The following is a 71075-nucleotide window of genomic DNA, read 5'->3' as shown; positions in this document are numbered from 1 at the left end:
CTTCCAATCAGATCCATTAACCCTGCATCCTCACTTCCAATCAGATCCATTAACCCTGCTTCCTCACTTCCAATCAGATCCATTAACCCTGCTTCCTCACTTCCAATCAGATCCATTAACCCTGCTTCCTCACTTCTAATCAGATCCATTAACCCTGCTTCCTCACTCTTCCAATCAGATCCATTAACCCTGCTTCCTCACTCTTCCAATCAGATCCATTAACCCTGCTTCCTCACTTACAATCAGATCCATTAACCCTGCTTCCTCACTTCCAATCAGATCCATTAACCCTGCTTCCTCACTTCCAATCAGATCCATTAGCCCTGCTTCCTCACTTCCAATCAGATCCATTAACCCTGCTTCCTCACTCTTCCAATCAGATCCATTAACCCTGCTTCCTCACTCTTCCAATCAGATCCATTAGCCCTGCTTCCTCACTTCCAATCAGATCCATTAACCCTGCTTCCTCACTCTTCCAATCAGATCCATTAACCCTGCATCCTCACTTCCAATCAGATCCATTAACCCTGCTTCCTCTCTTCCAATCAGATCCATTAGCCCTGCTTCCTCACTTCCAATCAGATCCATTAACCCTGCTTCCTCACTTCCAATCAGATCCATTAACCCTGCTTCCTCTCTTCCAATCAGATCCATTAACCCTGCTTCCTCTCTTCCAATCAGATCCATTAACCCTGCTTCCTCACTTCCTCCAATCAGATCCATTAACCCTGCTTCCTCACTTCCAATCAGATCCATTAACCCTGCTTCCTCACTTCCAATCAGATCCATTAACCCTGCTTCCTCACTTCCAATCAGATCCATTAACCCTGCTTCCTCACTTCCAATCAGATCCATTAACCCTGCTTCCTCACTTCCAATCAGATCCATTAACCCAGCTTCCTCATTCTTCCAATCAGATCCATTAACCCTGGTTCCTCACTCTTCCAATCAGATCGTGACTGATCTCTATCTCTCTTGGTCCCGTATCAATTTTGGAAGAGGTGATGTCCACTGCTGACCACAAACAGGACTGACTGTCACATTGCTGTTCGTGGGTTAGCTGAGGGAGCGTGCTGTGGGTGGGTTAGGGAGTGTGCCGTGGGTGGGTTAGGGAGCGTGCCGTGGGGTTAGGGAGTGCGCCGTGGGTGGGTTAGGGAGCATGCCGTGGGGTTAGGGAGCGTGCCGTGGGCGGGTTAGGGAGTGTGCCGTGGGTGGGTTAGCTGTGGGAGCATGCCGTGGGGTTAGGGAGCGTGCCGTGGGGTTAGGGAGCGTGCCGTGGGTGGGTTGGGGAGCGTGCCGTGGGAGGGTTGGGGAGCGTGCCGTGGGTGGGTTGGGGAGCGTGCCGTGGGTGGGTTGGGGAGCGTGCCGTGGGTGGGTTGGGGAGCGTGCCGTGGGTGGGTTGGGGAGCGTGCCGTGGGTGGGTTAGCTGTGGGAGTGTGCCGTGGGTGGGTTAGGGAGCGTGCCGTGGGTGGGTTAGGGAGCGTGCCGTGGGCGGGTTAGGGAGCGTGCCGTGGGCGGGTTAGGGAGCGTGCCGTGGGCGGGTTAGGGAGCGTGCCGTGGGTGGGTTAGGGAGCGTGCCGTGGGTGGGTTAGGGAGCGTGCCGTGGGTGGGTTAGGGAGCGTGCCGTGGGTGGGTTAGGGAGCGTGCCGTGGGTGGGTTAGGGGGCGTGCCGTGGGTGGGTTAGGGAGCGTGCCGTGGGTGGGTTAGGGAGCGTGCCGTGGGTGGGTTAGGGAGCATGCCGTGGGTGGGTTAGGGAGCGTGCCGTGGGTGGGTTAGCTGTGGGAGTGTGCCGTGGGTGGGTTAGGGAGCGTGCCGTGGGTGGATTAGGGAGCGTGCAGTGGGTGGGTTAGGGTGCGTGCCGTGGGTGGGTTAGGGAGCGTGCCGTGGGTGGGCTAGGGAGCGTGCCGTGGGTGGGCTAGGGAGCGTGCCGTGGGCGGGTTAGGGAGCGTGCCGTGGGCGGGTTAGGGAGCGTGCCGTGGGCGGGTTAGGGAGCGTGCCGTGGGTGGGTTAGGGAGCGTGCCGTGGGCGGGTTAGGGAGCGTGCCGTGGGCGGGTTAGGGAGCGTGCCGTGGGCGGGTTAGGGAGTGTGCCGTGGGCGGGTTAGGGAGCGTGGCGTGGGCGGGTTAGGGAGCGTGGCGTGGGCGGGTTGGGGAGCGTGGCGTGGGCGGGTTGGGGAGCGTGCCGTGGGCGGATTGGGGAGCGTGCCGTGGGCGGATTGGGGAGCGTGCCGTGGGCGGGTTGGGGAACGTGCCGTGGGCGGGTTGGGGAACGTGCCGTGGGCGGGTTGGGGAGCGTGCCGTGGGCGGGTTGGGGAACGTGCCGTGGGCGGGTTGGGGAACGTGCCGTGGGCGGGTTGGGGAGCGTGCCGTGGGCGGGTTAGGGAGCGTGCCGTGGGCGGGTTAGGGAGCGTGCCGTGGGTGGGTTAGCTGCTGGGAGTGTGCTGTGGGTGGGTTAGGGAGCGTGCTGTGGGTGGGTTAGGGAGCGTGCCGTGGGTGGGTTAGGGAGCGTGCCGTGGGTGGGTTGGGGAGCGTGCCGTGGGTGGGTCAGGGAGTGTGCTGTGGGTGGGTTAGGGAGTGTGCTGTGGGTGGGTCAGGGAGCGCGCCGTGGGTCGGTTAGGGAGCGTGCCGTGGGCGGGTGAGGGAGCGTGCCGTGGGTGGGTTAGGGAGCGTGCCGTGGGTGGGTTGGGGAGCGTGCCGTGGGCGGGTTAGGGAGCGTGCCGTGGGCGGGTTAGGGAGCGTGCCGTGGGCGGGTTAGGGAGCGCGCCGTGGGCGGGTTAGAGAGCGCGCCGTGGGCGGGTTAGGGAGCGCGCCGTGGGCGGGTTAGGGAGCGCGCCGTGGGCGGGTTAGGGAGCGTGCCGTGGGCGGGTTAGGGAGCGTGCCGTGGGCGGGTTGGGGAGCGTGCCGTGGGCGGGTTGGGGAGCGTGCCGAGGGCGGGTTAGGGAGCGCGCCGTGGGCGGGTTAGGGAGCGTGCCGTGGGCGGGTTAGGGAGCGTGCCGTGGGTGGGTTAGGGAGCGCGCCGTGGGTGGGGTTAGCTGCTGGGAGCGTGCCATGGGTGGGTTAGCTGCTGGGAGCGTGCCGTGGGTGGATTAGCTGCCGTGTTTCCCACATCACAGTGCCTTCAGAATATTTAATTCATTAGAAAGCACTGGGATTATCTGCTGATGTCAGAGATGCTGTGTGGAATTGCAGGTTCTGTCTTTTTTGGTCAAAATTAATGTTCTGCCTCCTTGTTCTGGACTCTCGATTAGAGGGAATAATTTGATTATTAATATATCTGAAACAATTCTGTCATAGAACATTCCAGCGCAGTACAGGCCCTTCGGCCTTCGATGTTGGGCTGACCTGTGATCCCCTCTAAATCCCTCTACACAATAGAACATATCATTGAGGGAATGCAAAGCTTGTCTCTACGATCTGCACTTTGACCCTTTCCAGTCAGCTCCACAGCTGTTTTTCGTCCTGTGTTGATAGGAAAATGATATCCTAGAATCCCCACAGTGCAGCAGGAGGCCATTCGGCCCATCGAGCCTGCACTGACCCTCTGAGAGAGAACCCCACCCAGGGTCAGGCCCCCACCCTGTAACTCCCAATTCCTGTTACTTCCTGAGCAAGATCGGCTCTCTGTTCATTCTCATGGTTTCTCCTGGCAAGATGTCAGAATGATTGTCACCACGGCCTTTCCCAAGGTGTGACCATTTGTTTAATTTCTGACAAACAGAATTTGAGTGTGAATGAAGGACCAAACTATCTGACTGGCTGCTCCTCTCCATCCAAACTACCCCAGCGACACTTCTGTGCAATCTGTGGATTCCCTTCCAACTACACCTGTGTGTCGTGTGGATCCCGCTATTGCTGTGTTAAATGTCTGGGGACACATCAGGAAACCAGGTATGTCTGCGTCTGATACTAAGTAAAACACCCTCTCCACTGCCCCCTCCCAGGACAGGTACAGCACGGGGTTAGATACAGAGTAAATCTCCCTCTACACTGTCCCCATCAAACACTCCCAGGACAGGTACAGCAAGGGGTTAGATACAGAGTAAAGCTCCCTCTACAGTGCGGTCAGCCTAAGTTGAAGGTGGTTTGTGGAGAGGCTGTTGGCAAGTGACAGTTAAACCCGAAACACTTCGTGAGTGTTTCCCACCCTACCTCCTCCTCTAACCAACCCCCCCACCCCACGGTGGTTGGGAAGCGGGAGCAGGGGCCTGTCGTGAAGGTGAGTGAGTGCCTTTAAATTTGCTTACCTTTGAACAGGAGCAGGGTTTGAGGTAATATCAGGTAAGCTCTTCCTTTCTTTTTCTTTTTCTTGTTATTTTTTAAATCTAGAGGTGATGTCAGGGAAGGCAGTACAATGCTCCTCCTGCAGAATGTTTGAGGTGAGGGACGCCGTCAGTGTCCCTGCTGATTTCATCTGTGGGAAGTGCACCCAACTCCAGCTACTCAAAAACCTTGTTAGGGACCTGGAGCTTGAGCTGGATGAACTTCGGATCATTCGGGAGGCAGAGGGGGTCATAGATAGGAGCTTCAGGGAAATAGTTACACCAAAGACTGGAGATAGATGGGTAACTGTAAGAGGGACTGGGAAGAAGCAGTCAGTGCAGGGACCCCCTGCGGTCGTTCCCCTGAGTAACAAGTATACCGTTTTGGATACTTGTGGGGGGGACGACTTACCAGGGGTAAGCCATGGGGTACGGGCCTCTGGCACGGAGTCTGTCCCTGTTGCTCAGAAGGGAAGGGGGGAAAGGAGTAGAACATTAGTAATTGGGGACTCAATAGTCAGGGGCACAGATAGGAGATTTTGTGGGAGCAAGAGAGACTCACGTTTGGTATGTTGCCTCCCAGGTGCAAGGGTACGTGATGTCTCGGATCGTGTTTTCCGGGTCCTTAAGGGGGAGGGGGAGCAGCCCCAAGTCGTAGTCCACATTGGCACTAACGACAAAGGTAGGAAAGGGGACAAGGATGTCAGGCAGGCCTTTAGGGAGCTAGGATGGAAGCTCAGAGCGAGAACAAACAGAGTTGTTATCTCTGGGTTGTTGCCCGTGCCACGTGATAGTGAGATGAGGAATAGGGAGAGAGAGCAATTAAACACGTGGCTACAGGGATGGTGCAGGCGGGAGGGATTCAGATTTCTGGATAACTGGGGCTCTTTCTGGGGAGGGTGGGACCTCTATAGACAGGATGGTCTACATCTGAACCTGAGGGGCACCAATATCCTGGGGGGGAGATTTGTTAGTGCTCTTTGGGGGGGTTTAAACTAATTCAGCAGGGGCATGGGAACCTGGATTGTAGTTTTAGGGTACGGATATTGAGAGTATAGAGGTCAGGAGCACAGATTTGACTTCGCAGGAGGGTGCCAGTGTTCAGGTAGGTGGTTTGAAGTGTGTCTACTTCAATGCCAGGAGTATACGAAATAAGGTAGGGGAACTGGCAGCATGGGTTGGTACCTGGGACTTCGATGTTGTGGCCATTTCAGAGACATGGATAGAGCAGGGACAGGAATGGTTGTTGCAGGTTCCGGGGTTTAGGTGTTTTAGTAAGTTCAGAGAAGGGGGCAAAAGAGGGGGAGGTGTGGCGCTGCTAGTCAAGGACAGTATTACGGTGGCGGAAAGGATGCTAGATGGGGACTCTTCTTCTGAGGTAGTATGGGCTGAGGTTAGAAACAGGAAAGGAGAGGTCACCCTGTTGGGAGTTTTCTATAGGCCACCTAATAGTTCTAGGGATGTAGAGGAAAGGATGGCGAAGATGATTCTGGAAAAGAGCGAAAGTAACAGGGTAGTTGTTATGGGAGACTTTAACTTTCCAAATATTGACTGGAAAAGATATAGTTCGAGTACATTAGATGGGTCATTCTTTGTACAATGTGTGCAGGAGGGTTTCCTGACACAATATGTTGACAGGCCAACAAGAGGCGAGGCCACATTGGATTTGGTTTTGGGTAATGAACCAGGCCAGGTGTTAGATCTGGAGGTAGGTGAGCACTTTGGAAACAGTGACCACAATTCGGTGACCTTTACGTTAGTGATGGAAAGGGATAAGTATACCCCGCAGGGCAAGAGTTATAGCTGGGGAAGGGCAATTATGATGCCATTAGACATGACTTAGGATGTGTTGGTTGGAGAAGTAGGCTGCAAGGGTTGGGCACACTGGATATGTGGAGCTTGTTCAAGGAACAGCTATTGCATGTTCTTGATAAGTACGTACCAGTCAGGCAGGGAGGAAGGGGTCGAGCGAGGGAACCGTGGTTTACCAAAGAAGTGGAATCTCTTGTTAAGAGGAAGAAGGAGGCCTATGTGAAGATGAGGCGTGAAGTTTCAGTTGGGGCGCTTGATATTTACAAGGAAGCGAGGAAGGATCTAAAGAGAGAGCTGAGACGAGCAAGGAGGGGACATGAGAAGTCTTTGGCAGGTAGGATCAAGGAAAACCCAAAAGCTTTCTATAGGTATGTCAGGAATAAAAGAATGACTAGGGTAAGAGTAGGGCCAGTCAAGGACAGTGGTGGGAAGTTGTGTGTGGAGGCTGAGGAGATAAGCGAGATACTAAATGAATACTTTTCGTCAGTATTCACTCAAGAAAAAGATAATATTGTGGAGGAGAATGCTGAGACCCAGGCTATTAGAATAGATGGCATTGAGGTGCGTAGGGAAGAAGTGTTGGCAATTCTGGACAAGGTGAAAATAGATAAGTCCCCGGGGCCGGATGGGATTTATCCTAGGATTCTCTGGGAAGCCAGGGAAGAGATTGCTGAGCCTTTGGCTTGATTTTTAGGTCATCATTGGCTACAGGAATAGTGCCAGAGGACTGGAGGATAGCAAATGTGGTCCCTTTGTTCAAGAAGGGGAGTAGAGATAACCCCGGTAACTATAGGCCGGTGAGCCTAACGTCTGTGGTGGGTAAAGTCTTGGAGAGGATTATAAAAGATACGATTTATAATCATCTAGATAGGAATAATATGATTAGGGACAGTCAGCATGGTTTTGTGAAGGGTAGGTCATGCCTCACAAACCTTATCGAGTTCTTTGAGAAGGTGACTGAACAGGTAGACGAGGGTAGAGCAGTTGATGTGGTGTATATGGATTTCAGTAAAGCGTTTGATAAGGTTCCCCACGGTCGTCTATTGCAGAAAATACGGAGGCTGGGGATTGAGGGTGATTTAGAGATGTGGATCAGAAATTGGCTAGTTGAAAGAAGACAGAGAGTGGTAGTTGATGGGAAATGTTCAGAATGGAGTTCAGTTACGAGTGGCGTACCACAAGGATCTGTTCTGGGGCCGTTGCTGTTTGTCATTTTTATAAATGACCTAGAGGAGGGCGCAGAAGGATGGGTGAGTAAATTGCAGACGACACTAAAGTCGGTGGAGTTGTAGACAGTGCGGAAGGATGTTGCAGGTTACAGAGGGACATAGATAAGCTGCAGAGCTGGGCTGAGAGGTGGCAAATGGAGTTTAATGTGGAGAAGTGTGAGGTGATTCACTTTGGAAAGAATAACAGAAATGCGGAATATTTGGCTAATGGTAAAATTCTTGGTAGTGTGGATGAGCAGAGGGATCTCGGTGTCCATGTACATAGATCCCTGAAAGTTGCCACCCAGGTTGATAGGGTTGTGAAGAAGGCCTATGGTGTGTTGGCCTTTATTGGTAGAGGGATTGAGTTCCGGAGCCATGAGGTCATGTTGCAGTTGTACAAAACTCTAGTACGGCCGCATTTGGAGTATTGCGTACAGTTCTGGTCGCCTCATTATAGGAAGGACGTGGAAGCTTTGGAACGGGTGCAGAGGAGATTTACCAGGATGTTGCCTGGTATGGAGGGAAAATCTTATGAGGAAAGGCTGATGGACTTGAGGTTGTTTTCGTTAGAGAGAAGAAGGTTAAGAGGTGACTTAATAGAGGCATACAAAATGATCAGAGGGTTAGATAGGGTGGACAGCGAGAGCCTTCTCCCGCGGATGGAGGTGGCTAGCACGAGGGGACATAGCCTTAAATTGAGGGGTAATAGATATAGGACAGAGGTCAGAGGTGGGTTTTTTACGCAAAGAGTGGTGAGGCCGTGGAATGCCCTACCTGCAACAGTAGTGAACATGCCAACATTGAGGGCATTTAAAAATTTATTGGATAAGCATATGGATGATAAGGGCATAGTGTAGGTTAGATGGCCTTTAGATTTTTTCCATGTCGGTGCAACATCGAGGGCCGAAGGGCCTGTACTCCGCTGTATCGTTCTATGTTCTACACTGTCCCCATCAAACACTCCCAGGACAGGTACAGCAAGGGGTTAGATACAGAGTAAAGCTCCCTCTACACTGTCCCCATCAAACACTCCCAGGACAGGGACAGCATGGGGTTAGATACAGAGTAAAGCTCCCTCTACACTGTCCCCATCAAACACTCCCAGGACAGGTACAGCACGGGGTTAGATACAGAGTAAAGCTCCCTCTACACTGTCCCCATCAAACACTCCCAGGACAGGTACAGCACGGGGTTAGATACAGAGTAAAGCTCCCTCTACACTGTCCCCATCAAACACTCCCAGGACAGGTACCGCACGGGGTTAGATACAGAGTAAAGCTCCCTCTACACTGTCCCCATCAAACACTCCCAGGACAGGTACAGCACGGGGTTAGATACAGAGTAAAGCTCCCTCTACACTGTCCCCATCAAACACTCCCAGGACAGGTACAGCACGGGGTTAGATACAGAGTAAAGCTCCCTCTACACTGTCCCCATCAAACACTCCCAGGACAGGTACAGCACGGGGTTAGATACAGAGTAAAGCTCCCTCTACACTGTCCCCATCAAACACTCCCAGGACAGGTACAGCACGGGGTTAGATACAGAGTAAACAGTTATTCCGTTTCCCTCACTGGCCAGCCTTGTCCTCTGAGATGGGTGAGTTTCTGCCTGCACACCGACTCCCTCTGGTGGACAGAACTGAGCTGCTCAGCCTCGCCTTTAGCCAGTGTAGATTCTGAACTTTACAGTCAGAGTTTGCTTTGAGATTCAGTCCTCAGCCTGACCCTGGCCTCCTGGCGGTCTGACCCTGGCCACCTGGCGGTCTGACCCTGGCCCCCTGACGGTCTGACCCTGGCCCCCTGACGGTCTGACCCTGGCCCCCTGACGGTCTGACCCTGGCCCCCTGACGGTCTGACCCTGGCCCCCTGACGGTCTGACCCTGGCCCCCTGACGGTCTGACCCTGGCCCCCTGACGGTCTGACCCTGGCCCTCCTGACGGTCTGACCCTGGCCCCCTGACGGTCTGACCCTGGCCCCTGACGGTCTGACCCTGGCCCCCTGACGGTCTGACCCTGGCCCCCTGACGGTCTGACCCTGGCCCCCTGACGGTCTGACCCTGGCCCCCTGACGGTCTGACCCTGGCCCCCTGACGGTCTGACCCTGGCCCCCTGACGGTCTGACCCTGGCCCCCTGACGGTCTGACCCTGGCCCCCTGACGGTCTGACCCTGGCCCCCTGACGGTCTGACCCTGGCCCCCTGGACGGGCTGACCCTGGCCTCCTGGGGTCTGACCCTGACGGGCTGACCCTGGCCTCCTGGGGGCTGACCCTGACGGGCTGACCCTGGCCTCCTGGGGGCTGACCCTGACGGGCTGACCCTGGCCCCCTGACGGGCTGACCCTGGCCCCCTGACGGGCTGACCCTGGCCCCCTGACGGGCTGACCCTGGCCCCCTGACGGGCTGACCCTGGCCCCCTGACGGGCTGACCCTGGCCTCCTGGGGGCTGACCCTGGCCCCCTGACGGTCTGACCCTCGGCACAGTTGGACACTGAGCTGAGGAGGTAGATAAAGCTCCCAGGACCCAGTAACACCCAAAGGAGGGGCTCAGAACTCCCTTGCTGGCATCTCACAAATCTCCCCTGCTGAGTTTAGCAAACTGCGCGCTTTCTGCAGCCTAACAGGATCTCATTGTTGTTATTTTCCCACGCAGGTGCCTGAAGTGGACAGTGTGATGTCGGCTCTCCAGCCACCCGGCCTGAATGATTGAATCGACTGGTCTCTGAGTCTCACCCTGCCTTCCTGGGATGTCCCTGGGGCCCAGAAACTGCCACCTTGTGATGTGATTTGTATCTGTACGGATGGCCTGTCAGCGATTGTCTCTCGGGGATTGGTTTGGATGAAGAAAGCTGTTGTAACAGCCCATGCTGGCTTCTCCGTCCAGCTTCAACCCTGACCCGCAGGGGCGCGCTGGGCCTGGCTTTCACTGGACTGCAGCCTGTGGCCAGGAGCTGGAGTCCTGGACTGGGACAACGTGACCTCTGCACCCCCTCTGACTCTCTTGACTTGTTCGTTCTTCCTTTGAAGTGACAGGTTCCTCCAGGCTTCCAAACAGCCTCGAACTGAGAGGCTCAGAGACTTGACCATCAGTTGGTTACAGTCTAAGCTGCTGCTGCGTTGATGTTGAATGATTGCAATCGCTCCCACGTGCGACACCGTCACCGGGCAGCCTTGCACCGTTTGTAACTATTTTTGACAGAGGGAGATTTATTTTTGTCTCTTCAAATCGCGAACCTCCCAAACTGCTCGACTTTGTACCTCGTGTTTTATCCCCGGAGTTATCGGGGGAAGTTTCAGCTGGGTTACCTGGACATTTACTGGAATAAAGTTCACCAGACCCAATGTTGTACCGTTATGTTGAATGCACAAGGCATATTCTTTCAGGGGGGGGGGGGGGGAGGTGTAGGCCCCGTTTGAGTGTCAGGGAGGAAATGGCCGTCTCCGTTTTCTCTGTTAAATCAGTAACCGCCTCTCATAGTTCCCCTGAGCTGTGACGTGCCGGGCGAGCTGGTCAGAGGCTGTGAACGGTGCTGTCAAAAGTCTGTGTTTGCTCCTTTGCTGAATGCGCTGCTTATCCACGTGGTCCGATCAGCTCGAGCGAGGATATACGTTGATGCTGTCCCTCCCAACACATCCAGAGCCCTTGCTGTCTCCCAAGGAGCGAACCGCAGCCCTTGCTGCCAAGGTGAATTGGGGACTTTCTAACCTCTGCATACAGCACAGATCAGTGCCTGATCAAAACAGCCTGTGTTTCCAACAGGGGAGGCAGTGTCGTCATCGACGGCAGAGTTTATTACCGCTGAGAGATTCGACTGCCCTGGTGGAGGGGGAGTTGTGAGGCTTGTGGTGGGGGTGGGGGGGGGAGATAGAATGGATCGGAGGTTAAGGAATGGGGGTCCGTGAGACGGGGGCGTATGGTGGGAAGAGGGGTAATGGGAGCTTGGATAATTGGGGTGGGGCTCGGACCTCGCTGGTAGTCACAGCCCAGATTGTGTGCTCGAGTCTGGAGTGAGGGCTCACAGCTCCAGGGGTCCCAGGTTCGATTCCCGCTTCGGCCACTGTCTGTGCAGAGTCTGCACGTTCTCCCCGTGTCTGCGTGTGTTTCCTCCGGGTGCTGTGCTCCGGTTTAGAACATAGAACAGCACAGAACAGGCCCTTCGGCCCTCAATGTTGTGCCGAGCCATGATCACCCTACTCAAACCCACGTATCCACCCTATACCCGTAACCCAACAACCCCCCCCTTAACCTTACTTTTATTAGGACACTATGGGCAATTTAGCCTGGCCAATCCACCTAACCCGCACATCTTTGGACTGTGGGAGGAAACCGGAGCACCCGGAGGAAACCCACGCACACAGGGGGAGGACGTGCAGACTCCACACAGACAGTGACCCAGCCGGGAATCGAACCTGGGACCCTGGAGCTGTGAAGCATGTATGCTAACCACCATGCTACCGTGCTGCCCCAGGTTTCCTCCCACAAGTCCCGAAAGACGTGCTGTTGGGTGAATCGGACATTCTGAATTCTCCCTCTGTGTACCTGAACAGGCGCCGGAGTGTGGCGACTAGGGGCTTTTCACAGTAACAATTACAGTGTTAATGTAAGCCTACTTGTGACACTAATAAAGATTACTATAAGAAATATAACTTTCTTGGCCCAGAAATGCTCAAACTCGATTCGTTGAAGGTTTCCTGATTCACAGCCAGGTGGGTCACTATTGGGAATGGAATCTGCTCCCTCTTATCGGGCGTGTGCGTTGAAGAAAGGTCCCATCTGTTTATTAATAATAAATTTATTGAAAAGTGCACAGGTTGTTAGCATCATGACAATATACATTCAGTTCCGCATGCTTCATGTACACATGCCTTAGTGTGAATAGCTGTGTTGAAGAGGCAGTGTCCACTCTGGGATCTCTCTAACAGGACCTGCTGAATTCCAATATAATTCGATTGAATGAAGCGAATGCAGCCTTCGAATCGGAATGGTGACAGCACATGAGGCCATTTGGCCCATTGAGTCTTTGCAAGGGTAGCTGGTCCCCTCGCCCACCCAGCTGTTTACCCTATTCCCTGTTGGGTTGTACCTGCTTCCACTCCACCCCCCCTCCCCCCCCTCGGGCAGCACTTCCCGTGTGCTGACAGATCGATGCTGTCACTCCGAGGTCAGTCTGATTCTTGACCGTTGCGCCCAAGGGAGCACCTCCTCTTTGCCCAGAACATCTGCTGTTTGAGTGTTGCTATCCGAAGACAGAACCTACGTTTATTCAGCGCCTTTCGCACCCCCCCAACCTGCTCCAAAATGGCTCTCGGCCAACAGAGAACATCTGGAATTGTGGGTCAAGTGGCAGCTCACCTGTGCTGTCTCCAGTTTGCAAACCCCACGAGATCAGGGTGAGCGAGGGATAAATACGGGACAGGGCGTTAATTTATCCATCCCTCTTCGAATTAGTGGGCCCTGGGATCTTGAGCGTCCGCCTGTTGGGGTCTCAATTTAGGTTCCATCTGAAGGATGGCACCTCTGACAATGTGGCACTCCCTTGGTGCCGTACTGTAGACAATGGCCCGGGTACTGTCCTTACGTCTTTGGAGTGGGGTCTGGACTGACTGCCTCCACAATGGGGTGGCAATGGTGATGGGGCTGTACTGCCGAGTAGGATTTGGGCATCATCGGACCAGGATACATAGATGGGGTTCAGGGTCCATTTTGAGTCGTGCTCGTGTCCATCGTCACCGCCCCCCCCCTCCCCTTTTACAACTCCATTCAACTTCCTCACATTGTAATTCCAGTCGTGTCACTGTTTCCAAAAACCCCAAACCTATCAGTCACCGCCTCTTGCAAAAAAAAAAAAGCACGCAAAAAAAAAACACTTCAATAAATAACTTTACAATATATATCTTGGAGCAGAGTCTCCTGTACAGAGAGGAGGGGAGGGGAGAAGGGGGGGGGGGGGAGAAAGAGTCAGATTCAAGTCCGTTAAACGTCAAAGGGAAGTCACAGCTATCCTGGTTCTAGTGCAGTCATCCACGGCTGCAAAGGTTTTGACACATCGATGCGGCTGAGGAATTGGTGCCAAATGTTGCGAGGGTCTGCCATTAAAAATGCTGCGTTGCAAATGGAGCGAGAGCTACTGGCGAGAACCCCCCCCCCCCCTTCCTTTCCAATGTAGCGGCCACAGGGTCTTGTACTTAAGAGCAGACGGGGCTTTGGTTGAATGGTATGGGGTGCTGTTACCGGGGGTGGGGAGAGGGTGGGGGGGGGGGGTGGCAGTGTTTGGGGGGGAGGGGAGAGGGGGGGGGTGGGAGTGTTTGGGGGAGGGGGGGGGTGGGAGTGTTTGGGGGGGAGGGGAGAGGGGGGGGTGGGAGTGTTTGGGGGAGAGGGGGGGAGGGGAGGGGGGGGGGGTGGGAGTGTTTGGGGGAGAGGGGGGGGGGGGGGGAGGGGAGAGGGAGGGGGTGGGAGTGTTTGGGGGAGAGGGTGGAGTGGGGGAGAGGGTGGAGTGGGGGAAAAGAGTGCTTGGGGGGGGGGGGGGTGGGGGATGGCTGTGGAGGTCGAAGCCCCCAGTGGAAATGGCTGCTTTTGGCCTGGTGCTGAACGTTTGACCCCCATTCCTGTGAACACAAGTGTGTGGACGATGCTGGGACTGGCCTGACTGAAGCGAGTAATGTGACCAACCCTCAAAGGCGAGCAGCACCCCTGGATGGTAGTCATACTGTCAAATGTTTTACGACGGGGACACAAGAGGGTCATGCAGTGTCATTGGGAAGTCGACTGTGCGTCTGGTCGATTTGGTACTCCGCTCTCTGCCTTGACGTGTGACCTGTGTGCAGGGTGTGGGGGCGGGGTGGGGGTCGGGTGGGGTCACAGGTCAGCACACCGCTCCTGCCGGCTGTAATGGTCAAACTGATTTTTCCAGTGCATCATGTAGGAGCTCCATCGGTGGAACTCCATTTTCCACTGGCGTTCCGCCTCGTCGATGGTCTCTGGAAAGGAGGGAAAGAGAAAGGGGGTGAATCCAGCTCTCCCGGCGTAACCTTGACGACAGCTGCTCTGCCGTGACCTCACCAGCTGTCGCGCTGATGCCTACCACAGCTGACCAGCATTCCCACCTCCCAGTCAGAAGGTCCCACTCCAAAGGACAATCTATCAGAGAGTTTGCAGAATAACGCAACCTCCAGAGTGAGTTACAGTTTGGAATCTAATCAAAAATATTCCGCTGGTTTAAATATTGAATGAATTGCTGACGGATTATCGGAACCACAGCAATATACCACAAACGGCATTTATTGAGTAATTTCCACCTCTGTCCTGTAGCCACAGCACGGAAGCTCGCGGTGAGGCTGTGGTGACGTCCTCCATAACTTATTTCATCACCTACTTGACATTCGATGGCATATTACCATCGCTGACCAGCGCCCCCACGATCAACATCCTGGGGGTTACCATTGATCAGAAACTGAACTGGACCCAGCCACATTAATATTGTGGCTACCAGGGCAGGTCAGAGGCTGGGAATCCTGCGGAGAGTAACTCACCTCCTGACCCCCCCAAAGCCTGTCCACCATCTACAAGGCACAAGTCAGGAGTGCGATGGAATACTCTCCACTTGCCTGGATGAGCGCAGCTCCAACAACACTCAAGAAGCTCAACACCATCCAGGACAAAGCATCCCCACTTGATTGGCTCCCCCTTCCACAAACATTCACTCCCTCCCCCACCGACGCACAGTGGCAGCCGTGTGTACCGTCTACAAGATGCACTGCAGGAACTCACCAAGACTCCTTAGGCAGCACCTTCCAAACCAAATTATTTCATAGAATTTACAGTGCAGAAGGAGGCCATTCGGCCCATCGAGTCTGCACTGGCTCTTGGAAAGAGCACCCTACCCAAGGTCAACACCTCCACCCTATCCCCATAACCCAGTAACCCCACCCAACACTAAGGGCAATTTTGGACACTAAGGGCAATTTATCACGGCCAATCCACCCTAACCTGCCCATCTTTGCGACTGTGTCCAAATGTTAGGTGGGGTTACTGGGCTATGGGGATAGGGAGGAGGTGTGGGCCGAGGTTAGGGTGCTCTTTCAGGGGCCGGTGTAAATTCGATGGGCCGAATGGTCTCTTTCTGCACTGTAAATGCTATGATTCTAAACCGGAGGAAACCCACGCAGACACGGGGTGAACCTGCAGACAGTGACCCAAGCCTGGAACCGAACCTGCGACCCTGGCTCTGTGAAGCCACAGTGCCAACCACTGTGCCACCGTGCTGCCCTGACTGCACCGCATGGCGGGCACAGAGAAGCAGCTGAGTCGCTGGAGTCCCGGTGCCCAACTGGCGTCCATTTTAAATCAGCTTTTCCCAGAAAGTGGTAACAGGTTAGGCCTTAAAATGGAGGAAAGTCCTTTTATATACACAGGGCGAGCTCTGATGATGTCAATGCGGGGGGAGGGGGGCTCCCGATTGCTGTTTTTAACTCTTGATCAGCTGAGGCATTTATAAGTGAGCCACTGGACTCTGCGATGGAATTTTCCACATCCTCCTGCAGCCCCCTCGCCCTCACCCCTCCCCCGCCCTGGCAACCGGCCATGGGGCCTCCTTCTGCCATTTGAGGGGCAGCCTCCCTATCGCCTGCTTCTTGCCCTCTTCAAGCAGGCAGCTGACTAACAGCAAATAAACTAAGCCCAGCCTTACCCTCACCTCATTATCCTTCCCCCCATCTTTGGGTGGATTGGCCATGAAAAATTGACCAAAAGTCTATGATTAACTTAGGTAAAAGTTCGGCGCAACATCGTGGGCCGAAGGGCCTGTTCTGTGCTGTATTTCTCTATATCTCTATATCTCATTATCCTTCCCCCCATCTCATTATCCTTCCCCCCCCCCCCCACTTTACCCTGCACTCCTCAGAACACGCACCTACTTATATTTCCCTGGTCACTATCTGACTGACAAATTTTAAAATGACCTCAAACAAAGAGAGGCCTCATTTCTGACCAGTGGGCCTGCAGAATGACCACTTCCACCCACCTCACCCCTCCAAGGCAGTCGGGATATGCTACTGGCTGAGGCATAGAGCAGGGAGGTTATGCTCGATCCACGGAGGACGTTAGTCAGGCCCCAGTTTCTGCGTACAGCTGGCTGCTGAATTACAGGAAGGATGTAATGAGATTTCTCCAGCCGGGTCCACGGGAGATTGAGTATTCACTGCGGAATTTTGGCGATGATTAAAGATTGTGTTCCTCGGAAGAGAGGAGGCGGAGGGGAGATTTAACTGAGGTGTATAACATTACAAGGGGCCCAGATAGAGGGGGGATAGGACGGCTCTAATTCCTGAATGGGCCGAACGACCTGTGTTGATCTCGCAACCAGTTTTGGGTGCGGGGAGAGAACGTCGTCGGCACGTTTGTTGATATTAAGAAGGAGGATGTGCTGGAAATTTTGAAAAGCGTCAGGATAGATAAGTTCCCTGAGCCAGACAGGATATACCCAGGGTTACTACGGGAAGCGAGGGAGGAGATTGCTGCTCCGTTGGCGATGATCTTTGCGTCCTCACTCTCCACTGGAGTAGTACCGGATGACTGCAGGGAGGTGAATATTGTTCCCCTGTTCAAGAAAGGGAATAGGGAAATCCCTGGGAATTACAAACCAATCAGTCTTACGTCAGTGGTGAGCAAAATATTGGAAAGGATTCTGAGAGATAGGATTTATGATTATTTAGAAAAACATAGTTTGATTAAAGATAGTCAGCATGGCTTTGTGAGGGGCAGGTCATGCCTCACAAGCCTCATTGAATTCTTTGAGGATGTGACGAGACACATTGATGAAGGTCGGGCAGTGGATGTGGTGTATATGGATTTCAGTAAGGCATTTGATAAGGTTCCCCATGGTTGGCTCATTCAGAAAGTTAGGGGGCATGGGATACAGGGAAATTTGGCTGGATACAGAATTGGCTGGCCGAAAGAAGACAGCGAGTGGTAGTTGATGGAAAGTATTCAGCCTGGAGGTCGGTGACCAGTGGTGTCCCGCAAGGATCTGTTCTGGGACCTCTGCTCTTTGTGGTTTTTATAATGACTTGGATGAGGAAGTGGAAGGGTGGGTTAGTAAGTTTGCCGATGACACGAAGGTTGGTGGAGTTGTAGATTGTGTCGAGGGCTGTTGCAGGTTACAACAGGATATTGACAGGATGCAGAGCTGGGCTGAGAAGCGGCAGATGGAGTTCAACCTTGATAAATGTGAAGTGATTAATTTTGGAAGGTTGAATTTGAATGCTGAATACAGGGTTCAAGGCAGGATTCTTGGAAGTGTGGAGGAACAGCGGGATCTTGGGGTCCACGTACATAGATCCCACAAAGTTGCCACCCAGGTTGATAGGGTTGTTAAGAAGGTGTATGGTGTGTTGGCTTTCATTAACAGGGGGATTGAGTTTAAGAGCCGCGAGGTTTTGCTGCAGCTTTATAAAACTCTGGCTAGACTACACTTGGAATATTGTGTCCAGTTCTGATCACCTCATTATAGGAAGGATGTGGATGCTTTGGAGAGGGTACAGAGGAGATTTACCAGGATGCTGCCTGGACTGGAGGGCATGTCTTATGAAGAAAGGTTGAGGGAGCTAGGGCTTTTCCCACTGGAGCGAAGAAGGAAGAGAGGTAACTTGATAGAGGTGTACAAGGTGATGAGAGGCATGGATTGAGTGGATAGCCAGAGACTATTCCCCAGGGCGGAAATGGCTGTCACGAGGGGGACATAATTTTAAGGTGACTGGAGGAAGGTACAGGGGAGATGTCAGAGGTCGCTTCTTTACACAGAGAGTGGTGGGTGTGTGGAATGCACTGCCAGCAGAGATGGTGGAGTCAGAGTCATTAGGGACATTTAAACGACTCTTAGACAGGCACATGGACAGCAGTAAATTGAAGGGGTGTAGGTTAGGTTGATCTTAGATTAGGGTAAATGGTCAGCACAACATTGTGGGCCGAAGGGCCTGTACTGTTCTATGTTCTGTGTTCTATGTTCCAAAGTGCTGCGTTACGGGGTGTAATGTTGGAAACGCAGCAGCCAGTTTGTGCACAGCAAGATCCCACGTGTATCGTCAAGCGATAGTGACCGGATAGCCTGTTTCCGTGGTGCTGGTTCAAGGATTAGCGCGGCACGGTGGTTAGCACTGCTGCCTCACAGCTCCAGGCTCCCGGGTTCGATTCCCCGCTGGGTCACTGTCTGTGCGGAGTCTGCACGTTCTCCCCGTGTGTGCGTGGGTTTCCTCCGGGTGCTCCGGTTTCCTCCCAGAGTCCAAAGTTGTGCAGGTTAGGGTGGATTGGCCGTGAGCAATTGCCCCTTGGTGTCCAAAATGGTTAGGTGGGGTAACGGGGATAGGGTGTGGAGGCCTGACCCGAGGTAAGGTGCCCCCTTTCAGAGGGTCGGTTTCGCATCGAAGGGCCGAATGGTCTCCCCTTGTACTGTAGGGTTTGCAGGACCAACATCCATTGAGTATTTGTGGACTAATCGGCCATAACTGGGCTGGGAGGAGGACATAAGTTTGATCCTGCACCTATCATGTCAGGACGACCCATGATGAGAAGATATCGGGACCCCTCACTCGAACCTCCAATTGCCTTTCTGCACCCCTTTCTGATTTTGAGCAGATCTATTGCACGGCAGAAGATTTGCCTGATTGAAAAATCGCACACGGATCATTATTGAGATGGACGGACTGAACCCACGACAAGGGTTTGCAGGGTACCCAGAGAGTTTAAAGGCATTGCTTTATTGACAGTATTTACACATGCAGGGAAGAGAAAAATTACAAAGACCCGCGAACTACATTGAAGAAAATCAGATGCATATTTAACAGGCGATAAAATTAAATTGTACAATCGCATAACACAAAAATAAAGCAAAAAAAAACGTGAGTGGCATTGCAGAAGGAAACGTACAAATCAACATAAATAAAATACCGTTCTAACGTGAAAGGTTCTCTTAAAACTGTAGCGGGGGAATAACGTTTTGATCTTTGGCTGGGGGCGAAGGCATAAGATGGAAATTGAAACGGATTGAGAGAAGTGGAGATGGAGCAGAGAGGAATGGAAGGAGAGAACAAAAGAAAAAAGGAGTGGATGAGAGAAAACAGATACGAGGGTCAGGAAACCGGCCCAAGAGAAGAGCGGAGAGAGAGCGCGAAGGAGAGAAATATGTGAGGGACAGAATGGATTGGTGAGAGAATGCATCAACAAATAGAATTATCCAACAGTACCACGCAGCGAGAAGCTATCGAGTGAGGCTCTTTCTAAGCTAGTCCCAGTCCATCAGCAGACATGGGAACAAAATAATGCCATTCGGCCCATCGAGTCTGCTCTGCCATTCAATCATGGCTGATTATGTTTCTCATCCCCATTCTGCTACCTTCTCATTACCCCTGATCCCCTTATTCATCAAGAATCTATCTATCTCTCTCTTAAAGACACTGTGATTTACCTTCCACAGCCTTCTGCGGGAAAGAGTTCCACAGATTCTGGCTGAAGAAATTCCTCCTCATCTCTGTTTTAAAGGATCGTCCCTTTAGTCTCAGATGGTGCCCTCTGGTTCTAGATTTTCCGACAAGTGTAAACATCTTCTCCACGTCCACTCTATCCAGGCCTCGCAGTATCCTGTAAGTTTCAATAAGATCCCCCCTCATCCTTCTAAACTCCAATGAGTACAGACCCAGAGTCCTCAACCGTTCCTCATATGACAAGTTCTTCACTCTCGGGACCATTATTGTGAACCTCCTCTGGACCCTTTCCAAGTCCAGCACGTCCCTAGATACGGGGCCCAAAACTGCGTGCAAGAGAATTCATACAGAATTAATGATGTTCTCTTTGTGATAAACTCCACCTACATTTCTCAACCCCCATTTCCATTTAAATCACTCTCTTGATCACGTGTCCTAATCCGGGGCAAGGAATGTAGCGAATCTTAAGGAATTATTGCAGATCGCTGGTTCCCTTTTTCTCCGAGACAGAACTGCCTGGTCTTGGGCCTATCCGAATGTCAGGATTCAGTGAACAGCAAACGTGACACTGCTGTTTGAAAAAGGAGGTAGGAGAAAGCGGGTAATTATAGGCCAGTTAGCTTGACTTCGGTAGTAGGGAAGATGCTGGAATCTATCGTCAAGGAAGAAATAGCGAGGCATCTGGATGGAAATTGTCCCACTGGGCAGACGCAGCATGGGTTCATAAAGGGCAGATCGTGCCTAACTAAATTAGTGGAATATTTTGAGGACATTACCAGTGCGGTAGATAACGGGGAGCCAATGGATGTGGTATATTTAGATTTCCAGAAAGCTTTTGACAAGGTGCCACACAAAAGGTTGCTGCATAAGATAAAGATGCAGGGCATTAAGGGTAAAGTAGTAGCATGGATAGAGGATTGGTTAATTAATAGAAAGCAAAGAGTGGGGATTAATGGGTGTTTATCTGGTTGGCAATCAGTAGCTAGTGGTGTCCCTCACGGATCCGTGTTGGGCCCACAATTGTTCACAATTTACATAGATGATTTGGAGTTGGGGACCAAGGGCAATGTGTCCAAGTTTGCAGACAACACTAAGATGAGTGGTAAAGCGAAAAGTGCAGAGGATACCGGAAGTCTGCAGAGGGATTTGGATAGGTTAAGTGAATGGGCTAGGGTCTGGCAGATGGAATACAATGTTGACAAATGTGAGGTTATCATTTTGGTAGGAATAACAGCAAATGGGATTATTATTTAAATCATAAAATATTAAAACATGCTGCTGTGCAGAGAGACCTGGGTGTGCTAGTGCACGAGTCGCAAAAAGTTGGTTTACAGGTGCAACAGGTGATTAAGAAGGCAAATGGAATTTTGTTCTTCATTGCTAGAGGGATGGAGTTTAAGACTAGGGAGGTTATGCTACAATTGTATAAGGTGTTAGTGAGGCCACACCTGGAGTATTGTGTTCAGTTTTGGTCTCCTTACCTGAGAAGGACGTACTGGCACTGGAGGGTGTGCAGAGGAGATTCACTAGGTTAATCCCAGAGCTGAAGGGGTTGGATTATGAGGAGAGGTTGAGTAGACTGGGACTGTACTCATTGGAATTTAGAAGGATGTGGGGGAATCTTATAGAAACATATAAAATTATGAAGGGAATAGATAGGATAGATGCGGGCAGGTTGTTTCCACTGGCAGGTGAAAGCAGAACTAGGGGGGCATAGCCTCAAAATAAGGGGAAGTAGATTTAGGACTGAGCTTAGGAGGAACTTCTTCTCCCAAAGGGTTGTGAATCTATGGAATTCCTTGCCCAGTGAAGCGATTGAGGCTCCTTCATTAAATGTTTTAAAGATAGAGATAGTTTTTTGAAGAATAAAGGGATTAAGGGTTATGGTGTTCGGGCCGGAAAGTGGAGCTGAGTCCACAAAAGATCAGCCGTGATCTCATTGAATGGCGGAGCAGGCTCGAGGGGCCAGATGGCCTACTCCTGCTCCTAGTTCTTATGTTCTTATGTTATACCGAGTGGGGCAGGATGTGATAGCTGTGGGTGCACAGCAATATCAAGTGGTTCCACTTTCTTACCAGATATGCCTGTATTACCCGCTGGTCAAGAGGGGTCAGTTTCTGACAGTTCCTCATAGCGTTGACCTAGGAGAAGGCTCATCAATCACACCCCTCCAGGCTGCATGGCATACATCTGCTTCACCTTGTCTGAGCGGGCAAGCTCCTGGCATAGTAGGGTTGCCAACCCGCATCCCCCTTCACCCCCTCAACCCCCTCCAGGATTGCTCTGGGTGTCTTAACTAAGCTCGAAGATAGCAAAAGGCCTCAAGATTCAAGATCCATGACCGCTCCAGTCAGATGGTTCTTCAGCATCATCTTGATCACCGCACGTCAGGGTGTACACGGTCCCGTGGATGTGATTTTTAAATTTATTCTGTCACTGGATGTGTGAGGCCCAGCATTTGTTGCCCATCTCTAATTGCCCCTTGAACTGAGCCTCTCCCTTGGCCCATTTCAGAGAGGGCCAGTTAAGAGTCACCCACATTGGCTGAGGAGTCTGGAGTCACGTGTAGGCCAGATCGCAATAAGGACGGCAGATTCCCCCTTCCCTAAAGGGGACATCAGTGAACCAGATGGGTTTGTATGACAATCGACAATGGTTTTGTGGTCATTATCAAACTTTTAATCTCTTGATTCCTCTTGAATTCTAATTTCACCATCTGCCGATTTGAACCCGGGACACGATGGGAGACTCGAACTCAGGAGATTCTCCTTTGGATTCAGAATCGACGCTGATTTAGAAAAAAAAAACACACACCATTCCCCCGGGCGCCTCCCATGTCCTTCGAATGTCCCAAAGCAAATCAGAATCAATTCATTGTTCTCTGAGGTATTGTAGGAAATGTGGCAGCTAATTTGTGCACAGCAAGATCCCACAATGAGGTAATGACCCTGCGACCTGTTTTTAGTGATGTTGGCTGAGGGATAAATATTGGCCAGGACACTGGGGGTGGGGGATTCTTCAATACGGCAGCCGTCAGATCCCGTAAATCCACACAAGAGGACAAACTGGGCCTTGGGTTTAATGTCTCAGGTGAAAGCTGGCATCTCGGACAGTGTAACCCCCCCCCCCCCCCCCCCCCCCCCCCCCCCCTCTCAGTACTGCACTGGCAGCGTCGACCTGGACTTTGAGCTGGAATGGGCCTTAAACCCACGAACAGTGACTATCCTTCAGAAATTCATTCAATGAAATGTGAAGCACTTCCAGATGTAAAAGCTGCCGCAGAAACACAGTTTGTTAGTTCGTCCTCTAACCCCCACCCCCCCCCCCTCCCCCCCCCACCCCGAACAGAAACTCCACGTCACTCAAGAGTCTGGACGCTTAGATCCCGAGCTGGTTGGTGTGGTACAGTGTCCATCATTGACCACCCAGTCCCTCTCGCCGTTACGTCACTGACTCGACATTCGCTGGTCAATTAAGTACAAAATCCTCACCCCTGTTTTTTCAAATCCCTCGAAGTGGCCTTGGTACAGTCCCGTCGCAATCTCTGCCCCTATCGTCTACTGCAGGGGTGGGCAAACTACGGCCCGCGGATCGCATGCGGCCCGCCAAAGGTATTTCTGCGGCCCACCAAGTCATTAAAAAAAAAAAATTTTTTTTTTAATTTAAAAAAAAAAATTTTTTTTTTAAGGTTAATGGGGGGGGGGGGGGGGGGGGCTGTTGGGTTACTTACTGGTATAGGGTGGATACGTTGACTTGAGTAGGGTGATCATTGCTCGGCACAACGTCGAGGGCCGAAGGGCCTGTTCTGTGCTGTACTGTTCTATGTTCTAAATGAGGCGCCCAGAATCATAACCGGGTGAAGTAATTATTTTACTTAATATACTATGCGGCCCTTTGTGAATTGTGAATTTCTGAATGTGGCCCTTGCATGGAAAAGTTTGCCCACCCCCGGTCTACTGGGACAACCAAAAGGGGCCATTCGGCCCTTTGATTTTGCTGTTGTCATTAAATTAGATCGTGCACACAATACGAGCCAACTTTGGGTTGCCCTACTGCACTGCTCCCCATTCCCCCCCCCCCCCCCCCCCCCCCCCCCCCAGCTCCTCGCCCTCACTCTCTGCCTCCTGCCTTTCCTCCTCAGCCAATCATAGCCCTCAATTCCAGCGGGTTGATCCTCCTGTTCGAGTTAAGGCTCAAACTATCACGCCACCTGCTGGGTTCCTCTTCAATGTCACGTCTGCACCAGCTCAAATCCTGCCTTGGCACCGCGGGATGTTCTCGGGCTCGCTTTCAGTGAATTACTCCTTTCTTCCCTGCCAATGCCCCCCCCCCCCCCCCCCCCCCCCCCCCCACTCCTCTCACGAAGACTCGTTCTACCACACATCACACTCTCCTCCTCCACGCGTAACTTGTAAAGTGGAGAAAGGAGCAGATGGTGAATAATCCAAATGAGGTCAACGAAAAGGCATCTCAGGGTTTATTGGCCACCACCCCGCACACCTCGAGAGTGAAGCTGGAGCACTGGGCTTTCGAGTCGAAGTTTGAATCCAAATCGTGCACTGATACCATGTCGGGGGGGGCGGGGGTCACCCTATGTTGTATCTGGGATCTTGCTGTGCGGCTGCTGCGCTTCTGCGAGCATCTACACTTCAATGCAAGCATTCTTATTGGCCGTGAAGCACTTTGAACAGCAGCCAGGTGGTGAGAGGCGATATATCTCTCTTGGAGAAGGTCATCTCAAATCGCCCACCCTCACGGCACCTCTCCTCATGGCCAACTGTAGAACCAACCGCTATTTGACTGAGTGGTTTTCGATTCTCAAACAGCCTCTTCACTCTCTGAGATTTTTACAACCAAAGGCGTCAAACATTTGTTGCCCAGACGTTTTTATTTTTCCCCACCTTGATTGTCCATTTTTGATCTGGCAAGGTTTCTTCCCCTTCCCATCCTGAAAACGGGACGACGGAGTGTTTTTCCTCTGCGCTGAATCATTCCAGAGCTTCTGTCATCCTCCTGGTAATTTAGGATGTGGAGAACCATCTTGGCGTAGTAAAGAATGCGCTCCGGTTTAATCCGGACGCAATTTTAACTCCTGGTTGAAGCTGTTCAGTTCAGACCTCGGGGGAATGGGCCTAGTTCCATCTGAGAGGCTCACCTTTTGCACCCAGGTTTCCTGGAGGGTATTTCTCAGTCTGGCCGGTTTGCGGAATCGATGTGAAAACTTCGAGAAGACTCCATCAAAGGCTCACAGAGCTTGGGGAAGGTGGGATTCCAAAGAAGGCCGTTATATCGTTCAAAGTTGTGGAGAATTTTGACAGATAAATAGGGAGCAACCAGGCTGATTCCTGGGAGGGGGGACTGTTAAATGAGGTGAGACTAAATCAGTTCGGATTATATTCACTGGAGTTTAGAAGAGTGAGGGGGGAGATCTCACAGAAACGTTCAAAATTCTAACAGGTTTAGACAGGGGAGATTCAGAAAGAATGTTTCCCGATGGTGGGGGGGGAGTCCAGAATTAGGGGGTCGGAGTTTGAGGGTAAGAGATAAACCTTTTAGGACTGAGGTGAGGAGAGATTTCTTCACCAGAGTGCGGTGAATCTGTGGAATTCGCCAACACAGAAAGTAGTTGAGGTCAAAACTGTGTAATTTCGAGAAGGAATTGGATACAGCTTTTGGGGCTAAAGGGATCATGGGATAGGGGGAGAGGGAGGGGGAGGCGCGTTCAGGGTATTGAACTTGATGATCAGCCATGATAATGGATGGCGGAGCAGGCTCGTAGGGCCGAATGGCCACCTCCTGCTTCTATTTTCTCCCTTTCTAACTGCTTCCCTCGGCAGGGTGATCAGCAGAGACAGATTTCAAGTGATTTTGTGTCGGGAAACAGGGGAATTCCCACGATTTGCGGAGTGAGTCATTTTGATCTGGAAGCTGCTGCCTGGAGCAGATTCAATTTGAAAAGGGCGGAAACTTGAAAGACGTAGAGGGACAGTGAAGGACAAGCGGCTAATTCGGAAAGCTCTCTCAAAGGGCTGTGCGATTCTATCAGTTACTTCAGAGCCAGCCGCCTGCTATTTATTATCTTCAACTTTGGCATTAGGGACAGTACTTGGGTTGTGGGACTTATTAAGGTCGCCACTCCCTTGACCTTTAACATAAATGGGCCAGGAAACCACATCCCAATGAACCTGACAAGCTCCAAGACAAGTGAGACCTCGAGTTAAATCCAAAAAAGAGCAACAACACAGAACACACAGATTAACCGGCCAATTTGGGGGATATACCAATGCTCAGCTCCCATTTTCAACACCGGCCACCCTTGGCAATCAGTTGTCCAGCTACCTGAGAGAGTCAAAGTGTTGAATTGGTCAAAGACTGTGTCATGAGGGATAGAGAGAGCTGACACGCAAGGCAGATTGGGGGAAGGTGCGGATCACAACGTGTATCACAATTTGCCCACAAGTTCAGTCGGATGGGTGAGGTTTGGTATCAAGAGCGGGAAAGGAATGTGGAAGGTGCCTTTTGCAAAGGAGGTCAGGAGAGAGACGAGGTGGTTTTTTTGTCGAGGTTTATCCCAAGCAGCTCCGTGACACAGGATTCGGGGCTTGGTGGGCTGTTCCCAGGGACACACGCCGGGAACCTGCTGATTCTGGAGGATCGTCACTGGTGAAAGACGCTCTTTGGCCTGTCTAAATCCCATTGGTCACCCAGCGCAAAGATTTGTCCCCGGAGGAGTTTTGCGGACAGGCACATTCCAAAGCTCGGGACCACGTGTTGAGAGAGGCACTAAAGCTTGGGGCAGCCGCCACAGAGGCTCAATGGAGGAGGGTCGCTCTCTGTGACCTTTCAGCCATAGCGAACTGAGGGACTGGGAACTGTATAAAACCCCCTCGGACCGTATGGCTCCCATTGAGTGTACACAGTGAATATCACATGGATCACAATTGTATTGAAGCACCTCAGGAGTGCGGCTTGTAGGGCAGCATGGTAGCATAGTGGTTAGCATCAATGCTTCACAGCTCCAGGGTCCCAGGTTCGATTCAAGGCTCGGGTCACTGTCTGTGCGGAGTCTGCACGTCCTCCCCGTGTGTGCGTGGGTTTCCTCCGGGTGCTCCGGTTTCCTCCCACAGTCCAAAGATGTGCGGGTTAGGTGGATTGGCCGTGCTAAATTGCCCGTAGTGTTCTAATAAGTAAGGTTAAGGGGGAGTTGTTGGGTTACGGGTATAGGGTGGATACGTGGGTTTGAGTAGGGTGATCATGGCTCGGCACAACATCGAGGGCCGAAGGGCCTGTTCTGTGCTGTACTGTTCTAAACTTAAATACCTTCGCATCATTTGTAACGGCCATTCTGAAATGATTCTTTGGTTGTATTGAAGCACCTCAGAATGCAAGTGATGTCGAGAACCTGAATATTATTGCATTTCTGTGTGACGGCCATTTTGAAACTTTGGTAATGTTCTCTCAGATATTTTACAAATAAAGGATATTTTTGGCAAGAAAAAAGCCATGAGCAGCAGAGGTAGGAGTTACCCATGGGTACGAAACTCCTGTCGATAAAATTTCTGGTGGAAGGCAAAGTCTCAAAGAGCCGGGATTGGGACGGCTTTAAGGACACATTTTAACATTTCAATGCTGCACTAACACATGATAGAAATATTCAGTATCGCCCCACTTGGGAAGCTGAACAGTAAGGTAACAATAAAGGCAGATTACAATATATTAAATAACTTCTTCAGCCGAGAATTCGAGGGCTAATTCGGCACATTTTTGAAAAAAGTGGCAGAAGTTTAACAGGAGTTTCAGTGGTTGGATTTTACGAAGGCGGGTGCGGCAGGTGTGCAGCGTTTGAAATCTGGGAACAAACTTACCGGCTGCTCTTTACCCCCCCAATCCCCCCTCCCCACCATCCCAGTGCAGCCCCCACCCCCCCCTACCAGCCTGTCGTGCCTCAGCTTCTTCGGAGTAACTCAATGGCCAAGGAGTAGGCCTCAGGCCTGGTCTCCCCTTTCACATGAAAGTTCCCCGTTGCCTCTTTGGCTCCCCTCCCCGCCTTGTCTCTGTTCACCATTCGCCAGGAAGAGAGGGAGCGGCACTGAATCTCCGGGAGAGGTGGTGGGGGGGGGGGGGGCATTTTAGTCTAATACCCCAGGCCCCCCCCCCCCCCCCCCCCCCCCCCGAGAGCCTCCAGGGCTGCTCGTGGGTGGCGCACCAACTAGGGAGGGTGCACATCAGTCCTGGAAGGGGGGGGGGGCAGGATGAAGGCGATAAAGTGGGGTGTTGAGGGTGTGGAGAAGGGGTGGGGGGGGGGGAGGGTAGCAGGAGGAGGGGTGGTTGACCTGCTGCCCTGGAAGGTTTACTAGGAAGGCTGCCCATCATCGGGGACAAATGGGGTGAGGCAGTCAGACGAAGGCCCGGCCCACTAGGCCATGAAAAGCACCTCACAACGGGAGGAGGAAGGGGGGGGGGGGGGGGGGGGGGAGAGGGGGGGTGGCGGAGGGGTAGTATAAATGGGGGTTCCACAAGAATCACCCCACCCACTCCTACCCTCAACTCGTCGTCTCATATTCAGGTAGGAGTGAAGGAGGCTCCCATTTTGTTATTCGTTAAAGGCCCGGGACCTTTGACAAACTCCTGATAAACGGTTCCCCCTTTTCTCCGATAACCTTGCAATTGCCTCCTCGCCTCAGGATAGACGTCCCACACTTCAGCGCATTTTAATTTAGTGGAAAATGAAGTAGAGGAGGGTAAATAGAACAACATAGAAACCTTTCCCCTTACAACTAGGAGTCCCGTTGATAGATAGCTCTCCATCACAGGCTAAAATAAAAAGGGAACAAGGATTAAATTAACTCAAAATATAAACTTAAAACAGTTGATATCATTAGGAGAAATAAATTAAGATGTTTAAGTTTGCAGGAATGTCTCCCCGTGATCCATTTTGTCCTCCATTTTGTTCGCCCCTCCCCCTTGCAGGTTAATGGTTCATTTGCCAAGGGCGACCCTCTCCCCTCTCGCCAGCAGCCTCTCCACCCGGCATAAAACTGATCTGGAACCATTCCTCATGTGTGAGCAAAAACGGGAAGTGCTATTGGGCTGCGGGGGGCATCGCAACAGAGCTCCCAACCGCACGTCCCCCGCTCACACTTACCCATTATCCAGAGAAGGAGCCTGGCCCGGGGGGGGGTTTGCTCTGCGGTACAGGCTCAGGTTCCACAGAGGCCGAGTCACTTCGAGATACAATGAGTGGTCCTTAAAGGGGCAGGATTAATGTTCCCAGCCACAGTTAATGGCCCAGCAGAAGCCAATGCTCTGTAGCTTTAAGCGTTGTGAATAAGAGAGGTACAACGGGCAGCACGGTGGCGCAGTGGGTTAGCACTGCTGCCTCACGGCGCCGAGGTCCCAGATTCGATCCCGGCTCTGGGTCACTGTCCGTGTGGAGTTTGTACATTCTCCCTGTGTCTGCATGGGTTTCACCCCCACAACCCAAAGATGTGCAGGGTAGGTGGATTGGCCACGCTAAATTGCCCCCTAATTGGAAAAAATGAATTGGGTACACTAAATTTATATTAAACAAAAGAGTGGTACAGCAGCTCCTCCCGAGAATCTCCCTGAAGGCAAGGTTACAAAGTTTAGGCTGAGACATGGAACATAGAACACACAGTGCAGAAGGGGGCCATTCGGCCCATCGAGTATGCACCGACCCACTTTAGCCCTCACTTCCACCCCATCCCCGTAACCCAATAACCCCTCCTAACCTTTTTGGTCACTAAGGGCAATTTATCACGGCCAATCCACCCTAACCTGCACATCTTTGGACTGTGGGAGGAAACCGGAGCACCCGGAGGAAACCCACGGACACACGGGGAGGACGTGCAGACTCCGCACAGACAGTGACCCAGGCGGGAATCGAACCTGGGACCCTGGCGTTGTGAAGCCACAGTGCTAACCATTGTGCCACCGTGCTGCCCAATATCCACACAGCTGGATATTGAGGACACCCCCCCCCTCCCCCCCCCCACTTAGGCAGGCTACCCCTCGGAGGAAGGAATCCCCCCCCCCCTGAGGAAGGATACCCCCAGGGATACAATGGCCCTTTGAGAACCAGACCCATGGGGCGGGATTCTCCGTCCCCCACCGCCAGGGCGGAGAATCGCTGGGGGGGGGGGGGGGGGGGGCAGTGTGAATCCTGCTCCGGCGCTGGTTTTCAGGCAGGGGCGGGGATCGCACCTCGCCGGTGGGGGGCCGTTGGCAGTGGCAACACCCCCCCCCCCGGCGATTCTCCCCTCCGCGATGGGCCGAGTGGCCGCCCGTTTTGGGCCAGTCCCGCCGGCGTAAATTACAGAAGGTTCTTACCGGCGGGACCTGGCTCTGCGGGCAGCCTGCGGAGTCCTCGGGGGGGGGGGGGGGGGGGGGGGGGGGGCGGGCCCTTGGGGGGGTGGCCCACGGTGGCCTGGCCCGCGATCGGGGCCCACCGATCTGCGGGCGGGCCTGTGCCTTGGGGGCACTCTAGCCCTCCGCGCCGGCTGCTGTAAAGCTCCACCATGGCCGGCGCGGAGAAGAAACCCCCTACGCATGAGCAGGAATCACGGCAGCGGTTCTGGGGCATGCGCCAACTCGCGCCGGCCGGCGGAGGCCCTTCGGCACCGGTTGGCCTGGCGCCAATCACTCCAGCGCCGGCCTAGCCCCTGAATGTGCGGAGGATTCCGCACCTTCCGGGCGGTCCGACGCTGGAGTGGTTCACGCCACTCATACACAGGCCGTCCCGCCCGCCGGCTATCGGAGAATCCCGGCCAAGGTGCACAAGAGGAGCTACCAGGATTATACCAGAGACGAACACACGTCAGTGCTGGAGGGCCTGGGAGAGTCTGAGATTGTTCTCCTTGGAGCTGAGAAGGTTAAGGGGGAGATTCAATTGAGACGTTCAAAATCATGAGGGGGTTTGGATGCAGTAGGATTGGGGGGGTCTGTGGGGAGAGAGCTGGGGAGTGGGGGGAGTATTTTTTGGTCAGCATGCGAACACTTGACTCCACAACCCAATTAGGTCACCCAGACTCCTGAACTCCACTGAATTTAACCTCAAACTCCGTAACCATCACCTTCTGACACACACATCAGTGGGGGGAACTATCATTTCCCCATATCAGAGAGAGGCAAAAACTAACCTGGGCTCCTGTAGGCCCGACCGTCATCTGTAGGGGGCCGGGGAAGGGGGAGGGGGGAGGGGGGCGGAGCTGAGCTCACAGAGGTGGCACAGAACAGATGGGCAGGCGGCCATGGCACCACGGACCGCCCTCAAGAGTGGACCCCAACGCCTTTAGGGAAAGAATAGCAAGTGGGGGAGCTTCTGTAAAACTCAGCAAAGGTTTAGTTGTGGAGCACGCGGAGGAGGGAAAGACATTACCTGTGGCATTGAGGAGCTTGGGGAGGAACTGGTTCCAGAAGGCACACATCTGAACCCGCAGACCTTTGTTGACCTTGATGGGTTCCACGTTGAGGTCAATGAACTTCTGGTCACTGGCGGTGAATGGCGGCCATTTTCTTTTTTGTGTATGTGGTTCATTTGGGTTTCTGGAGAGCGGGAAAAACCAGAATCAGATATTTCTTTGACGAAGCTTCAGCGAATGTGCTCCAGACGTAAGTATTGAATGGAATAAGAATGTTATAACAGGGGGAGGTTAGTCAGCACCATGAACTTTTCCACCTCACTAATTTGGGTTAGTTTGGGTTTATACTCATAGAACAATAGAACACTACAGCGCAGTACGGGCCCTTCGGCCCTCGATGTTGCGCCGACCTGTGAAACCATCTGAAGCCTATCTGACCTACACTATTCCATTTTCATCCATATGTCTATCCAGTGACCACTTAAATGCCCTTAAAGTTGGCGAGTCTACTACTGTTGCAGGCAGGGCGTTCCACACCCCTACTACTCTCTGAGTAAAGAAACTGCCTCTGACATCTGTCCTATATTTACCACCCCTCAATTTAAAGCTATGTCCCCTCGTGTTGGTCATCACCATCCGAGGAAAAAGACTCTCACTGTCCACCCTATCTAACCCTCTGACTATCTTATATGTCTCTATTAAGTCACCTCTCAACCTTCTTCTCTCTAACGAAAACAACCTCAAGTCCTTGAGCCTTTCCTCGTAAGACCTTCCCTCCATACCAGGCAACATCCTAGTAAATCTCCTCTGAACCCTTTCCAAAGCTTCCACATCCTTCCTATAATGTGGTGACCAGAACTGCACGCAGTACTCCAGGAGCGGCCGCGCCAGAGTTATGTACAGCTGCAGCATGACCTTGTGGTTCCGAAACTCAATCCCCCTACTGATAAAGGCTAGCACACCATATGCCTTCTTAACAGCCCTATTAACCTGGGTGGCAACTTTCAGGGATTTATGTATCTGGATGCCGAGATCTCTCTGTTCATCTACACAACACTCGCTGGAGATTAGAAGGATAAGAGGGGATCTGATTGAGGTATATAAAATACTACGGCTAGATTCTGATGGAGCGGAGATGCCAAATTCAACTAAAATTTGAATCCAAGTCAAACTTATTTCACTCCTATATCTGGCAAAGAATGTTGGGCTGGGTTACATCTGAATCGTGAATCCACTGGTTATGTTAGTGGGCTGTTCGGCTTGAAGGCTGGATTAACAGGAGCTCTCCCAACACCATTGGTTTGAGAATTCCCGTTCCCTTTCTGAAATCATCTGGAAATTTAACAATACAGCGCATAGCTGTTTTACCTCAACCTACATATTGGAACAGATTGTGGAGAGAGAGACAGAGTTAACGCTTCGAGTCTGCAATGTTAGTGTTAAAGACTAAAGATGGTGTTAACAGCTGTCTGAAGGTCAGACAGTGGAACGTGTTCCCAGCCGAGCACGCCACGCTTAAGAACAAGTTATAGGCTATCCCTGTGGGGGCAGGAAGTTTAGCAACTGAGTAAAAATAGGGGAGAGTTCTTGGTCTGAAGTTGTTGAACTCAATGTTCAGCCAGAAGGCTGTTATGTGCCTCATCGGGAGATGAGGTGCTGTTCCTCCCGTTTGAGTTGATCTTGACTGCAACATTGCAGCAAGCCATAGAACATGGAACATCGAACAGTACGGCACAGAACAGGCCCTTCGGCCCTCGATGCTGTGCCGAGCTTTGTCCGAAACCAAGATCAAGCTATCCCACTCCCTGTCATTCTGGTGTGCTCCATGTGCCTATCCAATAACCGCTTGAAAGTTTCTCAAGTGTCCGACTCCCACTATCACAGCAGGCAGTCTATTCCACACCCTAACCACTCTCTGAGTAAATAACCTACCTCGGACATCCCTCCTGTATCTCCCACCCGAACCTTATAGTTATGTCCCCTTGTAACAGCTTCATCCACCCGAGGAAATAGTCTCTGAACGTCCACTCTATCTATCCCCCTCATCATCTTATAAACCTCTATTAAGTCGCCTCTCATCCTCCTCCGCTCCAAAGAGAAAAGCCCTCGCTCCCTCAACCTTTCCTCATAAGACCTACCCTCCAATCCAGGCAGCATCCTGGTAAATCTCCTTTGCAGCCTTTCCAATGCTTCCACATCCTTCCTATAGTGAGGTCTCACCAGGGTCCTGTATAGTTGCAGCATAACCTCACGGCTTAAACTCAAGCCCCCTGTTAATAAACGCTAACTCACTATAGGCCTTCGCGGGGCAGGTAATGCAGGCTACCCCTAAGATGCTGGGCATAAAAGCCAAGGACAGACATTGGGCAGGAGAACGAGATGGTGAGTTGAAATGATGAGGGACAGGAAGGCTGGGGTCACGCTTGCAATCTGAGCGAAGGTGTTCCGCAAAACGGTCGCCCGACGTCTGCGTTTAGTCTCCCCAGCGTAGGGGGAGAAATGGCGGAGGATGATCCTTTGAATGCGGAGGCTGGAGGGGTGGAATGGTTCTGGGAAGGAGGGGAAGGGGGCGAGGGCAGAGACGAGGGAGATGGTTGAGGGCTGGGGTGGGGGGGGGGGGAGAGGAGGGGAACCCTCAGATCAGGCCATTTTGGAAGGTGCCATTATTGGAACGGGGGGGGGGGGAAACTGGGAGAACAGAATGTAGCCCTCACATAGAACGGGGGGGAAGAAGCAGGGTGTCGTGGATTTACCTGGTTTTAACCTTACCCAGTTCTGGCAAACGTTGACCAGTAGTGCATGATCTTGCGGCTCAGCATCTCCTCCTCCTCCGTGTAGTTTAGTTGCTTCTCCAGAGGCAACCCAAAGACAAACTCAATCTCGTAGCCGTGGATGACGCCCATCCACTCTGGCCAGACTAGGTTGGAGGCCCGATGGTTGAAGAAGTACATGTAGATGCCGGCACCAAACTCGGAGTACTTGGAGGCAAAGTGCATCAAGGGGCAGATGACATTGTGGTCGCCCACAATGTCGTCCATCGCGTCTCTGTTCTTGATGCCGTTATTCTCATCCAGCCAGTCTGTGTACTGAAGGGCGACAGCTTCCAGGCCCAAGTCGCTGGCATGAGGAACACTCAATTTGATGCCTGCCATGAAGTTCTCACGAGTAATGGTGCTTTCCGAGTCAATGCTGAAGCCTGGGGCTCCGTACAGAAGGAAGTAGGACCCTTCATCCTTGTTGGCTCCCAGCAGGACCTGAGTTTTCTTGAAGCTCCCAGAGTTGAGCATGGATTCCAGCGAGTCTGGGAAAAAGTCCCCATCGATGATCGGGACAAAGGAAAACCTGAAGACGCTATTGTAGGGAAGGACAGACCACTCCTTGTCGATTAGCTCTTGAGGCTCTTTCGACCGAAGGCAGTCGATTAGCTCTTCGTCGCTGTTGAGGTTGCAGCTGAGGAGTCTTCCCAGTTCCACTGCCCTCCTCCGACCTTCAGCCACAGTTACGGTCGCCCACGGGCAGTTGGGCGAGCCGCTCTGGAGGATGGCCCGGCTGAAGAGGTCTCTGCTCCCCGGGGAGAGCAGATGCATGCCGGCAGAGGCTCCTCCGGCACTCTCTCCAAAAATAGTCACCGCCTTTGGATTCCCGCCGAAGAAGTGGATGTTGTCCTGCACCCATTTCAAGGCCAACCTTTGGTCGAGAAGCCCAACATTTCCCGGCGCCTCCTGGCTTCCGTGCAGAGCGAGAAAGCCAAATGCGCCAACCCTGTAGTTCATGGAGACCACCAGAACCTGCTCAGTGTGGGCCAGGTATTTCCCATTGTAGACATCCAGAGTGGAAGCTCCGCTGTAGAAACCACCTCCGTAGATCCACACCATGACTGTTGAATTCCTTGGCCTTGGGGTGGGGACCCACACGTTGAGGTACAAACAGTCTTCGCTCATCTCCTTGTTTGGGTTCCACATCTCTGAGCCAAGAAACCCAGGAAACGTGGTGTCTACGTACTGCTGACAGTTCTTGGGGTAGGACGAAGCATTCCAAATCCCCGACCATGGCCTCTTGGCTTCGGGTTTCCTGAAGCGCAAGTTCCCAACCGGAGGCTCCCCGAAGGGTATCCCGTAAAAAGCGCTGAGGTAGCCGGAGAGGACTGGCAATCTTGTTCCCATCACCTTCCCCGACCTGGTGTTGACCAGGAGCTCGGAGTGATGCTGTGATTGGCAGAGGGCCACCAAAAGCTGAAGTACACCCAGCGACAAGATTTTCATTTTTCTTGCAGTTGTGGATCTGGAAGGAGAATGAGGAGAGAGAGAAAGAGAGAGACAGCGAGAGAGAGAAGAATAACAATCATTCCTAGCTTTCTGGTCTATAGTTAAATCCTTCAAAAGATTTCATGTCTACTTGTGCACAATTAGGACACATGGACATTATCTACCTTTGCACATATAACTTATTCATCGATTCAAATATCAAAAATAAACGCAGGGTTTGCAATGAGCTGATTGAGTTTGGTTGCATTTTTTTGAATGATAATAGGACAGGTTGAGGAATCTGATGCGATTGATTTTATCATAGATCGTAGAATGTACAGTGCAGAAGGAGGCCATTCGGCCCATCGAGTCTGCACCGGCTCTTGGAAAGAGCACCCTACCCAAGGTCAACACCTCCACCCTATCCCCATAACCCAGTAACCCCACCCAACACTAAGGGCAATTTTGGACACTAAGGGCAATTTATCACGGCCAATCCACCCTAACCTGCACATCTTTGGACTGTGGGAGGAAACCGGAGCACCCGGAGGAAGCCCACGCACACACGGGGAGGATGTGCAGACTCCACACAGACAGTGACCCAAGCCGGAATCGAACCTGGGATCCTGGAGCTCTGAAGCGATTGTGCTATCCACAATGCTATCGTGCTGCAAAAGACCGGACTTGCAAAAGACATTGAATAAAGTGCCACATAACAGGCTTGTCAGCAACCTTGAAGTCCATGGAATAAAGAGGAGGAAGGCAGCGTGGATGGCAAGTTGGCGGAGTGTGAGGAAGCAGGGTGCTTGGAGGAAGGTTGTTTTCTCAACTGGAGCATAACATAGAAGGTACTGTCCAAGAACCATTGCTTTTCCTGATCTATATTAACAATCGAGACTTGGGTGTGCAAGGTCGAATTCGCAGAGGAAACAAAACCTGGAAGTATTGTGAACTGTGGGGAGGTAGGGAAACTTGATAATAAGGCAGCAGAAGTAGAAGTATAGGGGGAACTTTTATCAAATATTACTTTGACCTCAAAGCAAATGATTGCTGTCTGTGGGAGCTTGCTGTCCTCCGTGTCGGAGAATCGCCGGGGACTGGCGTCAATCCCGCCTCCGCCGTGTCCCGAATTCTCCGCCACCAAAGATTCGGCGGGGGGCGGGAATCGCGCTGCGCCGATCGGCACATTCTGGCGCCTGTTATGGGAAGCGAACCGTGCTTGCTGCTTTCAAAGCCAGCGATTTAGCCGTGTGCTAAACAGCCCTTGTGAAAGGGTTCTTCGAGTTAGAGAGACCTGGATTAACAATGAAGAGAGTGGGCTGGGTTCAAATCTCAGCAGGGTCCTTTGAGAATTAGGATTCCATTTTCAAAAAAAATATTTGAAATGGTCTCAGTAAAAGTGACCACGTAACTATTGGTTTACCATAAAATCCCCAAGTGATTCGCTACGTCTTTCAGAGTGAAGGAACCTTCTATACTTACCAGGCCTGGCTTATATCAATGTGCTTCACTCTGGGCTGACTGATGTTGCCGAGCAACCCACTCAATTGTCTGAAACTAATTGTCAGACTATTATCTGAAACGCCATAAATTAGGAGAGGGGAATGCGCAACGAGACCTGTGGGTCCTCGTACACTCGTCACTGTAGGTAAACATCAGGCGGTAAAGAAGGCAAATGGTGTGTTGGCCTTCATAGCGAGAGGATTCGAGTACAGGAGCAGGGATGTGTTGCTGCAATTATACAGGGCCTTGGTGAGGCCACACCTGGAGTATTGGGCGCAGTTTTGGTCTCCTTCTCTGAGGAAGGATGTTCTTGCTCTGGAGGGAGAGCAGCGAAGGTATACCAGACTGATTCCTGGGAGGGCAGGACTGATGTATGAGGAGAGATTGAGTTGGTTAGGATTATATTCACTGGAGTTCAGAAGAATGAGGAGGGGGATCTCATAGAAACCTATAAAATTCTAACAGGACTGGACAGGGTAGACGCAGGAAGGATGTTGCCGATGGGGACAGGGTAGATGCAGGAAGGATGTTCCCGATGGTGGGGGTGTCCAGTTCCAGGGGGTCACAGTCTGAGGATACGGGGTAGACCATTTAGGATAGAGGTGAGGAGACATTTCGTCACCCAGAGAGTGGTCGGCCTGTGGAATTCATCACCACAGGAAGTAGTGAGGCCTAAACATTGTACGTTTTTGAGGAGAAGTTAGATATAGCACTTGGGATGAAAAGGATCAAAGGGTATGGGGGGAAGGCGGGATCAGGCTATTGAGTTGGATATTCAACCAGGATTATAGTGGTGGAGCAGTCTCGAAGGGCTGAATGGCCTCCTCCTGCTCCTATTTTCTATGCTTTATGTTTCTAAACTGTGACTCATAAACCTCAGCACCATCTTCTTAAGGTATCAAGGTATGGGTATTTAGTGATAGTGACAGCAGAGTACGGAGGTGCGGTAGTTGACAGTCTGGTGGATTGAGTCAGGATGGAGGAGATAGTGGACAATGTGAATGTTCTTCTGTGGGTGTGACGTCACGGTCAAGGGCCCAGCCAATCACTGACCACTGCCGCAGCGCCCCCCCCCCCCCCCCCCCCTCACTCTCATGTCAACTGCCAACAGCATCCATAACACGGCAAATGGAAGAAGCTTTGAGTTAACGTGTCTTTGGAAAAGCTGACGTCAGGTTGGAATGTCAGAATAATCCATGGCACTAGAAATGGAGAGGCAGCTGTTGGGCTTGTTATAAAAGTCCACGTGAGAGCACAGGGAATGCCCCAGGAACGTGTAGCTATTCACAGTTACAACATTCAGCTTTTAGAAAAGGCTCAGGGTGGGACGAATGTATTTTGTTGTTAACAGTGGGAGGAAGGCTCAGTGATACACATGGAACAATCTTATTGAAGACAGTTCCAAACTTATGTCCAGTACATTCTACCCCAGTAATGCACATTGACCACCAGCTTCGTAAAACTCCCAGAATCCCACTGTGCTCACTTCCACTCTCCATGGAACTGATTGTCAGTAGATTATGCCAAAGGCATCAATCCCCTTCCCGTTCACTCTCACTGTACACAATCCCAATGGATCCTAATCCGTTCTCAATCACTCCCACTGTACACAATCCCAATGGACCCAAACCCCTTTCCATTCACTCCCACTGTACACAATCCCAATGGACCCAAACCCCTTTCCATTCACTCCCACTGTACACAATCCCAATGGACCCAAACCCCTTCCCGTTCACTCCCACTCTACACAATCCCAAAGGACCCAAACCCCTTCCCGTTCACTCCCACTCTACACAATCCCAATGGACCCAAACTCCTTCCCGTTCACTCCCACTGTCCACAATCCCAATGGACCCAAACCCCTTCCCATTCACTCCCACTGTACACAATCCCAATGGCCCCAAACCCCTTCCCATTCACTCCCACTGTCCACAATCCCAATGGACCCAAACCCTTTCCCATTCACTCCCACTGTACACAATCCCAATGGACCCAAACCCCTTCCCATTCACTCCCACTGTACACAATCCCAATGGACCCAAACCCCTTCCCATTCACTCTCACTGTACACAATCCCAATGGATCCTAATCCGTTCTCAATCACTCCCACTGTCCACAATCCCAATGGACCCAAACCCCTTCCCATTCACACTCACTGTACACAATCCCAATGGACCCAAACTCCTTCCCGTTCACTCCCACTGTACACAATGCCAATGGACCCAAACCCCTTCCCATTCACTCCCACTGTACACAATCCCAATGGACCCAAACTCCTTCCCGTTCACTCCCACTGTACACAATCCCAATGGACCCAAACCCCTTCCCATTCACTCTCACTGTACACAATCCCAATGGATCCTAATCCGTTCTCAATCACTCCCACTGTCCACAATCCCAATGGACCCAAACCCCTTCCCATTCACACTCACTGTACACAATCCCAATGGACCCAAACTCCTTCCCGTTCACTCCCACTGTACACAATGCCAATGGACCCAAACCCCTTCCCATTCACTCCCACTGTACACAATCCCAATGGACCCAAACCCCTTCCCGTTCACTCCCACTGTACACAATCCCAATGGACCCACAACGGCGTGCGACGCACTCAGCAATTCCGCCATTTTTGAGGGGGCGGGGCATCCGTGAAACGGCGACACCCCTGATTTTGGCGTAAAAACGGATTCTCCGGCCAATCGCCGAACGCGATTTCGGCGTCGGCAATCGGAGAATCCCGGCCCACTATGTCTTTTTACTCCTGTGCCCCAGTGCGAACCATTTTGACCAGTAACCTGCATTTACACAGTGCCTTCAACAGGCTAAAAACACTCCAAGGTGCCTCATGGGAACAGACGGACTAACTTTGGCATCTGATCATATGGCAAACATGAGGCAAGGAATGTAAAGCTGGGTTAAGCAGGCAAGCAATCTCTTAAAGAGATGGAGACAGCTGAAGGAGTTTTTCTGACGCTGGGGCAGAGGACATCGAGGAGATATTGGCGACCCGAGCTGACGGCTGGGGGAGATTGTGCGGTTGGAAGGAGTCAGGGATTCGAAAGCAAGGGTGTGAATTTGAAAATCGAGGGCTTGCCAGGGCTGGTCAGTGTGCAGGGCAGCGAGGGGCGAACGGGACTTGACGTGACTCCACACCGAGGTCGGAGAGGTCAGGATGAGCTCACGGTTGTGGAGGGCAGAGAATGGGAAATTTGTCTTGTTGTGACTGATGAATCCCATCAAAGATTCCTTTTACCATACAGCTCCAGAACATGGCGACAATCCTTCCAGCAACTCCAACCGTTACAGTTGATCTCCTCTGCCCTCCAGATGCACTCTTACCCTGAACGCTCACTCCCTCTGTTGACGTCCTGCACATGAGATGAGTCTTGACTACAGGACTGGATTCTCCTCCTGTTGTTTGCCAGCTTATGGACATGGACTACAGCCCAAACACCTCATATCATAGAATTTACAGTGCAGAAGGAGGCCATTCTGGGGCTGGGGCTGGGACCAGACTGGGGCTGGTTTAGCTCACAAGGCTAAATCGCTGGCTTTTAAAGCAGACCAAGCAGGCCAGCAGCACGATTCGATTCCCGTACCAGCCTCCCCGGACAGGCGCCGGAATGTGGCGACTAGGGGCTTTTCACAGTAACTTCATTGAAGCCTACTCGTGACAATAAGCGATTTTCATTTTTTCATTCATTCGGCCCATCGAGTCTGCACCGGCTCTTGGAAAGAGCACCCTACCCAAGGTCAACACCTCCACCCTATCCGCATAACCCAGTAACCCCACCCAACACTAAGGGCAATTCTGGACACTAAGCACAATTTAGCACGGCCAATCCACCCTAACCCGCACATCTTTGTACTGTGGGAGGAAACCGGAGCACCCGGAGGAAACCCACGCACACAGGGGGGAGGATGTGCAGACTCCGCACAGACAGTGACCCCAAGCCGGGAATCGAACCTGGGACCCTGGAGCTGTGAAGCAATTGTGCTAACCACAATGCTACCGTGCTGCTCATCGGCAAGCCGAGCTTTTGGTTGGCTGATAGACGTCAGACCTCCTCAAGCCCAACTCTCTTGAGTGAACTTTGAACCGAGCAGATTGCACAGTGCAAGGTCCAGGCAGGATGAATGTGTTTACGGCTGAACAAGCTGAGCTCTTTCCGCCGCAGAACACTGCAGCGCTGCATCGACAGAAAGCTTTAAAATCGCACCGGGAATTCAGGAGGCGGCCCGTTCGGCCAATGAGTCGTGAGAACGTGGAACCCGTGATCAGAGGAAGTGGTGGAGGATGGAGGGGGATAAACACACTGGAGGGTAGGCTGATGGGGAGAGATGGGGGGGGGGGGGGTTAGGGGGGATGGGCGGGGTTGGGGGGCACGAGGTTCCGCTGGAGCAGAAACACCAGCACGGAGCGGATGGGCCGAATGGCCTGTTTCTGCGCTGCATGTTTTTCAGAGTGGGCAGTAAGGAATAAGCTCATTCAGCCCCTCCAACCTCTTCTAGCTCGTGGCCAGGCTCCCCCTCAGCGCCACTTACCAGACAGAAAGGGGTTGACAGGTTCAACCAGTTAGCAGGAGAGCCAGCCAGGCCCGAGGAGCATCATTGCTGAGACAGAAACAGGGTGAGCGTCAATCGCTGCTCTCTGGACCTTTGCACAGGCCTCCTGGTCACACTCCCGATTGTAATGAGCACAACGTGGGCAAGGACAAGCTTGGCTGCTCCAGTCAGCTGAACATATTGCCATTTATTGGTTTGCTCTGCGACTAAATCAGCGATAAGATAACATATAGTTTGTCAAGAAACATTCCTACACAGCTCCAGGAAACCCATTCCAGCTGCTCACATATTAAGGTTCAATCAGTTTCAGTGGGTTTGAGCTTTTTTAAAGAAAAAAGCTTTAAACAAAAAGATCCTTCACCCCCCCAACAAGGTCGATTAACCTCCTTCAGGAGATTTCCAGTCCATCCCCTACCTCTGCCTTGAGCATATAATAATCTTCTTTATTGTCACAAGTAGGCTTACATTAACACTGCAATGAAGTTACTGAGAAAAGCCCCTAGTCGCCACATTCCGGCGCCTGTTCGGGTACACGGAGGGAGAATTCAGAATGTCCAATTCACCCAACAGCACGTCTTTCGGGACTTGTGGGAGGAAACCGGAGCCCCCGGAGGAAAGCCACGCAGACACGGGGAGAATGTGCAGACTCCGCACAGACAGTGACCCAGAGCGGGGTATCGAACCAGGGAAATCCTGGCGCTGTGAAGCCACAGTGCTAACCGCTGTGCTACCGGTCATGTGGCTGTGACCTCTGCGCACAGCCAAGAAATTCAGAGAGATTTAATTCAATCTTCTCCTCACCCGACATTCAGGGCGGCGCTAGAGGGTGGGTGGGCCGGGGGGGGGGGGGGGGGGGGGGGGGGTGCAGTTGGCGAGAGAAAGGAAGAACTTGCGTTTCTATAGCGCCTTCCACAATTTCAGAAGGTTCCCGGGTGCACTGCAGCCAACGAGGCACTTTTTGAAGTGTAGTCACTGTTGAAACGCAGCGGGCAACTTGCGCATAGCAAGATCCCAAAAGCAGCAGTGAAATAATAATCCGATTATTTGGGTTCTTCTTTGGTGAATTTTGCGGAGGAGAGAATGCACAGAGAACAACCCAGCTCCCCTTCTGATGGGGCATCGGTTTGACATCTTTCAATAGAAAACAACACTCCCTCAATATCGCATTGGGAGGGTCAAAGAACAAAGATCAAAGAACAGTACAGCACAGGATCAGGCCCTTCGGCCCTCCAAGCCTGCGCCAATCGTGCTGCCCGTCTAACCTAAAACCTTCTACACTTCCGGGGTCCGTATCCCTCTATTCCCATCCTATTCATGTATTTGTCAAGATGCCCCTTAAATGTCACTATCGTCCCTGCTTCCACCACCTCCTCCGGCAGCGAGTTCCAGGCACCCACTACCCTCTGTGTAAAACACTTCCCTCGTACATCTCCTCTAAACCTTGTCCCCTCGCACCTTAAACCTATGCCCCATAGTAATTGACCCCTCTACCCTGGGGAAAAGCCTCTGACTATCCACTCTGTCTATGCCCCTCATAATTTTGTAGACCTCTATCAGGTCGCCCCTCAACCTCTGTCGTTCCAGTGAAAATAATCTGGGTTAATCCAACCTCTCCTCATAGCTAATGCCCTCCATACCAGGCAACATCCTGGTAAATCTCTTCTGCACCCTCTCTAAAGCCTCCACATCCTTCTGGTAGTGTGGCGACCAGAATTGAACACTATACTCCAAGTGTGGCCTAACTAAGGTTCTGTACAGCTGCAACATGACTTGCAAATTTTTATACTCAATGCCCCGGCCAATGAAGGCAAGCATGCCGTATGCCTTCTTGACTACCTTCTCCACCTGTGTTGCCCCTTTCAGTGACCTGTGGACCTGTACGCCTAGATCTCTCTGACTGTCAATACTCCTGAGGGTTCTGCCATTTACTGCATATTCCCTACCTGTATTAGACCTTCCAAAATGCATTACCTCACATTTGTCCGGATTAAACTCCATCTGCCATCTCTCCGCCCAAGTGTCCAATCGATCTATATCCTCCTGTATCCTCTGACAGTCCTCATCGCTATCCGCAATTCCACCAACCTTTGTGTCGTCCGCAAACTTACTAATCAGACCAGTTACATTTTCCTCCAAATCATTTATATATACTACAAACAGCAAAGGTCCCAGCACTGCTCCCTGCGGAACACCACTAGTCACAGCCCTCCAATCAGAAAAGCACCCTTCCATTGCTACTCTCTGCCTTCTATGACCCTAGCCAGTTCTGTATCCATCTTGCCAGCTCACCCCTGATCCCGTGCAACTTCACCTTTTGTACCAGTCTGTCATGATGGACCTTGTCAAAGGCCTTACTGAAGTCCATGTAGACAACATCCACTGCCCTACCTGCATCAATCATCTTCATCACTTCCTCGAAAAACTTGATCAAGTTAGTGAGACACGACCTCCCCTTCACAAAACCGTGCTGCCTCTCGCTGATACGTCCAATTGTTTCCAAATGGGAGTAGATCCTGTCTCGAAGAATTCTCTCCAGTAATTACCCTACCACTGACGTAAGTCCCACCGGCCTGTAGTTCCCTGGATTATCCTTCTTAAACAAAGGAACAACATTGGCTATTCTCCAGTCCTCTGGGACATCACCTGTAGCCAATGAGGACACAAAGATGTCTGTCAACGCCTCAGCAATTTCTTCCCTTGCCTCCCTCAGTATTCTGGGGTAGATCCCATCAGGCCCTGGTGACATATCTACGTTAATGCTTCTTAAGAAGCGCCAACACCCTCTCCTTTATTGATATCTACATGACCCAGACTATCTACACACCCTTCCCCAGGCTTATCATCCACCTAGTCCTTCTCTTTGGTGAATACTGATGCAAAATACTCATTTAATACCTCGCCCATTTCCTCTGGTCCCTCCTCTGTCCTTGAGTGGGCCAACCCTTTCCCTGGCAACCCTCTTGATTTTTATGTACGTGCAGAAAAACCTTGGGATTGTCCTGAATCCTGTTTGCCAAGGACTTTTCATGACCCCTGTTAGCCCTCCTGACTCCTTGCTCAAGTTCCTTCCCACTTTCTTGATATTCTTCAAGTCTGTTCCCAGCGGACCGTACAAATGCTTCCTTTTCCTTTCTGACTAGGCTGACAATATCCCTCGTTATCAAAGGTTCCTGAAACTTGCCATACTTCTTCTTCTTCTTCACAGGAGCCGACATTACGTGGTGAAGTCTCAGGTGTAAGACTTGAACACAACGTCCGACTCAGAGGAGAGGCTAGCGACTTAAACGCAGTTGACACAAATGTGACGGAGGGAATTATTTACTTCACGGCTTGTTCATCGTGGAGACAGATACTTGTCCATGGCTTCCACTTCTCCGGGTTATCAGTTTGGGGATTGGCTGCATTGAGAATGAGTCACAGTCTCTGGCTGGCCTCCGGAGATCTATCCCAGCGGAAGAAACCAGGCTGTGTGATTTACTCAGGGCCCGCGGAGTGCTGGGAGGTCCTGGGCGCGGAAGGGGGAACAAGGAGCTGGTGTTCCTGCTCTGACCCGAGGAGCCGACGCGTGGCGGAATGTTGGCCGAGGGTCAGGACTCGGCTCATCGTCTTCCAAAATGGCCGAAGTCTTACTTGGCGGGAGTGTTGTTCAACGCCCGCAAAGGCAGGCGCGAGTGGATGGCAGTGGCTACACCGGACGTTGGTAGGCAGCCATTGGAGCAGTTGGGGGGGGGGGGGGGGGGGGGGGGGTGTCAAGTGAATGGACGGACCTCGCTGACTGCTGAGGGAGTAGGCGGCAGAATTGACGGGAATGGGAGACAACGGGGCCCCGAAAAGACAGCTGGGGTAGGGCCATCAACTCTGATTGGTCATGATCACATGACCATCCGCATGCTTTCCTGCTATTGATCACATGACCACCCGCACCCTTTCCCGCTATCGATCACATGACCACCCGCACCCTTTCCTGCTATCGATCACATGACCACCCGCACGCTTTCCTGCTATCGATCACATGACCATCCGCACCCTTTCCTGCTATCGATCACATGACCATCCGCACCCTTTCCTGCTATCGATCACATGACCATCCGCACGCTTTCCTGCTATCGATCACATGACCACCCGCACCCTTTCCTGCTATCGATCACTCGCGTGGTCACCTGGGGGCGGGTTTAGCTCGGCTGGCCGGATGGCCGGTGTGTGACAGAGAACAAGGCCAACAGCAGAGGTTCAAATCCCGTGCCGGCTGAGGTGAGGTGACCCTCCGGTTAAATCACCGCCAGTCAGTACTCCGCCCTCACAGCGGAAAGCAGCCTATGGTGACTTTACTCCCCCCCAGTCTAATGAGACTAAGTCACCAGATGGGCGGCAAATCTCAGCCTTAATGCCTGCCCTCACCTCAATCCCTGATATAAAAAAATATGTGACTGAGAAGCAAATAAACCAATAAAACATCATTAGTATTTTAACAACAAGGTCCCCTCCTGGGAATTATTCTCATTGTCGGCCTTACTACTTAAAATCTTACAATACAAAAGGAGGCCATTCAGCCCATCCTATTCGGGCTGGCCCTTTGATAGTCGGCTGTACCGGGAAACCAGTGAAGAAACGTACGCCAGCGCTTTGTGGTGGAGACAGTAGATTCGTGGGAAAACAAACAATGAAGGTGGAATTACCCAACCCTGACTATCTGTAATGTATAGATCATTATCGGCAGCCTGATCTAATCTCCATTGTTTACTCACGCTGTGCAAAGAGTTTATAAATCAGAAGTGGTAATGACTTGCAGTTAACGTGATTAAAAAGTTCCAGAAAAGAACATCAAAGGATGAGTAACAGTCTCTATTTTACACCCTAACATAAAGGCAGATAGCAAGACCCATGACCAACGTTTTGGCAAAGAGGGAGGTTCTTGAGGGAAAGGAGAGGGAGGCAGGAGTGAAAACTTCGCAATCTCAGACCCTGTCACAGCTCAGTGGGGCAAAGGGATGGGGAAATGGTCGGAGTTTCGAATTGGAGAGGGGGAAAATCGCAGAGATGGTGGGCGGCGCGGTAGCGCAGTGGTTAGCACTGTTGCTTCACGGTGCCGGGGTCCCGGGTTCCATTCCCGGCTCGGGTCACTGTCTGTGTGGAGTCTGCACGTTCTCCCCGTGTCTGCGTGGGTTTCCTCCGGGTGCTCCGGTTTCCTCCCACAAGTCCCGAAAGACGTGCTTGGTTAGCACACTAGAGGTTGGTTTAGCATACTGGGCTAAGTCGCTGGCTTTGAAAGCAGACCAAGGCAGGCCAGCAGCACGGTTCAATTCCCGTACCAGCCTCCCCGAACAGGCGCCGGAATGTGGCGACTAGGGGCTTTTCACAGTAACTTCATTGAAGCCTACTCGTGACAATAAGCGATTTTCATTTTTTTATTTCAGTGGAGTTGAAATCTCTGTATTATTCTCTAATTACAGCTCAGTTCCCTAATCTGTTTGCACATTTCTTCCTCTACGTCCCTTCCGCTATTGGCTGGCCTGTAGACTACACATATTGACGTGTGGGGGCTTTTCACAGTAACTTCATTGCAGTTTTAATTTAAGCCGACTTGTGGCACTAATAAAGATTATTATAAAAAGAGGGCTATCAGGCTGGAAACATGATTGGCTGAATGGCCGCCTCCTGTGCTGTACGATTCGACAACTTTTCAATTGGACTTGATCCTGAACGGGTACTAACTTGTTTTGAGTGAGGGAGGGGACGGTAGGAATCAGAATCCAAACGCTCAGCAGGTCAGTCAGCTCCTGTGGAGAGAGGAACAAGTCAAATTCATGTTCGGGAGAATATAGAACAGTACAGCACAGAACAGGCCCTTCGGCCCTCGATGTTGTGCCGAGCAATGATCACCCTACTCAAACTCACCTATCCACCCTATACCCGTAACCCAACAACCTCCCCCTTAACCGTACTTTTTTTTAGGACACTACAGGCAATTTAGCATGGCCAATCCACCTAACCCGCACATCTTTGGACTGTGGGAGGAAACCGGAGCACCCGGAGGAAACCCACGCACACACGGGGAGGACGTGCAGACTCCGCACAGACAGTGACCCAGCCGGGAATCGAACCTGGGACCCTGGAGCTGTGAAGCATTTATGCTAACCACCATGCTACCGTGCGCCCACGGTATCTCGCGTCGCCGGAAAAACGTGACTTTCTGCTCTTTGCAGTGACCCATCCGCATCGCTGCTGGGCGAAGGGAAGCAATTGACAACCACGCTCTGAGGCCTCCGTTGCCAGTTTCTGCACATCGAGAGAAATACCGGGCAGGGGTCTGGGGAGGAAATCCCCCGATCCTCTTCAAAATAATCTCACAGGGTGTCTGATATTCAGTCGGGCCTCACGATAGAAGGGCCCGCCCTTCAGACGACTCTAGCCAGAATGCGGCACTCCCTCAGTGTCCACGGGAGAGGTCAGCTGAGGCTTCGTCAATAATACAATCTAACGCTGACCTCATCCTTCCGATTTGAAAAGAAGCGACACTAATGAGGCATTAAACCAAAGCGGCTCCTTTCTTTCCCCCCCTCCCAGCCGCACGCGGCAGTTTCCCTCTCAAGCAAAGCCAAAGTAAGACAGGTGGCTGCTGGGAAGATTCACCTTGTTGGCTAGCTTTTGGTGCATGGAAACTAACTTTTAAAAAATAAATTTAGAGTAGCCAATTCTTTTTCTTTCCCAATTAAGGGGCAATTTGAGGTGGTCAATCCAGCCCATTGTTTTGGGTTTTGGGGGGTGAAACCCACGCAGACACGGGGAGAATGTGCAAACTCCACATGGACAGTGACCCGGTGCCGGGATCGCATCCGGGTCCTTGGCGCCGTGGGGCAACAGTGCTAACCCACTCCGCCGTGCTGCCCTCGTATGGAAAATAAGTGCCATATTTGTCTCTGTAACAACAGGGTACACGTTCTAGAAGTATTCGAGAGCTGTGAAGCATTCTGGGATACCCCAGGCCTTGGTGCAGGGCTAGAGTGAGCGATGTGGCGTCGTGGGTGCTGGTGTCTACGAATGGGTGAATATTCCCAAATATAGAACACCTCCTTCCCTCCCTCCACTCACCTGGGAAGGGGAGAAAGCGATTGGTGGGTGTGAGCGCTCTGTGGAAGGCAGATTGATGGGATTTCAGGGACTTATTCTAGAGCAACGCTATCACAATTACATCGCAGACATCCATACATCAGAGATGTCAGCATAAACGGATGAGAGTTGGCAGTAAGAGACTGACAGTATTAGCGGTTTGGGAAGGAGATTCTGGTGGCCTGTTCCTTAACTCGGAACGCCTTCCTTGGAACTATTCACTCCCCGAAATATGGCTATCCTGAATAGCCCCCATCTGATCCCACAAGACTTAGCTGAGGAACAGCGATGCAGGGGGGGGGGGTAGTTGTGCACGCCCCCACAACCCTTAAAGAACAATAAACAATTGTCACACTGCTTTTTGTCGGAGCGACCTGCACAGAGATTAACGACCACATTTCCGATATATTCAGAAAGTACTTCCTTGCCCTTGAACCAGTTGTGACGCCCCGGAAGTTGCTATCTGAGGTTCCATAGAACATAGAACAGTACAGCACAGAACAGGCCCTTCGGCCCTCGATGTTGTGCCGAGCAATGATCACCCTACTCAAGTCAACGTATCCACCCTATACCAGTAACCCAACAACCCCCCCCCCCATTAACCTTATTTTTAGGACACTAAGGGCAATTTATCACGGCCAATCCACCCTAACCCGCACATCTTTGGACTATGGGAGGAAACCGGAGCACCCGGAGGAAACCCACGCACGCACGGGGAGGACGTGCAGACTCCGCACAGACAGTGACCCAGCCGGGAATCGAACCTGGGACCCTGGAGCTGTGAAGCATTTATGCTAACCACCATGCTACCGTGCTGCCCACTGATTATTTCTTATTATTTCTTATTATTCCCTTCTTATTTCGCTCTTTACTCTTCTCTGGAGATTGGGCGTTGGTTAACTTTTGCTGTGCCACTTACCGCTTTCCACCTTTACCTGCAGCTGCGTAGAAAGTGCCTGAATTCTAGAAATCGCCGTCTCCAATCAGGCTTGACCTCTTCTCCCCCCCCATCCTCCCATCTACCCCCAGAATCATTCACCCTTTTAAAACAGACGCTGGCTTGGCCAGACAAGCTCACCCCACCCCACCCCAAAGATGAATAATAAAGAAAGGCTGGTTCCTCTCCTTCCCCCACACTAACGGGTACAAACTCTCCCACCTCAATCACCGGCAACGGGTTCGGAGATTAAACACTTTCCAGGGGACAAGATGAAGCAAATCTTCAACAGCCACCTTCACCGACACCACATCCCACCGTCCATCATTAGAATACAGCACAGACTATTGGAAACATTAAAAATAGGAGCAGGAGGCCATTCAGCCCTTCGAGTCTGCTCTGCCATTCATTATGGTCATGGCTGATCATCCAACTTAATAGCCTAATCCCGCTTTCCCCCCCATATCCTTTGATCCCCTTCGTCCACAGTGCTGAGTCTAAGAGCTTCTTGAAAACATACATTTTGGCCTCAACTACTTCCTGTGGTAACGAATCCCACAGGCCGCCCACTCTCTGGGTGAAGAAATGTCCCCTCATCTCTGTCCTAAATGGTCTACCCCGTATCCTCAGACTGTGACCCCTGGTTCTGGACACCCCCTCCACCATCGGGAACATCCTTCCTGCATCTAGCCTGTCTACTCAGCCCATTATGTCTATACTAGCCCCTTTCAGAGGGCTATCCGCAGAGACTTGCAAGCTTATGCTATCGAGTGCAGCAGCACCTTCTGGATCACAACAGATCGGCGTGAAAAATAGAATAATCCCTTTTCTTCACACTTCTCGTTCTTTTGCCAATTATCCTTAGAATCCCGGCAGTGCAGGAGGAGGCCATTCGGCCCATCGAGCCTACACCGACCCTTCGAATGAGCACTCTATCCATACTCACTCCCTCGTCCACCACACCCTACCCCTATAACTCCACCGCACCTGCATACCCTCAGACACTGAGGGAGAATTTATCATGGCCAATCCACCCTAAGAGAGAGAGACACACAGAAAGAGAGACACACACAGAGAGAGACACACACAGAGAGAGAGACACAGAGAGAGAGACACAGAGAGAGAGAGAGACACAGAGAGAGAGAGACACAGAGAGAGAGAGACACAGAGAGAGAGAGACACACACAGAGAGAGACACACACAGAGAGAGACACACACAGAGAGAGAGACACACAGAGAGAGACACAGAGAGAGAGAGACACAGAGAGAGAGACACAGAGAGAGAGACACAGAGAGAGAGACACAGAGAGAGAGAGACACACACAGAGAGAGAGACACACAGAGAGAGACACAGAGAGAGAGAGACACACAGAGAGAGAGACACACAGAGAGAGACACAGAGAGAGAGACACAGAGAGAGAGAGAGACACACACACAGAGAGAGACACAGAGAGAGAGAGACACACAGAGAGACACACAGAGAGAGAGACACAGAGAGAGAGACACACAGAGAGAGAGACACACACAGAGAAAGACACAGAGAGAGAGAGACACAGCGAGAGAGAGACACACAGAGAAAGAGAAATAGAGAAATACAGCACAGAACAGGCCCTTCGGCCCACGATGTTGTGCCGAACTTTTATCCTCGGTTAATCATAGAATTTTGGACACTAAGGGCAATTTATCATGGCCAATCCACCCAACCTGCACATCTATGGACTGTGGGAGGAAACCGGAGCACCCGGAGGAAACCCACGCAGACACGGGGAGGACGTGCAGACTCCACACAGACAGTGACCCAAGCCGGGAATCGAACCTGGGACCCTGGAGCTGTGAGGCACTGGGGCTAATCCACCGCGCCGCCCTATTATCTTCAATCTGCGCCCTTCAAATTAACGATCCTTCTGCAATAGCTGCTCTCTCAAACCTTTGCAGAATTTTGGAAGGTCTCGATTCAATCTTCGCCTAACCTTCTCAGCTCGGGGGGCGCCAGTCCCAGCCAGCCGCTTTCTCTTCAGTGTTCCTCGAGCTGCACCGATAGCCGATACCGAGAGGCAGAGCAGAAACGATCAGAGTGGAGGGCTGCCAAACACTGGGACCTGCGGTCAGAATCGTCTCAGGGTTCTCTCTCCACCGGCTGAAACTATTTAAAGGCTGCAGCTGTCCCCCAGAACACACTCAGGTTTAAGCGCTGGTGTCAATGGAGCGGGAGATTTATAGCCTCACGATGAAGGGGGTGTGAATTCGCTGTAGCCCCCATGAGTGGCTGGTCTGTATTTAAAGGGACAGGACCTGTTTGTTCGAAAGGACCTTCAAAAACCCGCCGAGCGAAATGGAACTTCCCCACTCCTCATCTGACCTGCTGACACCAACCCATCTCTGACATTTGACTGCGTCGCGTTCATTAAATGTCGACCGAATGCATTAAAATAGTAAATAGGCAGCTGGGGCCTGCGAGACAATATCCCACTTGTAACGCCTGACAACGTGTCCTTTAATCGAAGAAGGGCTTGCATTTCCGTAGCGACCTCAGGACGTCCCAGAAGCAGCCTGCCGCAGCCCTTGCTGTCGCCGGCTTAAGATGCAGCAGGGTCAGGCGGGGCACAGCAAGATCCCAAGGACGGCGAAGGGACGAAGGCTGGGGCCGTCGCTTTTATCGAGGGGTAAATATTGGGCGGGGCAGGAGGCCGGGCGCCCCGGGTCTTCTGTGAAATAGTGGCTGTGGGATCATTTCTTATCCGCCTGGGAGAGAGAGAGGGGGCTCCTGGGAGTGCTGCTGTAGTGCATGTTGAATAGGGCGCTTCTGGGAGAGAGTCCCTCTGAGCCCAAGAGGCCATTGCCCCAACTGGAACAACAACTTGCGCAGTTTATCGTTGAACATCAATATGTGTCAGATGCTATTGGACTGGAGAAGGCATCACGTTAAATCTCCATCCTATCCTAATATTCAGATACTGGAAATTCGAGCACTTCAAATGAAACTGGGACAGGAATCATGAGGTTTTAGATGTTTGGACATATCCCTCCCTAACAGCTGTCGTCCCTCTCTATCTATTTGACTGTCTCCATCTGTAACAAGCCACTCTCTCTGTGTTTTCCTCCCTATTTTGTTGCTATCTCCCACTCTATCTGCCCCTAACTCCCCATCAGTTTTCCCTTGTGTTGCCCATTGCTGTTTCTCAATGTGATTCAACCGGTCTAAAGATGTGCAGGTCAGGTGGATTGGCCGTGCTAAATTGCCCCCCAGTGTCCAAAAGGTCAGGTGGGGTTACTGGGTTATGGGGATAGGGTGGAGGCGTGGATTTAAGTAGGGTGCCCTTTCCCAGGGCCGGTGCAGACTCGATGGGCTGAATGGCCTCCTTCTGCACTGTAAATTCTAAGATCTATGCTCTCAACTAAAGACAACGCAGCTCCTGCATATTGTTACCAGGTCGAAAAAGGTGAACAATATACTTGTCACGGGTGACAATCTCTCTTGCTCTGCTGGTCTGCCCTTGATCAGTAAATTATGGGCCTTTGGGACTCCTGATCTGTCACATTGGGTTCTGTAGCTGTCTGGTTTGTTTACGTATTCCGCGAGCTCTAATTGGCCCTGACCCATTCCCCAGGGTCCAATGATGTAATATTGAGAGTGAATGTACACTTCATTCAACTATAAACCTGCAACTGGCTTTGTCCGTCCATCGGCCATATCAGATCTCTGAACTCTGAACTCTGAACCAGAAGCACCACTTCAGGGACATGACCCCAACCAGCGAGCTGACACTCCCGGTGCAGTGCCTGAGAGAGTGCTGCACTGTTGGAGGGGCAGCACTGTGTGCATACCTGACTTTTCATAGAATTTACAGTGCAGAAGGAGGCCATTCGGCCCATCGAGTCTGCACCGGCTCTTGGAAAGAGCACCCTACCCAAGGTCAACACCTGCACCCTATCCCCATAACCCAGTAACCCCACCCAACACTAAGGGCAATTTATCACGGCCAATCCACCCTAACCTGCACATCTTTGGACTGTGGGAGGAAACCGGAGCACCCGGAGGAAACCCACGCAGACATGGGGAGGATGTGCAGACTCCGCACAGACAGTGACCCAAGCCGGGAATCGAACCTGGGACCCTGGAGCTGTGAAGCAATTGTGCTATCCACAATGCTACCGTGCTGCCCTGACTGCTGGGAGGATCAGCACAGAGGGGGTTGCTGCCGTGTCGGACGTTCTGTCTGTTGGATGAGATTCAGTAAGGAGAGAGACTGCAAACGAGCGCCCAACCCGCTCGGCGCCAGGACCGAAGGGCAGGGTATTTCCAAATCGGCCAGATGTTCCAGCTCGTGCCGGCCTAGAAATTATGGCTGAACTGTTTGTAAACAGCAATATTGGCCTAATTATACCCGGAGAGGAAGCTGCAGGACTAATAATAGAGCCCTGTGCTTAACTCTGCGCATAGCATTGGCAACGTTTCGGGCACATTTTCCAAGTATTCCATGTGGGCTGTCATTGACACCCTGGGCAGTACGGCTATGGAGGTCAGACAGAGGCAGTGCTTCATAGCAACAGCTGGTCCCTGGCCTAAATTTATAGGGGAAATCACAGTCCCCACTGGCACCTTGCCAGCTGAGAAACCCACCTCTCCAAATCCAAATGCAATCGTTCCATTCACGTGTTGAGATCTTGTTTTAAATTCAAATGGCTCTCGCAGCCGTTATTTTTCTAAAATATCTCACGGAGCCAGCCGACACCGAATGGATCAGGTGCTAATAATCTTTATTATTGTCACAAGTAGGCTGACGTTAACACTGCAATGAAGTTACTGCGAAAAGCCCCTAGTCGCCACATTCCGGCGCCTGTTCGGGTACACAGAGGGAGAATTCAGAATGTCCAATTCACCCAACAAGCACGTCTTTCGGGACTTATGGGAGGAAACCGGAGCACCCGGAGGAAACCCACGCACACACGGGGAGGATGTGCAGACTCCGCACGGACAGTAACCCAAGCCGGAATCGAACCTGGGATCCTGGAGCTGTGAAGCGATTGTGCCAACCACTATGCTACCGTGCTGCCCCGCCATTTACCCACCAGCTTCCTCTGAGTTACCAAACACTCCATTTCTCTCTCTTTTACTCGCCATCTCTATCCACCTCTCCATCTTATTTGGGAGCTATCTTTATCTCCCTATTCCTGTTTTCCTACCTCACCCTCTATTTCCGTTTTGATCTCCTGCGCTGTCCTGTTTGTAGCTATTTGTGTCTGTCACACTTTCTATCCGTAGTAATCTGTGTCTCAATCTGACTCCAATTTTACATCAGCATTTCTCTATTTCTGTCTGCCTGTCTGTAATTAAGACTCTCTATTCATTTCTGCTTCCCTATCTGTGCCTTTCTCTCAGAGTTTACCCAGTTGCATCTGTCAGATGGTATCTGTCTCTGCCAATCCCATTATATCAAATCTGCAATTTTCTTGATAATTGCTGAATATCAATGGAGTGGGCTCGAAACCCATTGGATGGGAACTATGGGATGTTTATTCAGGCCTGCTCAAGTCAATGAACTCGCCCCCTTAATTCTCCTAACTAGGGTGGGTCAATGCAGCATAACTGGATTAGGAAAAGGAGAAATTTCACAGGCATGTAATTACATTTCCAACTGTACAGGAAATAGAATCATCTATAAATAAAGGATTTACACATCATCATTTACAGAGCGTAGGGTTGCAAAAGATGCACTCCCTCCTCTTGGTACCAAAATATTGGGTGTCGATTTCAGCTCTGTTGAAGGTTCTCGATTTCCACTGAGGGTGATATTGGGCAAATTTTGGGATGTGTATTTACAGGATGTGTGTGGCCACTTCTTTTCCCTTTGCTTTCTAACCGACCGCTCCTACACAATATGACATTTCCTGGCCCCAAGGAATGTCTGGGACATTTGATAATTGACTGAATAACTCAGGGTTTCTCTTAGTGAAATCTCCCAATGTGTTTCACAGCAAACTGTTTGGGGTAAAAACAGAATCCAGTCAGGCACAGGGGGTGGCAGGGCAGCGGGCAAATTCTCTGGCTCAAGGGGGAAGTTTTAAGTCGCATTTTACACATGCGGAGAGATGGAGGAGGGAGAGGTGGAGGAGGGAGAGGTGGAGGAGGAAGAGGTGGGGGAGAGAGAGGTGAGGGAGAGATGGAGGAGGGAGAGGTGGAGGAGGGAGAGGTGGAGGAGGGAGAGGTGGAGGAGGGAGAGGTGGAGGAGGGAGAGATGGAGGAGGGAGAGGTGGAGGAGAGAGAGGTGGAGGAGGGAGAGGTGGGGGAGAGAGAGATGGAGGAGGGAGAGGTAGAGGAGAGAGAGGTGGAGGAGAGAGAGATGGAGGAGGGAGAGGTGGAGGAGGGAGAGGTGGAGGAGGGAGAGGTGGAGAAGGGTGAGGTGGAGGAGAGGATGGAGAGGGAGAGGTGGAGGAGAGAGAGATGGAGGAGGGAGAGGTGGAGGAAGGAGAGGTGGAGGAGGGAGAGGTAGAGGACGGAGCGGTAGATGAGGGAGAGGTGGAGGAAGGAGAGGTGGAGGAGGGAGAGGTGGGGGGGAGAGAGGTGGAGGAGAGAGGTGGAGGAGAGAGAGATGGAGGAGGGAGAGCTGGAGGAGGGAGGTGGAGGAGGGAGAGGTGGAGGAGGGAGAGGTGGAGGAGGGAGAGGTTGAGGAGGGAAAGATGGAGGAGGGAGAGGTTGAGGAGAGAGAGATGGAGGAGGGAGAGGTGGAGGAGGGAGAGGTGGTGGAGGGAGGTGGAGGAGGGAGGTTGGGATGGGATATGGAGGAGGGTGATGGAGGAGGGAGGTGGAGGAGGGAGGTTGGGGAGGGAGGTTGGGGAGGGAGGTGGAGGAGGGAGGTTGGGGAGGGAGGTTGGGGAGGGAGGTGGAGGAGGGAGGTTGGCGAGAGAGGTGGAGGAGGGAGGTTGGGGAGGGAGGTGGAGGAGGGAAGTGGAGGAGGGAGGTTAGGGAGGGAGGTGGAGGAGGGAGGTGGAGGAGGGAGGTTGGGGAGGGAGGTGGAGGAGGGAGGTGGAGGAGGGAGGTTGGGGAGGGAGGTGGAGGAGTGAGGTGGGGAGGGAGGTTGTGGAGGGAGGTGGAGGAGGGAGGTGGAGGAGGGAGGGTGGGGAGGGAGGTGGAGGAGGGAGGGGGGGAGGGAGGTTGGGGAGGGAGGTAGAGGAGGGAGGGTGAAGGAGGAGGAGGAGGAGGGAAGTTGGGGAGGGAGGTTGGGGAGGGAGGTTGGGGAGGGAGGTTGGGGAGGGAGGTGAGGAGAGAGGGGGAGGTGGGGGGGAGGTGGAAGGTGGAGGAGGGGAGGTGGAGGGAGGGGAGGAGGGATGGAGGGGGAGGTGGGGGGGAGGTGGGGGGGGAGGTGGAGGAGGAGGTGGGGAGGGAGGTTGGGGAGGGAGGTGGAGGAGGTAGGTGGAGGAGGGAGGTGGGAGGTGGAGAGTAGTGGGGAGGGAGGTGGGAGGGGAGGTGGAGGAGGGAGGTGGGGAGGGAGTGGAGGAGGGAGGTAGGGAGGGTTGGAGGGAGGTGAAGGAGGGAGGTTGAGGAGGTGGTGGATGGGGGAGGTTGGGGAGGGAGGTTGGGGAGGGAGGTTGGGGAGGGAGGTGGAGGAGGGAGGTTGGGGAGGGAGGTGGAGGAGGGAGGTGGAGGAGGGAGGTTGGGGAGGGAGGTGGAGGAGGGAGGTTGGGGAGGGAGGTTGGGGAGGGAGGTGGAGGAGGGAGGTTGGGGAGGGAGGTGGAGGAGGGAGGGTGGGGAGGGAGGTAGAGGACGGAGGTTGGGGAGGGAGGTGGAGGAGGGAGGTGGGGGAGGGAGGTTGGCGAGGGAGGTGGAGGAGGGAGGTGGAGGAGGCAGGTTGGGGAGGGAGGTGGAGGAGGGAGGTTGGGGAGGGAGGTTGGGGAGGGAGGTTGGGGAGGGAGGTGGAGGAGGGAGGTTGGGGAGGGAGGTGGAGGAGGGAGGTGGAGGAGGGAGGTTGGGGAGGGAGGTTGGGGAGGGAGGTGGAGGAGGGAGGTTGGGGAGGGAGGTGGAGGAGGGAGGTTGGGGAGGGAGGTTGGGGAGGGAGGTGGAGGAGGGAGGTGGAGGAGGGAGGTTGGGGAGGGAAGTTGGGGAGGGAGGTGGTGGAGGGAGGTTGGGGAGGGAGGTGGAGGAGGGAGGTTGGGGGGGAGGTGGAGGAGGGAGGTTGGGGGGGAGGTGGAGGAGGGAGGTTGGGGGGGAGGTGGAGGAAGGAGGTGGTGGAGGGAGGTTGGGGAGGGAGGTTGGGGAGGGAGGTGGAGGAGGGAGGTGGAGGAGGGAGGTTGGGGAGGGAGGTGGAGGAGTGAGGTTGGGAGGGAGGTTGTGGAGGGAGGTGGAGGAGGGAGGTGGAGGAGGGAGGGTGGGGAGGGAGGTGGAGGAGGGAGGTGGAGGAGGGAGGTTGGGGAGGGAGGTAGAGGAGGGAGGTGAAGGAGGGAGGTTGAGGAGGGAAGTTGGGGAGGGAGGTTGGGGAGGGAGGTTGGGGAGGGAGGTTGGGGAGGGAGGTGGAGGAGAGAGGTGGAGGAGGGAGGTTGGGGAGGGAGGTGGAGGAGGGAGGTTGGGATGGGATATGGAGGAGGGTGGTGGAGGAGGGATGTGGAGGAGGGAGGTTGGGGAGGGAGGTTGGGGAGGGAGGTGGAGGAGGGAGGTTGGGGAGGGAGGTTGGGGAGGGAGGTGGAGGAGGTAGGTGGAGGAGGGAGGTTGGCGAGAGAGGTGGAGGAGGTAGGTTGGGGAGGGAGGTGGAGGAGGGAGGTGGAGGAGGGAGGTGGAGGAGGGAGGTGGAGGAGGGAGGTTGGGGAGCGGTTGGGGAGGGAGGTGGAGGAGGGAGGTGGAGGAGGGAGGTTGGGGGGAGGTTGGGGAGGGAGGTTGGGGAGGGAGGTTGGGGAGGGAGGCGGAGGAGGGAGGTGGAGGAGGGAGGTGGAGGAGGGAGGTGGAGGAGGGAGGTTGGGGAGGGAGGTTGAGGAGGGAGGTTGGGGAGGGAGGTTGGGGAGGGAGGTGGGGAGGGAGGTGGGGAGGGAGGTGGAGGAGGGAGGTTGGGGAGGGAGGTGGAGGAGGGAGGTGGAGGAGGGAGGGTGGAGGAGGGAGGTTGGGGAGGGGGGTTGGGGGGAGGTGGAGGAGGGAGGTGGAGGAGGGAGGTGGGGAGGGAGGGGAGGAGGGAGGTGGAGGAGGGAGGTTGGGGAGGGAGGTTGGGGAGGGAGGTTGGGGAGCGGTTGGGGAGGGAGGTGGAGGAGGGAGGTGGAGGAGGGAGGTTGGGGAGGGAGGTTGGGGAGGGAGGTGGAGGAGGGAGGTTGGGGAGGGAGGTTGGGGAGGGAGGTGGAGGAGGGAGGTTGGGGAGGGAGGTTGGGGAGGGAGGTTGGGGAGGGAGGTGGAGGAGGGAGGTTGGGGAGGGAGGTTGGGGAGGGAGGTGGAGGAGGGAGGTTGGGGAGGGAGGTGGAGGAGGGAGGTGGAGGAGGGTGGTTGGGGAGGGAGGTTGGGGAGGGAGGTGGAGGAGGGAGGTTGGGGAGGGAGGTGGAGGAAGGAGGTTGAAAATGAAATGAAAAATGAAAATGGCTTATTGTCACGAGTAGGCTTCAATGAAGTTACTGTGAAAAGCCCCTAGTCGCCACATTCCGGCGCCTGTCCGGGGAGGCGTTGGGGAGGGAGGTGGAGGAGGGAGGTTGGGGAGGGAGGTGGATGGGGGAGGTTGGGGAGGGAGGTTGCGGAGGGAGGTTGGGGAGGGAGGTGGAGGAGGGAGGTTGGGGAGGGAGGTGGAGGAGGGAGGTGGAGGAGGGAGGTTGGGGAGGGAGGTGGAGGAGGGAGGTTGGGGAGGGAGGTTGGGGAGGGAGGTGGAGGAGGGAGGTTGGGGAGGGAGGTGGAGGAGGGAGGGTGGGGAGGGAGGTAGAGGACGGAGGTTGGGGAGGGAGGTGGAGGAGGGAGGTGGGGGAGGGAGGTTGGGGAGGGAGGTGGAGGAGGGAGGTGGAGGAGGCAGGTTGGGGAGGGAGGTGGAGGAGGGAGGTTGGGGAGGGAGGTTGGGGAGGGAGGTTGGGGAGGGAGGTGGAGGAGGGAGGTTGGGGAGGGAGGTGGAGGAGGGAGGTGGAGGAGGGAGGTTGGGGAGGGAGGTTGGGGAGGGAGGTGGAGGAGGGAGGTTGGGGAGGGAGGTGGAGGAGGGAGGTTGGGGAGGGAGGTTGGGGAGGGAGGTGGAGGAGGGAGGTGGAGGAGGGAGGTTGGGGAGGGAAGTTGGGGAGGGAGGTGGTGGAGGGAGGTTGGGGAGGGAGGTGGAGGAGGGAGGTTGGGGGGGAGGTGGAGGAGGGAGGTTGGGGGGGAGGTGGAGGAGGGAGGTTGGGGGGGAGGTGGAGGAGGGAGGTGGTGGAGGGAGGTTGGGGAGGGAGGTTGGGGAGGGAGGTGGAGGAGGGCGGTGGGGAGGGAGGTTGGGGAGGGAGGTGGTGGAGGGAGGTGGAGGGAGGTTGGGGAGGGAGGTGGAGGAGGGAGGTGGGGAGGGAGGTTGGGGAGGGAGGTGGTGGAGTGAGGTGGAGGGAGGTTGGGGAGGGAGGTTGGGGAGGGAGGTGGAGGGGGGAGGTTGGGGAGGGAGGTGGAGGAGGGAGGTTGGGGAGGGAGGTGGAAGAGGGAGGTTGGGGAGGGATGTTGGGGGGGAGGTGGAGGAGGGAGGTGGTGGAGGGAGGTTGGGGAGGGAGCTTGGGAAGAGAGGTGACCTGAAGGATAGGGATGTGGAATGGGAAAGGATGTGGAAATTTCCAGATTTCGGCCGAGATTGTGAACGGGCCTGGGGCCATTTAGATACATTTTTGTTCTGTTCCGTGGACAGAAATAGCTGGATTTGGATGTCGCACAAATCTGTGTGGGTCAGGAAAACCCTGTCAGCTATGTGGGATATGTGAATATATGAATAAGATTAATTTGATACATAGATAGTGTAATATCTCCCCTTCAGTGCTGGGATAATTACACAAAGCCCTGTCTATATCTCCGATATACCAGATCAAACAGATCATAGAATTTACAGTGCAGAAGGTGGGCATTCAGCCCATCGAGTCTGCACCGGCTCTTGGAAAGAGCACCCTACCCACGGTCAACACCTCCACCCTATCCCCATAACCCAGTAACCCCACCCAACACTAAGGGAAATTTAGGACACTAAGGGCAATTTAGCATGGCCAATCCACCTAACCTGCACATCTTTGGACTGTGGGAGGAAACCGGAGCACCCGGAGGAAACCCACGCACACACGGGGAGGACATGCAGACTCCACACAGACAGTGACCCAGCCGGGAATCGAACCTGGGACCCTGGAGCTGTGAAGCCATTGTGCTGTCCACAATGCTACCGTGCTGCCCCACAATGCTACCGTGCTGCCCCACAATGTTACCGTGCTGCCCCTACATTTATCTATTACATAGATCTACATTTATATACAACCAGCCAGCACGAGGCGAGGCCACTCAGCCCTTCGTGTCGGTGCTGGCCTCTTTGTTCCAGCTCCTCCCATTTCTGTAATATCTCCTTTTCCAAACACTCCTGAGATGTCTCTCCCTTTCGTACTCCCCCCCCCCCCCCCCCCCCCCACACCCCAGTATATTATCCTCCTGAATTACTGAACCTCTTGGTGATGGGAACTCTTTCTCTCTTATCTACATCAATCAGTTTGAAAACCTCGATCAAATCTTCCCTTAACCTTCCTTGCCCTCGGGCGTACAATCACATCTCCTGTCGTCTCTCCACAGAGGTGATGCAATGTGTATGCATCATCCCAACTTATAGATCAAAGGCCAACGCCCTTGAATTGCCAATTTTTGTACCACATAATCACCACGAGCGAGACACGTCCCTCCACCCTTCCGACGTGGGCTAGTTTCTACCTGTCCAATGGCGATATCCAACTCTTTCTACCTCTCTCTCTCTCTCCACTACCTGCCTATCGTTGGACTGTTTATTCTTGATTCAAACACGCCCCTGTTTCCTTCCTTCAACAACAGATTGCATGTACACAGCATCCCTAATCGAATAAGACATTCCAAGTTTCATTCAATCAAACATAATTTGGATCGCGGTCAATCAGGAGATACAAAGGTCATAAAACCTCGGTCAAACAGGTGGGTTTAAGCAGTGCATTCAAAGCGAAAGTGGCTGGGAGGCTTTGGGATGAATTCCGGAGCTTTCCGGAGCTTACAGCTGAGATAGCAGAAGGCAGAACTGCAGAAGATCAAAGTTGCGGATGTGAGGGAGGCTCGAAATCGGAGGGGGGGAGAGAGATCTTGAGGGATTTCTGGTCAGGGGGAGGTTAGGAAGGTAGGGAAGACGGGGCGAGATTGTCTTTCACACTGACTCTTTCTGCACAATTCATTCCACTGTTAGTCCTTTCATAGCAGAGGTTAACCAGGCCAGTCCTGCACTCACACAGGTCAGCTCACAGCTAGAGTACAGCACTCTATCGTCAGGAAGCAAAGATTGGGGTTGCACTGACATACAGCAGAATGACGTTGGGGACTCAAAGGGTTAAATTATCATAGAATTTCATAGAATTTACAGTGCAGAAGGAGGCCATTCGGCCCATCGAGTCTGCACCGGCTCTTGGAAAGAGCACCCTCCCCAAGGTCAGCACCCTATCCCCATAACCCAGTAACCCCACCCAACACTAAGGGCAATTTTGGACACTAAGGGCAATTTATCATGGTCAATCCACCTAACCTGCACATCTTTGGACTGTGGGAGGAAACCGGAGCACCCGGAGGAAACCCACGCACACACGGGATGTGCAGACTCCGCACAGACAGTGACCCAAGCCGGGAATCGAACCTGGGACCCTGGAGCTGTGAAGCAATTGTGCTATCCACAATGCTACCGTGCTGCCCATTTAGCGTGGCCAATCCACCTACCCTGCACATCTTTGGGTTGTGGGAGCGAAACCCACGCAAACACGGGGAGAATGTGCAAACTCCACACGGACAGTGACCCAGAGCCGGGATCGAACCTGGGACCTCGGCTAGAATACAATACCAGGGATATACTTCTCTGGTATAAGGCTCTGGTCAGACCCCATTTGGAGTATTGTGAGCAGTTTGGGGCCCTGTATCTAAGGAAGGATGTGCTGGGCCTTGGAAAGGGTCCAGAGGAGGTTCACAAGAATGCTCCCTGGAATGAAGAGTTTGTTGTATGAGGAACGGTTGAGGACTCTGGGTCTGTACTCGTTGGAGTTTAGAAGGATGAGGGAGGGATCTTATTGAAACTTACAGGATACTGCGAGGCCTGGATAGAGTGGACGTGGAGAGGATGTTTCCACTTGTAGGAAAAACTAGAAGCAGAGGACACCATCTCAGACTGAAGGGACGATCCTTTAAAACAGAGATGAGGAGGAATTTCTTCAGCCAGAGGGTGGTGAATCTGTGGAACTCTTTGCCGCAGAAGGCTGTGGAGGCCAAATCACTGAGTGTTTTTAAGACAGAGACAGATAGGCTCTTGATTAATAAGGGGTCAGGGGTTATGGGGAGAAGGCAGGAGAATGGGGATGAGAAAAATATCAGCCATGATTGAATGGCGGAGCAGACTCGATGGGCCGAGTGGTCTAATTCTGCTCCTATGTCTTATGGGTTGCTGTGCGGATGAGCAACTCCACCGGAGAGCTGCGAGTAATCTGACAGCAGCTCAGCTCCGGACACCTGTTACCGGATCGCAGATCTATTTCCTGGTGTTAAAATCCTGGTGGGATCGGGCCTGGAGGGAGTGAGGCAGCGACTAGCTGGCACTTTGAACTGGTCACTACCACATCCCGCTCTGTCTCTGAACCCTCAACGTTACTGAAACTCAAAGCTGGTGACCCTGCAAAGGGGGACAACTTCAGTGTCGTTCTCGTCAGATTGCCTCACCCCAGCCAGAATCAGGAGAAGGGGCCATCGGCATTTAGCACCCCCCCCCCCCCCCCCCCCCCTTTTTGATTCAGTTCAAAAAATAAGCTACCACAAATAGCACAGGCGCCTTATTATTGTGGTGTTGTCATGGGTACCGAAAGGGATCAATTGCTTCCTCACTCTGTCTCCAATTGCAAGGTGATGCATTGCACATTTTTTAGACACACACTGGCTCAGACCGATAGTCCTGTGGGGTTGTACACACACACGCACACACACACACAGATATATACATACACATATACACACACACACATACACACAGATATATACATACACATATACACACACACACACACACACACATACACACAGATATATACACACACACACACACACACATATACACAGATATATACACACACAGATATATACACACACATATACACAGATATATACACACACAGATATATACACACACATACCCACAGATATATACACACACAGATATATACACACACACACACACACACACACATACACACAGATATATACACACACACACACACACATATACACAGATATATACACACACAGATATATACACACACATATACACAGATATATACACACACAGATATATACACACACATACCCACAGATATATACACACACAGATATATACACACACACACACATACACACAGATATATACATACACATATACACACACACACATACACACAGATATATACATACACATATACACACACACACATATACACAGATATATACATACACATATACACACACACACATACACACAGATATATACACACACACATACACACAGATATATACACACACACATACACACAGATATATACACACACATATACACACACACACATACACACAGATATATACATACACATATACACACACACACATATACACACAGATTATATACATACACATATACACACACACACATATACACACAGATATATACATACACATATACACACACACACATATACACACAGATTATATACATACACATATACACACACACACATATACACAGATATATACACACACAGATATATACACACACATACACACAGATATATACATACACATATACACACACACACATATACACACAGATTATATACATACACATATACACACACACACATATACACAGATATATACACACAGATATATACACACACATATACACAGATATATACACACACACACATACACACAGATATATGCATACACATATATACACACACATATACACAGATATATACACACACAGATATATACACACACATATACACAGATATATACACACACAGATATATACACACACACACGCACATATACACAGATATACACACAGATATATACACACACACACATATACACAGATATATACACACACAGATATATACACACACATATACACAGATATATACACACACATATAGACACACACACACATATACACAGATATATACACACACAGATATATACACACAGATATATACACACACACAGATATATACACACACATATACACACACACAGATATAGACACACACACACACACACATATACACACACACACACACACAGATATACACACACACACAGATATATACACACACACAGATACACACATACACATATACATATATACACACACACAGACACACATATACACAGACACACATAAACACACACACTCTCATATACACACACAGACACACATACACATACACACAGACACTCATATACACACACAGACCCACATATACACACACACACAGATATACACACACACACATATACATATACACACACACACATATACACACAGACACACATATACACACAGACACACATATACACACACACAGACACACATATACACACACACACACTCATATACACACACAGACACTCATACACACACAGACACATATACACACACACAGACACTCATATACACACACAGACACACACACACACAGATATATACACACACAGACACAAATATAAACACACACACGTATACACACATATATACACATATGCACACACATGTACACACACATGTACACACATATTTACACACACATATATAAACTTATGCACACACATATATACATATACCCACACATATCTCCATACACACACATACCCTCCCCACACACACATATACACACACCAATACCCACACACATCCCCCCCCCCCCCCCCACACACACAGGGAAATAGCTCCCCTCACTCTCCTGCCTGTCTGTCTGCGATGTTCATTTGCCGGACTGCCTCTCCCCCCCCCCCCCCCCCACCGCCATTCAAAAGGCACCAACAACAACATCAGCAATAAAGATGCTGCAGGCTGTGGTCGGAGCGGAGACTGTGGGGGAAGTGACTTACCTGCTGGATGCTGCAGACAGAGCCAGACACAGGCAGGTAGCAGCGAAACTCCGGCTGGACAGGGGCACAGGCAGAGAGAGACACAGCCAGCCAGGCAGGAGCTGCTCGTTCGCTGCCCGTGTCTTTGATCCAAGGTTTTGTGTGTGTCTGGGATTGGGGGGGGGGGGGGGGGGGGAGATGAGAAAATGGGAAGGATTCTCGCGATGTTTGCTAAGGAATGGGGGGTGTTCAGATTTGTCCTTGGCTGGGGGGGGGGGGTTGGGATTGGAGACAGAGAGAAGGATGGGGAGGGAATAGCTGATTTTGCATTTACCTGTCATCCCAGAACAAGCTTCCTTCCAGGTGGAAGAATGAATGAATGCCACTGGGCTCTGAAAGCTTAATGTGCCCAGGGGGCGTTTTGCTCTCTGCAAAATACTCCAGATGAATGATTTTCTCCTGCATCCCTGGCCCTCATCATTACCCACTGCCCACAGAATGATCCATTCCATTCCTCCTTCTGCAGAAGCTGCCTCTCCCTCCACCAGTTCACTGAATTGCATTCCCACTCTGCCCCTCTCTGCCAGGAATGTGTCTGTATCCTTTTCAACAATTGACAGGAACTCAAACGCACCACAATGTCGGTGCGCGGACCATTCCAGATCTGAGCCCAGCACGGAAAACATGGTTCATGCCGATTTCTACCAAGTATCAATAGGCAGTAAATGGGGCGGTGCGATAGCACGGTGGGTTAGCACTGTCACTTCACAGCGCCACGGACCCGGGTTCGATTCCCGGCTTGGGTCACTGTCTGTGCGGAGTCTGCACGCTCTCCCCGTGGGTTTCCTCCGGGTGCTCCAGTTTCCTCCCAGAAGTCTCGAAAGACGAGCTTATTAGGTGAATTGGACATTCTGAATTCTCCCTCGGTGTACCCGAACAGGCGCCAGAATGTGGCGACTAGGGGCTTTTCACAGTAACTTCATTGCAATGTGAATGTAAGCCTACCTGTGACAATAATAAAGATTATTATAAATACAACTGAATAACAGCAATCTAATACCTCCTACCCCTGTAACTGCCCCATCCTCTATCCACACACTCAAACAAGACACATAAACACAAAGGGGTGGAAAGGGGTGAAAAATAATGAGGATGAAAGTTAACAAAGAAGAGTCTTTGCTTCAGATGGTGGTTTCTTCAGCACACTCTTCACAGCCAGCTTGCAGATTGAAGTCCTTGTTTCTCAGTCAGTAATCACCTTCCTTGTTGAGTTGTTCATTCAGGGCACCAGTAGTTTACAGGACTCACAGGCAGCAGGTTTTGTGGAGACACCTTGGCCGGGATTCTCCGATATCCGGCGGGGTAGCCCGTGCCGGCGCCAAAAAGTGGCGTGAACCACTCCGGCGTCGGGCTGCCTGGAAGGTGCGGAATCCTTTGGGGGCTAGGCCGGCACTGGAGTGGTTGGCGCTGCGCCAACTGGTGCCAAAGGGCCTCCGCCGGCCGGCTGGCGTGATTCCTGCGCAAGCGTAGGGGGTTTCCTCTCCGCCCCGGCCATGGTGGAGCTTTACACAGGCCGGCGCGGAGGGAAAGAGTGCCCCCATGGCACAGGCCCTCCCGCAGATCCATGGGCCCCGATCACGGGCCAGGCCACCGTGCCCCGCAGGTTGCCCTCAGAGCCAGGTCCCGCCGGCTCTGACCTGGTCTAATCCACGCCGGCGTGACTGGGCGAAAACGGGCAGCCGCTCGGCCCATCGGGGACCGGAGAATCGCCGGGGACGGGGGCCACTGCCAACGGCCCCCAACCAGCGCGGCGCGATCCCTGCCCATGCCAAAACACCGGCGCCGGAGAATTCGGTAGCCGGCGTCGGAGTGGTAGGGCGGGGGGGGGGGGGGCGGAGAATCCCACCCCTTATTTCTCATCAAACTGGACCTTCAGCTCAAGGATCGTATTCAGATCTCTATCTATCCATCGAGGCGCTTCACTTTCACATCGAACCCTGCTTCCAGCTCAATGTTTGACATCTGATCCCTGCGGAACACCACTAGTTACAGATCTCCATTCTGAAAAACACCCTTCCACCGCTACTCTCTGCCTTCTATAACCGAGCCAGTTCTGTATCCATCCAGCCAGCCCACCCCGAATCCCATGTGATTTTAGTTTATGCACCAGTCTGCCATGTGGAACCTTGTCAAATGCCTTACTAAAGTCCATATAAACTACATCCACAGCCTTTCCCTCATCAGTTTTCTTTGTCACCTCTTCAAAAAAACTTGATCAAGTGGGTGAGACCTGACCTTCCCCGTACAGAGCCATGCTGTCCGTCACTAACTAGCGCAATTTTCTCCAAATGTGCATATACCCTGTCCCTCAGTATCTTTCCCAAAAGCTTCCCCACCACTGGTATCAGGCTTACCGGCCTATAATTTGCTGGATTGTCCCCGCCTCCTTTCTTAAACAAGGGAATAACATTGGCTATTCTCCAGTCCTCTGGAACCTCGCCTGTGGTCAAAGAGGATGCGAAGATATCTGTTAAGGCCCCAGCTATTTCTCCTCTTGTCTCCCACAGTAACCTGGGATAGATCCCATCTGGCTCCAGGGACTTGTCATGGGTGAAGCTACAACCTTCACTCCCGCCAAATCATTCCCCCAAAGTAAGTCTACTCCATTCACTGGTAACTCCCTAACTACTCCAACCACTACTGGACCTGACCCTAAATCACACTCGAATTGTACTTTATATAATGGAACTGGGATATACTCTCCACCTATCCCATTCACTAATACTGTAGCTTTCATTGAGTTCTCTGGAGGGGAAACCAAATCCTTCTCCACTAAGAGAGTTTGAATAGCATCTGTGTCCCTTAAGATAGCCAATGGTTTGGCTACATCAGTTGAGGAAAATATCTTCTCCTTAGAGAAAACCTTTGCATACCTCTCGTCTATCTCATTATTCACACCTGCTCCCACAGCAGTGTTTACCCCAAGTCTCCTAAATCCAGTTAAAGCTACAGTCTGCCCTGTAATATTCTCCACTATTGTTCCCTTTTCAAAATCCTCCTTATGAACTCCAACAAGTCCCATGGGCTTTCCCTGCAACTTCCAACATGCTGGATGAACGTGTCCCACCTTATTACAATGGTAACACCTCTGCTTTTGTGTCTCACTTTTACCCTCAGTACCTTCCTCCCTAGTGTGAGGAGATCTCGGAGCATTCCCAGCTATCCATTCTTTACCTTGGCTGCTTGACTTCTTTCACTCTCCCACCTCCCATCCTTTTCAAAATACATGGATGACGGAACAAAGGTTTAAGATTATGGATTAGCTCTTGATCATCAGCCATAATTGCTGCCTGCCCAGTAGTCTTCATTCTTCAACATGGGTTGTTATTATAGAAGGTGGGGAATTCTTACGTTCTTCGAAGAGAATGGCTTCACCCTTTCGAATTCGGCACGCGTCTATCCGGGTTGTCTCCTTCAAGTCTCAAACTTTTCATAGAATTTACAGTGCAGAAGGAGGCCATTCGGCCCATCAAATCTGCACCGGCTCTTGGAAAGAGTACCCTACCCAAGGTCAACACCACCCCCATCCCAATAACCCACTAACCCCACCCAACACTAAGGGCAATTTTGGACACTAAGGGCGATTTATCACGGCCAATCTACCTAACCTGCACATCTTTGGACCGTGGGAGGAAACCGGAGCACCCGGAGGAAACCCACGCACACAGGGGGGAGGATGTGCAGACTCCGCACAGACAGTGACCCAAGCCGGGAATCGAACCTGGGACCCTGGAGCTGTGAAGCCATTGTGCTGTCCACAATGCTACCGTGCTGCCCACAAAATGGAATGGGGTGCTTCCTTCCAGCCGGAATTGAACCAGCGACCTAAGGATTAGCTTTTGCTTATAAAGGATTTGCTTATGTAATATTAATAATAGTCACTTATTGTCACAAGTGGGCTTCAATGAAGTTACTGTGAAAAGCTCCTAGTCGCCACATTCCGGAGCCTGTTCGGGGAGGCTGGTACGGGAATTGAACCCACGCTGCTGGCCTTGTTCTGTATTATAAGCCAGTGATTTAGCCCACTGTGCTAAACCACCCCATATGCTTTGGGAACCATATGCTTCTGTTCGAAGATTAATTTCCTAATTTCTTTCTGTCTCTCTGTCTCTCTCTCTCTCATTCCTACCTCTTCATTTCCATCTCCAATTCTTTTTCTTTTTAACGTAAGAACATAAGAACTAGAAGCAGGAGTCGGCCATCTGGCCCCTCGAGCCTGCTCCGCCATTCAATGAGATCATGGCTGATGTTTTGTGGACTCAGCTCCACTTTCCGGCCCGAACACCATAACCCTTAATCCCTTTATTCTTCAAAAAACTATCTATCTTTACCTTAAAAACATTTAATGAAGGAGCCTCAACTGCTTCACTGGGCAAGGAATTCCATAGATTCACAACCCTTTGGGTGAAGAAGTTCCTCCTAAACCCAGTCCTAAATCTACTTCCCCTTATTTTGAGGCTATGCTCCCTAGTTCTGCTTTCACCCGCCAGTGGAAACAACCTGCCCACATCTATCCTATCTATTCCCTTCATAATTCTATATGTTTCTATAAGATTCCCCCACATCCTTCTAAATTCCAACGAGTACAGTCCCAGTCTACTCAACCTCTCCTCATAATCCAACCCCTTCAGCTCTGGGATTAACCTAGTGAATCTCCTCTGCACACCCTCCAGTGCCAATATGTCCTTTCTCAAGTAAGGAGACCAAAACTGAACACAATACTCCAGGTGTGGCCTCACTAACACCTTATACAATTGCAGCATAACCTCCTGAGTCTTATATTCCATCCCTCTAGCAGTGAAGGACAAAACTCCATTTTCCTTATTAATCACCTGTTGCACCTGTAAACCAACTTTCTGTGACTCATGCACTAGCACACCCAGGTCTCTCTGCACAGCAACATGCTTTAATATTTTATCATTTAAATAATAATCCCGTTTGCTGTTATTCCTACCAAAATGGATAACCTCACATTTGTCAACATTGTATTCCATCTGCCAGACCCTAGCCCATTCACTTAACCTATCCAACTCCCTCTGCAGACTTCCAGTATCCTCTGCACTTTTCGCTTTACCACTCACCTTAGTGTATCTGTAAACTTGGACACATTGCCCTTGGTCCCCAACTCCAAATCATCTATGTAAATTGTGAACAATTGTGGGCCCAACACGGATCCCTGAGGGGCACCACTAGCTACTGATTGCCATCCAGAGAAACACACATTAATCCCCACTCTTTGCTTTCTGTTAA

At 52.1% G+C, this 71075-nt stretch overlaps 2 protein-coding genes across 8 annotated transcripts in view; one reads left to right on the top strand and one right to left on the bottom strand.

Annotated features, from left to right (window-relative positions):
- LOC119958328 (zona pellucida sperm-binding protein 3-like) overlaps positions 1 to 424 on the top strand; it is a 3770-nt gene extending 3346 nt beyond the window's left edge. The window contains exon 6 of the mRNA XM_038786768.1: positions 416 to 424. Coding sequence (XP_038642696.1) covers positions 416 to 424 — 9 coding nt within the window. The remainder of the gene's footprint in view (positions 1 to 415) is intronic.
- Positions 425 to 13776: 13352 nt separating this feature from the next.
- ache (acetylcholinesterase) lies at positions 13777 to 66288 on the bottom strand. Of its 7 annotated transcripts, none has more exons than XM_038786849.1 (5): positions 66100 to 66288; positions 47158 to 47222; positions 33902 to 35413; positions 31150 to 31316; positions 13777 to 14255 (listed from the first exon to the last, which is right to left on the bottom strand). In XM_038786849.1, exons 3-5 carry the CDS (start codon positions 35392 to 35394, stop codon positions 14134 to 14136), a joined length of 1782 nt encoding a protein of 593 aa, XP_038642777.1. In that variant the 5' UTR covers positions 35395 to 35413; positions 47158 to 47222; positions 66100 to 66288; the 3' UTR covers positions 13777 to 14133. The 7 variants fall into 7 exon arrangements, with proteins under 7 accessions (XP_038642777.1, XP_038642781.1, XP_038642776.1 ...); XM_038786853.1 differs by lacking the exon at positions 66100 to 66288 and adding an exon at positions 65787 to 65934; XM_038786848.1 differs by lacking the exon at positions 66100 to 66288 and adding an exon at positions 51460 to 51687.
- Positions 66289 to 71075: the final 4787 nt, after the last annotated feature.

The sequence above is a fragment of the Scyliorhinus canicula genome, chromosome 29 (assembly GCF_902713615.1).
Source record: "Scyliorhinus canicula chromosome 29, sScyCan1.1, whole genome shotgun sequence".
Lineage (NCBI taxonomy): Eukaryota > Metazoa > Chordata > Chondrichthyes > Carcharhiniformes > Scyliorhinidae > Scyliorhinus > Scyliorhinus canicula.
The sequence above is the reverse complement of the archived record's forward strand: the minus strand, read 5'-3'. Positions and strand labels throughout refer to the sequence as shown.

Bases quoted from the DNA above. Each gene is read 5' to 3' on its own strand.
- ache (XM_038786849.1), bottom strand. From the start codon at position 35,394: ATGAAAATCTTGTCGCTGGGTGTACTTCAGCTTTTGGTGGCCCTCTGC. The intron at 31,317-33,901 runs GTAAGGTTAAAA...CCCGCTCTCCAG, and splicing joins TCAACGTTTGCCAGAACTGG to AAACCCAAATGAACCACATA. The intron at 14,256-31,149 runs GTAATGTCTTTC...CCTCCTTTCCAG, and splicing joins CAAGCTCCTCAATGCCACAG to AGACCATCGACGAGGCGGAA.